This window comes from Lepisosteus platostomus, chromosome 5 (genome assembly GCF_059453375.1).
Source record: "Lepisosteus platostomus isolate fLepPlt1 chromosome 5, fLepPlt1.hap1, whole genome shotgun sequence".
Taxonomy (NCBI): domain Eukaryota; kingdom Metazoa; phylum Chordata; class Actinopteri; order Semionotiformes; family Lepisosteidae; genus Lepisosteus; species Lepisosteus platostomus.
Window position 1 is genome coordinate 22,856,454 of NC_142615.1, and position 68,207 is coordinate 22,924,660.

General features: G+C 47.8%; 2 protein-coding genes, 19 non-coding genes and 1 pseudogene across 22 annotated transcripts; 9 read left to right on the forward strand and 13 right to left on the reverse strand.

Annotated features, from left to right (window-relative positions):
* Nucleotides 1-1,459: 1,459 nt before the first annotated feature.
* On the reverse strand, nucleotides 1,460-1,568 carry LOC148665034 (5S ribosomal RNA; annotated as a pseudogene).
* A 14,928-nt stretch (nucleotides 1,569-16,496) lies between these two features.
* Nucleotides 16,497-16,570, reverse strand: trnat-agu (transfer RNA threonine (anticodon AGU)). The gene has a single exon. It is a non-coding gene; the product is annotated as a tRNA-Thr (tRNA).
* Nucleotides 16,571-19,342: 2,772 nt separating this feature from the next.
* Nucleotides 19,343-19,416, reverse strand: trnat-agu (transfer RNA threonine (anticodon AGU)). The gene has a single exon. It is a non-coding gene; the product is annotated as a tRNA-Thr (tRNA).
* A 2,772-nt stretch (nucleotides 19,417-22,188) lies between these two features.
* Nucleotides 22,189-22,262, reverse strand: trnat-agu (transfer RNA threonine (anticodon AGU)). Its single transcript has one exon. It is a non-coding gene; the product is annotated as a tRNA-Thr (tRNA).
* Nucleotides 22,263-23,939: 1,677 nt separating this feature from the next.
* Nucleotides 23,940-24,021, forward strand: trnal-aag (transfer RNA leucine (anticodon AAG)). The gene has a single exon. It is a non-coding gene; the product is annotated as a tRNA-Leu (tRNA).
* A 1,014-nt stretch (nucleotides 24,022-25,035) lies between these two features.
* trnat-agu (transfer RNA threonine (anticodon AGU)) lies at nucleotides 25,036-25,109 on the reverse strand. The gene has a single exon. It is a non-coding gene; the product is annotated as a tRNA-Thr (tRNA).
* Nucleotides 25,110-26,786: 1,677 nt separating this feature from the next.
* Nucleotides 26,787-26,868, forward strand: trnal-aag (transfer RNA leucine (anticodon AAG)). The gene has a single exon. It is a non-coding gene; the product is annotated as a tRNA-Leu (tRNA).
* Nucleotides 26,869-29,633: 2,765 nt separating this feature from the next.
* trnal-aag (transfer RNA leucine (anticodon AAG)) lies at nucleotides 29,634-29,715 on the forward strand. Its single transcript has one exon. It is a non-coding gene; the product is annotated as a tRNA-Leu (tRNA).
* A 1,013-nt stretch (nucleotides 29,716-30,728) lies between these two features.
* On the reverse strand, nucleotides 30,729-30,802 carry trnat-agu (transfer RNA threonine (anticodon AGU)). Its single transcript has one exon. It is a non-coding gene; the product is annotated as a tRNA-Thr (tRNA).
* A 1,677-nt stretch (nucleotides 30,803-32,479) lies between these two features.
* On the forward strand, nucleotides 32,480-32,561 carry trnal-aag (transfer RNA leucine (anticodon AAG)). The gene has a single exon. It is a non-coding gene; the product is annotated as a tRNA-Leu (tRNA).
* A 2,767-nt stretch (nucleotides 32,562-35,328) lies between these two features.
* trnal-aag (transfer RNA leucine (anticodon AAG)) lies at nucleotides 35,329-35,410 on the forward strand. The gene has a single exon. It is a non-coding gene; the product is annotated as a tRNA-Leu (tRNA).
* Nucleotides 35,411-36,422: 1,012 nt separating this feature from the next.
* trnat-agu (transfer RNA threonine (anticodon AGU)) lies at nucleotides 36,423-36,496 on the reverse strand. The gene has a single exon. It is a non-coding gene; the product is annotated as a tRNA-Thr (tRNA).
* Nucleotides 36,497-38,174: 1,678 nt separating this feature from the next.
* Nucleotides 38,175-38,256, forward strand: trnal-aag (transfer RNA leucine (anticodon AAG)). Its single transcript has one exon. It is a non-coding gene; the product is annotated as a tRNA-Leu (tRNA).
* A 6,947-nt stretch (nucleotides 38,257-45,203) lies between these two features.
* trnah-gug (transfer RNA histidin (anticodon GUG)) lies at nucleotides 45,204-45,275 on the reverse strand. Its single transcript has one exon. It is a non-coding gene; the product is annotated as a tRNA-His (tRNA).
* Nucleotides 45,276-45,969: 694 nt separating this feature from the next.
* Nucleotides 45,970-46,042, forward strand: trnav-cac (transfer RNA valine (anticodon CAC)). Its single transcript has one exon. It is a non-coding gene; the product is annotated as a tRNA-Val (tRNA).
* A 621-nt stretch (nucleotides 46,043-46,663) lies between these two features.
* On the reverse strand, nucleotides 46,664-46,735 carry trnad-guc (transfer RNA aspartic acid (anticodon GUC)). Its single transcript has one exon. It is a non-coding gene; the product is annotated as a tRNA-Asp (tRNA).
* A 1,024-nt stretch (nucleotides 46,736-47,759) lies between these two features.
* Nucleotides 47,760-47,832, forward strand: trnaf-gaa (transfer RNA phenylalanine (anticodon GAA)). Its single transcript has one exon. It is a non-coding gene; the product is annotated as a tRNA-Phe (tRNA).
* A 109-nt stretch (nucleotides 47,833-47,941) lies between these two features.
* trnav-aac (transfer RNA valine (anticodon AAC)) lies at nucleotides 47,942-48,014 on the forward strand. Its single transcript has one exon. It is a non-coding gene; the product is annotated as a tRNA-Val (tRNA).
* Nucleotides 48,015-48,588: 574 nt separating this feature from the next.
* trnah-gug (transfer RNA histidin (anticodon GUG)) lies at nucleotides 48,589-48,660 on the reverse strand. The gene has a single exon. It is a non-coding gene; the product is annotated as a tRNA-His (tRNA).
* A 2,006-nt stretch (nucleotides 48,661-50,666) lies between these two features.
* Nucleotides 50,667-52,002, reverse strand: LOC148665053 (zona pellucida sperm-binding protein 3-like). Of its 2 annotated transcripts, XM_088633073.1 has the most exons (6): nucleotides 51,836-52,002; nucleotides 51,641-51,758; nucleotides 51,342-51,442; nucleotides 51,188-51,261; nucleotides 50,834-51,016; nucleotides 50,667-50,758 (listed from the first exon to the last, which is right to left on the reverse strand). In XM_088633073.1, exons 1-6 carry the CDS (start codon nucleotides 51,979-51,981, stop codon nucleotides 50,751-50,753), a joined length of 630 nt encoding a protein of 209 aa, XP_088489199.1. In that variant the 5' UTR covers nucleotides 51,982-52,002; the 3' UTR covers nucleotides 50,667-50,750. The 2 variants fall into 2 exon arrangements, with proteins under 2 accessions (XP_088489199.1, XP_088489196.1); XM_088633070.1 differs by having other exon boundaries at nucleotides 50,667-51,016.
* Nucleotides 52,003-52,070: 68 nt separating this feature from the next.
* LOC148665054 (zona pellucida sperm-binding protein 3-like) lies at nucleotides 52,071-53,038 on the reverse strand. Its single transcript, XM_088632887.1, has 3 exons — nucleotides 52,481-53,038; nucleotides 52,264-52,379; nucleotides 52,071-52,191 (listed from the first exon to the last, which is right to left on the reverse strand). Exons 1-3 carry the CDS (start codon nucleotides 53,036-53,038, stop codon nucleotides 52,071-52,073), a joined length of 795 nt encoding a protein of 264 aa, XP_088489013.1.
* A 4,359-nt stretch (nucleotides 53,039-57,397) lies between these two features.
* On the reverse strand, nucleotides 57,398-57,470 carry trnav-aac (transfer RNA valine (anticodon AAC)). Its single transcript has one exon. It is a non-coding gene; the product is annotated as a tRNA-Val (tRNA).
* Between the last annotated feature and the right edge of the window lie 10,737 nt (nucleotides 57,471-68,207).

Genomic DNA, 68,207 nt, shown 5'->3' on the forward strand with positions numbered 1-68,207 from the left:
GCACAGAGTGGGATGCAGCAGGATTGTTAGGGCAACGGGGCGCCTCTGCTGGTGGAGATGCTGGCTGGTCCCCGGCTCCTTTCTGCTGCGCTGTACCCAGGATTGGAGGGGCCTCCTCTGCCTCTCTCCCATCACCGGCTGGGGCGTTGCTGGCTCACTGGGGTCCTGGGGCACCGCTGCTAGCAACTCTCCATGCTCAGCTGCAGTGGCCACTCGTAGTCCATCTTCAACCCCCTCAGCGTTGCGGGCAGCTGCTCCTGCGGCGGCTGGATCTTCCGGCTCTGGCTCGCAGTTGCAGCTCATGAGCGCATGGAGGCAGTCCGGGCACTTGGCAGCGGTGCATTTCCTGGCGCGATGGCCGGGCTGTCTGCACTCATAGAAGAGGAACTCAGGGCAGTCCTTGGCGATGTGCCCCAAGTCCAGGCAGACATGACACACCCTTTGTTGCTGGTCGTGGAGGACCCTGAAGTACTGCCCCCCCTCTGCCGTGGCGAAGCGGGTGCTGTATGGCAACGAGGCTACATGATCGGGAAAGCGAATCCGAACAAACCTCGTGCCATCAGCAATGGTGGTCCCGGGGTAGTGGCGCATCCTGATGTCCGAAATGACTCTCACCCCCCAGCTACTCAGCTTCTCCTTGATAGTCTAATCTGAGATATATGCCTGGAGGTGGAGGAAGGACACCACTACCTCCTTCTGCTCCAGCCAGCGGCAGTAGCAGGGTGTGCCCTGCACATCCAGCCCCACAGCCACCGCGTCCGCATGTTCTTTTGAGTCCAGAGTCAGTTCAAACTCTTTTGGCGTCTGGGGGCGGCAGGCAAAAAGAGAGCCCTCCCCACAGACGCCGTACACAGCTGCGATAATAGCACCCGCAGACGGTTTCTCCACGCCGCTCACATCCACCACAACAGTATGCGCCCTTGCAAAAACCCGCCAGGGGGGTCGGTCCAAATTCCTCATCCTTCTCTTACCTACACTACAATAACATTCTCTGCCTCCATGTTTTTTCCTTCCATTAAAACACAAACAGGACTCAGAAAGCAACAAAAAAGCAACAAAAAAACCCCAAAAGTCTCTCCCCTCCCCAAACAGAGCTAGGCTGAAGGGGAGGGCTTAAAAATCAACCAAAAACACCAAAAAAACACAAAAAAACAAAGTCTAACTTAAGACAAACAAATCCTCTGTTCCTCTTCTTCTTCTCCTTCTTATAGAGAGAACAGCTCCGTCACCTCTTTTACGACGCTGCTTTTTTGAGAGCTGCTGCTGTGCTTTGACATCTGAGCTCTGTGGAAAACGATCTCAATACAATTCTGAAAAACGCGACTCCCCGAACGCCAGCCGAACAAGTCTCCACAGCGGAAGCGCTGTGTCTCTTTTCAGCTGGCGATAAACCTTTCCTCGATCCTTTGCGGACTTGTAAAACTGTTCATGATCAGTTTTACAAGCTCCTGCGCTTAAAAGCTTACAGCACCTGGTATTCCCAGGCAGTCTCCCATCCAAGTACTAACCAGGCCCATCTCTGTTTATCTTCCGAGATCAGGCATGCTCAAGGGGGTGTGGCCGTAAGCAAGAGCAAGGATCGCTGGCACCCTTCTTATAGAGAGGACAGCTCCATCACCTCTTTTACAACGCTGCTTTTTTCCCTTGCGTTTTTCTCTTCTTCCCACGTTCTCTCTCTTCACTGCCTTCGTCCCCGCTCTATTTCACTTCAACCTTTCACTCTTGCTTCCTTCCAATGAGGACGGAGCTGCGGGAGAAAGGGCGCTATAGAGGATCGCTGTGGAGAGCTGCTGCTGTGCTTTGACATCTGAGCTCGGTGGAAAACAATCTCAATACAATTCTGAAAAACGCGACTCCCCGAACGCCAGCCGAGCAAGTCTCCACAGCCGAAGCGCTGTGTCTCTTTTCAGCTGGCGATAAACCTTTCCTCGATCCTTTGCGGACTTGTAAAACTGTTCATGATCAGAATAAAAAAAACGCTCACGCTAATACACAAGCACCCGTGTCTCGCCAGAGCTGACAAATAAACAGACGGACAAGCCGCACTGCACTTGTGAACAGGGGAATGAGCGAGCGAGCGGGGATAAGGCGCCTCCTGCGCTTAAAAGCACCTGGTATTCCCAGGCTGTCTCCCATCCAAGTACTAACCAGGCCCATCCCTGTTCAGCTCCCAAGATCAGGCATGCTCAAGGGGGTGTGGCCGTAAGCTAGAGCAAAGCTCGCTGGCACCCCACTTATAGAGAGGACAGCTCTGTCACCTCTTTTACGACGCTGCTTTTTTTCCCCTGCGTTTTTCTCTTCTTCCCACGTTCTCTCTCTTCACTGCCTTCGTCCCCGCTCAATTTCACTTCAGCCTTTCACTCTTGCTTCCTTCCAATGAGGACGGAGCTGCGGGAGAAAGGGCGCTATAGAGGATCGCTGTGGAGAGCTGCTGCTGTGCTTTGACATCTGAGCTCTGTGGGAAACGATTTCAATACAATTCTGATAAACGCGACTCCCAGAACGCCAGCCGAACAAGTCTTGAAGTGGAAATCTAATAAGTAAATTGATTCTTAAAATGTAGAGAGCTTTGCAAGAAATATATTGGTGCTTTAAGATGTAGCGGTGAGGCTTAAATAATAAGGCAGAATTAAGTGTTTCTGAGCTTCCCAAATGAGGCCCCATTTCTCTGTTCATCTCTGTGGTGGAGCCACAGAGAAACTATTCATGCAAGATGTTTTCTTTTGATAAGGACAGCTCCCACAGGGGGATGCACTTAGCTAAGCCTGGCTATCATGATCAATGGTCATCCATTGGCGCCTATCTGTTTAGGGAGTGCCAGTTGGACATCTGGACTGCATTACTAAGTGTCAGGACTAAGTGACTCATATCTCACCTTGATCAACCAATCAGGGACTGGTAGGGCCGAGTAACCCACGTGGGACTCTGATGCCCATGGAACTTTCAGCCAATCAATGAGCTGAAGTTCCTCCAGGTAAAACAGGCAACACAGAGAGCCTGGGAGATTGAGATTCAGATTCAGATTCAGACAAGATTCAGATTCAGATTCAACAATTCTAAAGGGAATTCAAAGGAGAATCCCAAGGGCAGGACATTCTCACAGCGCGCCTCCTGACCATCCTGAGACTCAGCCCGGACAACCACGGAACGGCCAGTGTGTCCGAGTGCCAGAACTTTCCTTTGTTCTAAGAGTCTAGAGTGGAGGTTGCCAGAGAGTAACCAGCAGCAGGCCTCGTGAACAGGTCGGAACTGTGGACAGCTGAATCACTATTCAGAACTAGCTCTTCATCAGGAACGAACCAGTCCTCTTCCTGACTTGCTGGGACCCACAGTCATCTTTTCTCCTGTGCACAAACTTTGCTAGTTAAGCCAACAGTGAGCATCAGCAGCGCACCGTCGCAAGCCGCACAGCACAGCCTGGCACGGAGCCAGAGAGCGCGGATTGGACAGCAACAGCCTGCAACTGTTTCTTTGTGCCCGCAGGAGATCTGAATCCCCAAAGATTGGATGAGTATTCAACTTCAATGCATTACAGCTCGAGAATTCAATTGTTATCCAAATCAGTTGATATCAATTTAATTCCTAAGAGTTATGTACTTGTTTGAGTATCTAATGTAGAAGTTGTAACCAAGTTCACTTTACGAAACGGTCTTAATGAATGATATACTGAATGTATGTCCTCTTGATATGTGTAACACTTTGTAACTGATTGAATATATACCTTTTGTATTCTGATAACCCTCTCGATAAGATCTGTTAGGTTTACATGCATATTCTATGTATTAATAAATGTATCCTCGTGTGTTAGTACCTGTGTGTGTGCGTTGTTTGATTATGTCGCATGGTTGGATTCTAAAGCCATCAAAAGAATCAACTTTGTGATTTACTGCTACAATTAATAATTGTCTCAGTAAATGCCCAAACCCTACAGAACTGGTGCCTTCAGAGAGCCACTATGATTACATATTTGGCGTCCCTGGACCGGTTTTCCCTACATTATTTGGCGTCCCTGGGTCAGCTTAATCTACAAAGATAATATATTTCAAGGATGTAAATGCTGTGCTACAGTACGTGCAGAATTTTAGAAAACAGTGTATCAACAAAGTACACTGTTTAGGTTACTTTAGAAGACAATGTACCAAAACAATATATGCTTTCTGGGTCGTTAGAATTAGCTGAAAGTAACTGATTAGCTTTGAATAACAAATCTAGTGCTTCTTCTCTCGCTTTTTGATGTAATCTGTTTTCTCTTAGGGAAAGGGGAACTTTTAGAAAGGACAAAGCGCTGAGCTTTTTTACAGCGCAACATCTTTTAAAAACCCTGTACTGCTTGTAACAAATTGAGTCTCTGGTTGCACTTTGCGAAGTGGCAGCAGGGCTTGCAATATTGAAATAAAGACCTTACTCAGGTGAGAACTCTCTCTTGTGGCTTCCTTGATAGTTCCATGACAATTTGGGGGCTTGTCCGGGATCAGAAACCTGAACGCGAACGGCTGCTGAAACTCCATCTGGACCCTGACAATTTTAGCAAAATTGGACGAACCTCAGAGGATAAATTGTTTATCCTTCCAGAGACGCGTCTGGAGAATTGGCAGCTGTCTGACGCCAGTAAGTGATCCTTAAAAATTAATAGTTTGAGAAGCGAGCCACAGGGGTGTTCTCACGTGGGTTTGATGAGTCTGGGACTCATATAAAGAACTTATCTTAACACAGACGTGTGGTTTTTGCTCTGCGGAGTAGTTGATGTGATAAGGTTCTAAGTAAGGCACCGATTGGTAAAAATGGGAAATTAAAATTCAAAGATGAAAATGGGACCGAGCAGTCCAGCAAAAGTACACGTACGACAAATTCAGAGAAACAATTATAGCCTGGGTTAGAGTAAAAAAAATGTTTTATGTTCATGAACTGTAAAGCTAGGGTAATAGGTGTAAGGGAACTTGCACATAATTTATATATGATAATTAGGGGCCCATAACTATGAAGGATCTTTGTAAGTGAATCAGAATGGACAGAGGAAAGTTGAATTAGGAAAAATAAGTTTTCTGAAGAAGGGGAAACTAAGAAGAGAAGGAGAAGAACGGAAAGAAAGCGAATTGGAAAGCTTATGTAATGGAAAGAGAAATCACAGAAATAATGGGAAGCTTCAAAAAAGACTAGTCTTGAAACTAAAGAACAGCAAGCTGCAGCTAAAGTCATGACCATGCCTTCTAAAAAGAAAAAGTCTCCACCAAAACTAGAAAGCGGTCCGGAGCCAAAGCCTTTTCACTTGTTCGTGAAATGCCAATGTGCACTTTAACAGGTCCAGAAGGAACTCCAGCATATGTACATTGACATTGGTCTCCTAGTGAATTATTTGCATTAGTTAAGTCTTTTCCTAAATTGCCTGATGACCGTAAAGAATTTCGAAGAAAGGCAAGCCTTGTTCTTGATTGTCTTAAGCCTAATTACAGTGACATAACCTTGTTGCTAGATTATATTGTTCCTAAAGGTTTACAACGTCCTCTAAAAAGGAGGAGGCAGATTGGCGGATATGTAACCCAAATGATGAAGAAGTATCCATCTAAATTAAACCACACGGACATGGAGAGGAAAAGTTAGGCGGCCGCTTCTAAAAAGAGGTAAGGACTCCTCTTTTCTAAAAAGTCCCTTGTCCTCTCCATGTTGCTGTGGTGCTGAAGCAAGTACAACAGAAAAATGAGTTAATGGTGTATGTGTTTTTAGATGCCTGTTTTGTGAAGGTGGGGTAGAGAAAAAGGGATAGCTGAAGGAATAGCGTCTCGCCCTGCCCGTGCGAAACAATCCAGGTGTTGCATCCTGGTACACGACTGCAGTATGGCTGAAGGTAGTAACTAGAACTGTACTCGCAGAAGAGCCGAAAATGGTAACTCGATTCAACTGTGTGTTTAAAGCCAGGATTTGGAACCTGGTCCGTGTTCCTGAATTGTGATAGTTCGTCAGTTTGTCTCGACTGGGGGGTTCCGCGGGGCGCGTGGGAGAAGTGAAAATGGTTTGGTGTGAAGAAAAAAAAAAGTTTGATTAATCCAAAGTGAAACAAAGAAATATGTCGGACGGAATTTAGGCTGAACAGGAATGTAGAAAAGTGTATGAACATTTGGATAAAAATAAACAATATTTAGAGGAATATTTGAGAATTCAACAGAATATCATAGATGAGACACAAAAATCTCTGATGGAAAAGCTAAAAGCAATGGCTGAACGAAACGAAGTTATATATGCAGAAAAAGAAACAGCAAAAGAAGAAATAGAACGCCTTAAGAGAGAATCTAGGAGAAGGGTGGGAATTAGTGTGGAGATTTTTGAAAGAGCATTACCCACCGAAAACTGATTAGACAGCATGTCAGCAGAAGGAAGTGAGGATGTTTCAGATTTTACAGAAAGGTTTATAGCTTTATGGATATTATACTTGGGGTTAGCCGATGAGAAGGAAGTGAATGAAGATACTTCCACAGTAATAAAACAAATTTACTTGAGTGGGTTGATGTTGCTGATGATAAAACCTGATGTTGCCAAGAATGTACAACTATGCTTTCCTGATATTACGGACAGCGGAGACAGATTTGATTTAATAACTCATGAAGCATGCATGCAGAAGTGCGAGCGCTGCAAATGGGGTAAAAAGACTCCCAAGGAGGAGAAAAGGGAGCTGCCAGTTTGTTGAAATTATTGTGCGACTTCAATGTTATACCGAGATATAAAACCCCAAAGACAAAACTACTAATAAGCTGGTGTACAGTTACTAAAAAAAAGGTGTTTTTTGGAGAAATTGTAAGAAAGAGGCTTGATTTCACAATTAAAGAACATGTCAGAAGCTGAAACGAGAGCCGTGCGTGAACTAACAGTTTTAATCTAGTAAACCCCTCTGTAGCCTTCCTAAATTTATCTCAGGATTTAAATAAAAGTGAAATAATCTTACAGTGTGCAGTAACTGGGGGACACAGGAGCACAGCTGTCCTGTTTTTAGACTAAAACAGCATAAAGATGTGATATAAAGTTTTCTAACGGGTAACAGGAGGCTACAGGAGAAGGGGTGCAAGGGTTGTGTTTAAAGCAAATATAAGCTGTCACAGTCTGCTTGGGAAAAGATGTACAGTTTCAACTACTGATGTGGGTGGGGGACACCCCAGACCTATTTTAGGCCCAGACCGCAGCATTTTATAAGGAATTACTGCATGAAATAGCATTTATGTAAACTAACTCAATAGAGTTATGTGATATTGTGATTGTTTTACCTAATTACGGAATCCATAAGGCCGGGCTACTCCAAGTATTGGATCTAAAGAGGAAAAAAAGGAGTATAAAACCAACTACATGATAAAGCCAGGGTGAATGCCTTCTCAGAACGAGCTTGTCCAGTGACGTATTGGTTTAAGGGGGGTAGTGCAGTCTAAAGACAAAATTGCCTTGACCCCTGCAGCACAAACTGTTTTTGATGTTTTGAAACAAGCTTTCTTGCAGACACTGGCCCTGGACTGTATTCCCTCAGACTGATCATCTGCATGTAATCTGTCTGTAAGTGAAAGAAATGGGTTGTGAGCCGTTGTGCTGGTGCAGGAGCATGGAGATAGGCATCGTCTGGTGGGTTATTATTATTCAGGACCCCTTGATGCGGTGGCCAAGGGGCCGTGTTTATGTGTTGTGCAGGCTACCTGCCTGGCTGTATAAACTGTGAATAATCTGGTGTAGAACTAGCAGACCGAATGAAAATATTTAATTGAAACTTGTAAATATGCTAAATGGAAAATTGTAGCAATTTATATAGACTGTATATATACATTTGGTGTATGCCACAATTTTGGATGGCAGTGAAGGAATAGGGATTTCCCCAACATGGAAGGGACTCCAATCAAGAATGCTGGGTTTGTCTCTGAACTGTTAGAAGCTTTGCAGCTACTGACTGAAGTAGCTGTGGTAAAGTATAAATCACATAATAAAGAAATGTTTCCAGTAACTCGAGGGAACAACTTTGCAGATGTAGCTGTCAGGTGCACAGTCCTGGTAGAACAGGAGTCTGAGACCCCTGTGAGACCTCTGTTGGTGAAAAGGGGACAGCTACAGGATATTCAGGCTGAGGCCTCTAAAGCAGAGAAAAGGACATGGTTAGAAAAGAGTGTGGTGCTGCCAGCACACTGGACGCTCTGCATGCCCTCACAGCCTAATGCCCTTTGTAGCTCGACTAATGCACTGTGTCGGACACCTGGGTGTGAGTCAAATGGTGTGCTGGTTACCCAAACCTGGGTGGGGACCGTGTTTGAAGCAGTAGCCACTTATGTGGCATCTCAATGTGATGCTTATCAAAGGAACTCAACTACAGTTCAGGTGCAGGTGCTACAGCTCAAAAGGCCTGCTCCTGAGAAACCTTTCATGCAGTACCAAATGTTTACAACCTTGGCTCTTATAATCTGTTTTCCCAGTGGGTTGCTGTCACTGCCTCTGTGTCTACCAAACACTTGATGATGGAGATAAGCCCTTGGTGGGCACTGCCCTACCGCATGTATTATGATCAAGGGACAGGCTGTGGCTGGATTATTCGGGGTGAGATGGACTGAGATCACCCTCAGTCTGCTAGAACAGTGGAATGAAGGAACAGAAAAGATTGACTAGACATCAGACTGAAGGAACACCATGGGATGCGGGCTGGATCAAACAGAACTGTGTAATAGAGCCTGTTTGATATCATCACAGGCCAATCAACGAAACTTCCTAGAGGGATGAATTTGGCTAATGGATTGTTGAATTTGCTAATTCTCTATTGTAGTATTGTAGGTTGTTAATTGAAGTGGTGCACGGGGCTGGTGAACAGGTGCTGGACACTTGGAGACCTCCAGTAGAGGGAAGACACGACCTGATACCTGGCGAGTGGGTGTGGGTGAGGAAGATATACCCTGCCAGATGTTGCAACCCTGCTGGGAAGGACCATATCAAGTGCAACTGACTACCGACTCTGCCATCTGAGTGACAGGATGAGATCGCTGGATCTACGCATTGCGCTGACACCGAACCACTGCACCAGAGACTGAGTGAGCATTATTATATTGTCACTGTTTCTGTGTTTGTTGAGCTTCCTGAGGGGGGGTGACAGTGTACCTGTTAAGTGTAAGGAGTTTTACTTTAATAAATGGGGATATGGAATCAATACTTTATCAGTCAGCCACAAATAATAATCAGAGCTCATGTTGGGATTGTATTGCTATAAAAGATGCTCATGGGAGTAATCCCCTTTGGTAGAGGTGATTATTTAGGTTAATTGGCATGGGTAAATAGCCCTGCTTTTAGTCTGAGTGTAACTCAGATGTATTAGAATGGAAATAACTGTATGCTCCTCGCTATAATCACAGTTTTAGGCCATTCTCTATTAGGGTGATAGACAGCTGTTTAGGTGAGCAAAGACTAAACAGTACTTGTATTCTAGACAATTATTAGCAAATTAATGACTTAGCAAAGCACATCTATGATGAAGAAAAATATATATCATAATTATAATCCAGATGATTGGGGCATTGGTGCATGGCTACAGTCTGTGCTAGGATCCTGGAGAGGGTCTCTGGTTCAATACATATTTGTGTGTCTGGTATTATTCGTTATAATCATACTGTTAATATCCTGCTGGAAAAACATGTGGACTAAAGCTGCTGCTTCTGTGCTAATTGTACGCCCTGAAGGGATCATGAAGGTCAAAAAATGATTTCATGGGAAAGGTTCTCTTATCTAGTGGCAGAACCTGATGGGTAGAACAATATAGTTTTAAGGGGGGGTTACCCTTGGGAGTGATTCCCCTAGATGCACATTATTATTATGATTTGTTTGTTCATAATAAGATGTTTTGCAGGAACGGGCCAATGAGAAATTTTACAACTTCAGCTAGAATTGTTCTGCAAAATGGCACAGCTGAGGCAGTGGAACAATGTGTAGATTTTTCTAAGAGTTATTACTCTTCTGGTGAAAGACTTCAGGAAAAAGAAGTGGTGTTCACTCAGGTGGAGGGGGCCGTACCAAGGCTGCTGACCACTGCGACTGCTGTGAAAGTCACGGAAAGGGTGCCCTGAATTCATGCCTCCCACTGTAAAAAGGTCACAAACGAACTGAGCAAAGCGCAGGAGTGATGTCTCCACAGGGATAGATGGGGATCACATGCTTGGGACTGATGTGCCCAGCCTTTTTCCTTTTTATGTGGAAGCCTGTCACCACCCAGAAAGAGGAAGAATCTAAATGCGAAGCCTCTTTGTATACAAACTGGCTGAATGAAACTGATAATGAGGGGGATATGAGTAATTTGTGGTATAAACTTATAAATCATACTGTAAAGTTAAAGAAATTTAATGCATCTTGTTATGTATGTGCTTTAATGCCTCATTCTACAGCTTCACCCATTTCTCTCCTGGTTAGAATCACTGTTTGGGCCAGGGGGAATGTTTTTCTTTAAGTTACTAACACCGATTATAGTAGCTGTGATACTTGTCTTCCTGTTTTTGTGTTGCTGTACGACATATTATTCCAATGCTTTGAAATATGGTAATGAATATGTTTGCGTATCAGTATGTTCTGATAAGAACGCAAGAATCCGAAGTATGGGAGCCCCCTGGGAGTCCATATTGTAACGCCCTTGCCTGGTGGTGAGGAGGAAGCGCCCCTAGGCGCTCGTAGTACCGCTGGGCATGCTGGGAGTGGTAGCCGGGGAGAGTCTGAGGGTCAGCACGATGACCAGCGGCTGACCCTACCTGTGTAAATAATGTCCTAGTAATTCTAGTGCCCTGGGTAGTCCTGTAAAAGTATAGTGTGTTGTTAGGTAATTACCACCCTAAATATGTGTACGTGTTCCGTCAGTCTCCTCATGTGTGTGTAGATCCTGTGTTTGGTTTTGTGTGGTTGTAAATGAATAAAGCTAATGTTTGTTTGTTAATCGCGTCTCCACTCGTCCTTGTTCTGAAAAGAACCTGCAAACGCTACATTGGGCAGAATGGACAACTCGTGGCAGACACTACCCGATTCTGTTAAGCGCCGGCTGACGCTGGAAGAAACAGAACCCATCGGCAGCGCACATAGGGAGCCTGAGCAACTCCTGGGTGCGACAGGTGGCCACAGCCCTTACAATGGCTATTCAATAGTGGTTCTGCCGGTAGAATTGGGGCGACTGGCCGCTACTCCTGGTCAGCGAGCACCCCAGATAGAGGATACTCTCCCTGCCGGAGCCGATCAGCGATTCCCATACCCATCAGCGCGGGTGCGACCAGGTCGCTACAATGGGGAAGCGCCGTGGGAAATCTACGAGGCGCAGTTCCAGCTCGCGGCCTGGACGAATGGCTGGAGCCGGGCGGAGATGGAAGGAGTGGCCTGCCAGGTGCTCCTGGACGTCCCGGAGGAGGACAGAGGCGAATACACGGCGCTGGCGGCGGCTCTCCAGCTGCGTTTCGGTGTAGAGGAGGCGCCGGACTTGATACGGGAGAGGCTGGCCCTGCGGCGGCGCCGACCAGGAGAGCGACTGGGCCCGGTTGCCGCTGATGTCGCGTTCCTTGCCCGCTGAGGATACCCAACTTTCCCCCGGGAGGCGCAGCGGGAGATGGCTCTCCAGGCTTTTCTCAAGGCCCTCTCACCCGAGGAGCTGCGGCGCCACGTGCAGCTGGCCGCGCCAACATCGCTGGAGCAGGCCTTGGCCCTTGCTACATGGGCTGAGGCCGTGTTCGGGGTGACTGGAAGTGCCAGCAGACGCAGTGCGCCCTGCCGGCTGACCGAGACGGCGACGGAGGAATCCAGCGAGGGGGAAGAGGAGCCAGCCCGGGCAGCGACCCCCGCGGAACAGCCCCGCACGCTGATTTGCAACCGCTGCGGGAAGAGAGGACACTGAGCCCGGTTCTGCCGGGCACCCGAACCTCGCACTCCTCGATCGGCGTAGGGAAACGGGAATGGGGCGACACCGCGTGGGGAAGGCCGCCCCTCGAACACCTCAACCCCCGCTCCGGAGAGCGCTGTTAAGACCGGCGCCCCTCACACCACCGTGGGGCGAGTCGGCTGTAGCCGGGGCCTGTACCTCCACTGCAAAATCGAGGACCAACCCTGCCTGGCCCTGCTCGACACCGGTTCATCGGTAACCCTACTCCGGCCGGGCGTCCTCCCCGACACCAAGGGCACCAACCCCCCAGGATGGGAGGCCTCCAGCCTGCGGCTAAGGACCGTGACGGGCCAGCTCGCTGCAGTCCGGGGGAAACAGGTGCTTGCCTTCCGTCTAGGTGCAGCGATGGTGTGCCACCCCTGCTACCTCGCACCCATCCAGGAGGACTGCATTCTGGGGCTGGACGTACTGCAGCGAGTGGGGGCCAGTTTGGACTTGAGCCGGCAGGAGTTGGTGTGGCAGGGGGAGTGACTTCACCTGGTGGAGGGCAGGCCCGGCGAAGGCCGAGGGACGCGGGCTTGCCGGAGCCGGGAGAAAAAGAGGCAGTGGCGGCGGCGGTGGCGGCAGTCGCCGGGGCAGACCAGGCCTGTGAGCCGGGGAGCGAGCGTGCTGGATCCTGCTCCCGAGTCAGCCGGGGGGCCAGACAAGGCGGCGGCGGCGGGAGCCGAGCGTTGCGTGGAAGCGAGGCACGCCGTTGAGGATCTCTACCAGCGGAGCTGCGAGGGCCTCGATCAGGACCAGCGGCAGCGGCTCCAGGCGCTACTCGCCCAGAACGAGGATCTCTTTGCGGCGATAGATGAGGACTGCACCCGCACTGCCCTGGTCCAACACGAGATCAACACTGGCGACGCTCGGCCCATCCGCATCCCACCGGGACGCATGGTTCACGCCAAGCGGACCGCCGCCGAGGAAAAGATCCGGGAGATGGCCGCAGCGGGGGTGATTGAGCCCTCCGCGAGCCCGTGGTCGGCGCCAGCTGTACTGGTAAAAAAAAAGACGGCTCGTGGAGGTTCTGCGCCAACTACCGCAAGCTGAACGAGGTCACCCGGAAAGATTCGTACCCCCTGCCAAGGATAGATGACGCCCTAGACTACATCACCGGGTCAACCTGGTTCAGCTCCCTGGACCTCCGCTGCGGCTACTGGCAGGTACCGCTTGCTCCCGATGCTCGCCCGAAGACGGCCTTTTCTATCGGCCAGGGCCTCTGGCAGTTTACTGTCATGCCTTTTGGCCTGTGCAATGCCCCGGCGATGTTCGAGAGGCTGATGGAGAGGGTGCTGGCATCTGTCCCGCAGAACCAGTGTGTGCTGTATCTGGACGATCTGCTGGTTCATGCCCGGGGCTTCGACCAGGCCTTGACGAACCTCCAGGCGGTGCTGGCCTGCATCCGCTGTGCTGGCCTGAGGCTCAACCCCCGCAAGTGCGAGCTCCTGCGGCGGGAGGTGAGCTTCCTGGGACATGTTGTTGGACCGCGAGGGGTGGCTACGGACCCAGGTAAGGTCGCCGCAGTGAGGGACTGGCCGACTCCACACACCGTCGCGGAGCTCCGCAGCTTTCTGGGGTTGGCCTCGTACTACCGGAGGTTCGTCTGGGACTTTGCCAGCATCGCTGCCCCGCTGCACCGCCTCACCGACAAGGGCCGCCGTTTTGACTGGGACTCGGGCTGTGAGACTGCCTTCGGCCGGTTGCGTGAAGCTCTGGTGGGGGCCCCCGTGCTGGCCTACCCCGACCCGCGGTTGCCGTATGTTCTCGACACCGACGCGAGTGACTCGGGGGTGGGTGCGGTGTTGACGCAGGAGGGGCTGGATTGGGAGCGCGTAGTGGCCTACTATAGTCGGGCTTTGACTAGGGCTGAACGGAACTACTGCGTGACCCGTCGCGAGCTGCTGGCGGTGATGGCGGCGGTCCACCACTTCAGGCCGTACCTGTTCGGGACCCGGTTCCGGTTGAGGACCGACCATGCGTCCCTCACCTGGCTGCTCCACTTTAAGGAGCCAGAGGGGCAGATGGCGCGATGGATAGAGATCCTGCAGGAGTACGACTTAACTGTCGTGCACCGTGCGGGGTCTCGCCATCTCAATGCCGACGCTCTCTCGTGGCGCCCCTGCGAGGCCGCGGACTGCCACCACTGCGCCCGGCGGGAGCAGCGTGAGGAGGCTGTCCGCACCGCGGCAGGGGTGAGCACCGCGGCCACGGCCCGGGAGGGCGCAGCGTCAGGCAGCTGATCCTGACGTGGGGCCGGTGCTCCGCTGGAGGGCAGCAGGAGTGCGGCCTACGCGAGAGGAGCTCGCCCCGCACCCGAAGTCCGTCAAGGCCCTCTGCGCCCTGTGGGAGGCCTTGGAGGTAAAGGACGGGGTGCTGCGCCGGGGGTGGCGGGTACCCTCCAGTGGCGAGGTACGGTGGCAGCTGGTGGTGCCTCGGTCGCTCCGGGGGGCGGTGCTCCGAGCGGTGCACGGCCAGCCGGGCGTGGGGCACTTCGGTGGTAAAAAAACCCTGCAGCGTCTCCGAGGCCGTTTTTATTGGGGTCTTTGCCACCGGGACGTGCAGCGGTACTGCCGAACGTGTGCGGTGTGCGTGCCGCAGAAGGGTCCCCCCGAGCGCTCCCGGGCCCCCCTCCAACAACACCAGGTGGGGGCTCCTATGGACTGGGACCGCCACCTCCCCCTTGCGCTCTGGGCGTACAGGACCGCGGTCCAGGAATCCACTGGGTGCACCCCGGCCTCGCTCATGCTGGGCCGGGAAATGCGAACCCCGGTGGACCTGGTCTTCGGCCCGCCGCCCGGAGACGGGTCAGCACCGCCGGCTGGACTGGAGTATGAATGGGACCTGCGGCAGCGGATGCAGCGGGTGCACAGCTTTGCACGGACCCAACTGACACAGGCGGGGGTCCGGCAGAAGCGGTACTACGACCTGCGCTGCAGGGGGCCTGCCTTCCAGCCCGGGGACTGGGTTTGGGTGTACAACCCGCGCCGCCGCAAAGGCCTCAGTCCTAAGCTCGCGCCGTCATGGGAGGGGCCCGCTGAGGTACTCGGGGTGGTGGGCGAGGTCTGCTACCGTGTCCGGTTGCGAACGCGGGGGAGAGTGGTGGTCCTGCACCGAGACCGCCTGGCCCCCTACCGGGCCCGGGAGGAGGAGCCGTGTGGGGAGGCTCTAGAGGAGCAGCCGGGACTGGAGCCGACCGATAGTGGGGCGTCCGTGGGTCGCCAGCCGTCACCGCGGCGCAGCGGGCGCTCACGCAGGGTTCCGCAGCAGTTGGCCGAATATGAGTACAGCCTGAGGGGGGTGTTCGACGTCGGCGAGACGCCAGACGCTTCAGGTGGGGGCAGTGTAACGCCCTCGCCTGGTGGTGAGGAGGAAGCGCCCCTAGGCGCTCGTAGTACCGCTGGGCATGCTGGGAGTGGTAGCCGGGGAGAGTCTGAGGATCAGCACGATGACCAGCGGCTGACCCTACCTGTGTAAATAATGTCCTAGTAATTCTAGTGCCCTGTGTAGTCCTGTAAAAGTATAATAATGTTTCTTTATTAGCCCTATACAATTTCTTGCATTAGGAATGCGTCTTTTCGCATACCCCAGCTTTTGCACAGACACAGACACAGAGACAGGGAGAGAAGCTGGCTTCAGACGAAGGGAACTGCTTTTTGGCAGTCTCTCGAGAAACTAAGCAAAGTGTTTAAAGATACTTTCTCAGCTTGACATCAAGGCACAAAACAAAAACCTTCTTGCGTCCTCTCAACCCAAAAGCGCTTTGTCACTTTTTGCGTTATGCAGGGAACGATGTCTGCCCAGATCACTTTTGTGTCAATGCAAATCGTAGTGTGCCCTCCGTTTTAATGTTGGCTGTGCTGGCGTGCTGCTTCTGTCTGTGAAACTTGAATGTTCTGCTTCTTCACACCAAATCGTCGGCGGGGGTTGAGCTTGTTAAATCTTTGCGCATAGCGCTCCTTTGGAAGTACTTTGTCCAAGTTCAAAAGCAATCGTGGGATTTACTTCATGCGTGCAAAAAGCATGCCTCGCACGACAGATTTAAATGGGGAATGGAGCCTGCTTCTTGCTGTTTTTCCTGTGGTTGCAGTTACAAAGTTGATCGTGCTTTATCATTCTGTTAACAGTATTCACTGGCTGAGCTTTATCAGTTGGTTCGTAAAGGAATCTCTGCTTCGGTTCCAGAAAAGTCATCTGTAGTGTGTTTTTTTCCGTGCCCATGGCAGTCTTTTATAGCTGGTAGTAATGGCGGCGAAGTTAATTTTTTATCCTCTTTAAAAGAATAAGGACGGGCTGGGGCGAGCTCCATTTACCACTCTTTCAGCTAACCGCCGAACTCGCGAACTGATTACACTGCAGAGCCACAGGCGCCTCGCTTTTCTCCATTCTCTGGGTTAGGGTGAAAAAAAACTTTGCTGGTATTAGCTGGCCTGCTGGGAGTACCTCTTCTTCACTGATAAGCAAGATTTGTGTTTCATCTTTCGCAAGCTGTATAGATTTCTTTCAAAACAAGTTGTTCCAGAAAGGAAACGGACACTTGCATTCACCTGAATTAAAAGGCATGGGATTTGCCCATAAGGATAAATTCTGTACAGTAAGACAGGAAGAAAGGCACCGCTGGGAATCGGACCCAGGATCTCCTGTTTACTAGACAGGCGCTTTAGCCAACTAAGCCACGGCGCCGGCAAAGTGCTGTCCTTTGACAGCCACTTGGACACGTCTCTACTGCTCTGAGACATCTGCGTTCGGTGTGCACCGAGCCTGCTCGCCTTGCAAGTTGCCTCATTTACATGCGATAGTTCCACCACTAAGAGAAAGGATGAGAAATGGCTTTTATCTGTCACTTTTCATGTCAGAGGATCTCAATCTGCTTTCCCTGTACAAGAGGATGTCCAACTCATGTAGCTAAAGACGTAGACGACAGTGCTCCACTGAAATCTTGATCTCACAACCCTCGGCATGACTCCGCTGTGTTCCGCTTTAGACAAAGGGGGGAAAAGACTTCTTTCATCACACGTTTTGCACTGTTTACGGTGTTTGCAGTGCTCTTTCTTAAATGAAAACCAGGAATCGGCACCATATGAGGTGAGACTAGATAATATTGGAACAAGTAGCCTCGCCATTCCATGCGTGACGTGAGCAAAGTGTAATTCCTGTCTTTATAGTGTGCTTGTTAGAGACATAGCTGGCACCCAGAGCGCTTTAAATCCGGGAGTCAGCAGCCCAAGACAAGAGAGTTTCCTTCGTCTACGTTTTTTGCGTGAAGGGGGAAACCATGCGTGTGCTGCAAACGATCTTAGTATCGAAGTGCCGTCCCACATAACCGATCCGAACAATCTGCTTTACAGAGGAGCACTGCCGGAGCTTATCGTTGGCAAACTGAAGACCAGGCTGACCTCTTCTGTGACTCTTGAACACTGAGTCTCAAGGTTGTGAATTCAAGCTCCACGCTGGCGGGAAATTCCATAGGTAATGATCACATTTTCTTGCATGCTAATCAAAAGAAATATTAAGAAACTTTTCCCGATACCAGTTTTTTACAAAAGTAAAGGCACACGGCACATGTGTGCCACATCACGTCCGAGTTTAGTAACAACTACCTCAGAGATTGTAAACTGGGTAGTCTCAGATCAGATCACTTTTTTTATCAAAGGTTCAAGCAAACCCAAATACTTTTGCAAGAGACATTTCAGAATCCCAGACAAATCCAGTACGATTGCTGGATCCTTTGAATTCGACTGAACTATAGCACAGATCTGCAGTCCACCATTAGAATACTGTGGGTGTGCTGTATAAGCCATACCGCCCAAAATAGTTCTAAAACAGGAGAAGCATCCTCGTTTAGGAATGTGGTATAAAGTGAAATGGTCTGGGAAGAGTCCTACATTTGAACAGTTCAAAATAGACGTAAAGGGGTATTTACGGACTCTTTCGAAATGTAAGACCAAGCTGTGCGGACCTTATCTTTATTTACTTTGTGTAATCGTTTTTCATAAAGTGTCATTGTATTATAGCATGTGCCCCTGACGATTTTCTTGATACGTTATATGTGCTCTTGTTTGTATTGTATGTAGTTTTGTTGTTCAAATAAAACGTAAAAGACACAACTTTCCGGATGCGGCTGCTGTAAAAATAAAATGACATCAAGGGTGCTGTACGCAGAGGTCTGAAACCTGCTCAACAGAAGATCTTTATCAAGAGGTGTTAAAGAAGTAGAGATCTCGCCATGAGAGGGGAAGCATCTCAGAAAAAGCAGGTGCAGTCGGTTCCACGGTCATCACGCCACTAATTCGGGCGACAAGAGCAAAACCCACCCGGCTTCCTCCGGGCAAGTAATGAGACAAAGAGACAGTGCACAGCGGGTAGCGTAGCCAAGCGGTCTAATTCGCTGGATTAAGGCTCCAGTCTCTTCGGGGGCGTGGGTTCAAATCCCACCGCTGCCAGGTGCTTCTGTCGAGACCCCCTTTCAGCTGGCTTCAGACGAAAGGGAGGGAACTGCTTCTTGGCAGTCTCTCGAGAAACTAAGCAAAGTGTTTAAAGATACTTTCTCAGCTTGACATCAAGGCACAAAACAAAAACCTTCTTGCGTCCTCTCAACCCAAAAGCGCTTTGTCACTTTTTGCGTTATGCAGGGAACGATGTCTGCCCAGATCACTTTTGTGTCAATGCAAATCGTAGTGTGCCCTCCGTTTTAATGTTGGCTGTGCTGGCGTGCTGCTTCTGTCTGTGAAACTTGAATGTTCTGCTTCTTCACACCAAATCGTCGGCGGGGGTTGAGCTTGTTAAATCTTTGCGCATAGCGCTCCTTTGGAAGTACTTTGTCCAAGTTCAAAAGCAATCGTGGGATTTACTTCATGCGTGCAAAAAGCATGCCTCGCACGACAGATTTAAATGGGGAATGGAGCCTGCTTCTTGCTGTTTTTCCTGTGGTTGCAGTTACAAAGTTGATCGTGCTTTCTCATTCTGTTAACAGTATTCACTGGCTGAGCTTTATCAGTTGGTTCGTAAAGGAATCTCTGCTTCGGTTCCAGAAAAGTCATCTGTAGTGTGTTTTTTTCCGTGCCCATGGCAGTCTTTTAAAGCTGGTAGTAATGGCGGCGAAGTTAATTTTTTATCCTCTTTAAAAGAATAAGGACGGGCTGGGGCGAGCTCCATTTACCACTCTTTCAGCTAACCGCCGAACTCGCGAACTGATTACACTGCAGAGCCACAGGCGCCTCGCTTTTCTCCATTCTCTGGGTTAGGGTGAAAAAAAACTTTGCTGGTATTAGCTGGCCTGCTGGGAGTACCTCTTCTTCACTGATAAGCAAGATTTGTGTTTCATCTTTCGCAAGCTGTATAGATTTCTTTCAAAACAAGTTGTTCCAGAAAGGAAACGGACACTTGCATTCACCTGAATTAAAAGGCATGGGATTTGCCCATAAGGATAAATTCTGTACAGTAAGACAGGAATAAAGGCACCGCTGGGAATCGGACCCAGGATCTCCTGTTTACTAGACAGGCGCTTTAGCCAACTAAGCCACGGCGCCGGCAAAGTGCTGTCCTTTGACAGCCACTTGGACACGTCTCTACTGCTCTGAGACATCTGCGTTCGGTGTGCACCGAGCCTGCTCGCCTTGCAAGTTGCCTCATTTACATGCGATAGTTCCACCACTAAGAGAAAGGATGAGAAATGGCTTTTATCTGTTACTTTTCATGTCAGAGGATCTCAATCTGCTTTCCCTGTACAAGAGGATGTCCAACTCATGTAGCTAAAGACGTAGACGACAGTGCTCCACTGAAATCTTGATCTCACAACCCTCGGCATGACTCCGCTGTGTTCTGCTTTAGACAAAGGGGGGAAAAGACTTCTTTCATCACACGTTTTGCACTGTTTACGGTGTTTGCAGTGCTCTTTCTTAAATGAAAACCAGGAATCGGCACCATATGAGGTGAGACTAGATAATATTGGAACAAGTAGCCTCGCCATTCCATGCGTGACGTGAGCAATGTGTAATTCCTGTCTTTATAGTGTGCTTGTTAGAGACATAGCTGGCACCCAGAGCGCTTTAAATCCGGGAGTCAGCAGCCCAAGACAAGAGAGTTTCCTTCGTCTATGTTTTTTGCGTGAAGGGGGAAACCATGCGTGTGCTGCAAACGATCTTAGTATCGAAGTGCCGTCCCACATAACCGATCCGAACAATCTGCTTTACAGAGGAGCACTGCCGGAGCTTATCGTTGGCAAACTGAAGACCAGGCTGACCTCTTCTGTGACTCTTGAACACTGAGTCTCAAGGTTGTGAATTCAAGCTCCACGCTGGCGGGAAATTCTATAGGTAATGATCACATTTTCTTGCATGCTAATCAAAAGAAATATTAAGAAACTTTTCCCGATACCAGTTTTTTACAAAAGTAAAGGCACACGGCACATGTGTGCCACATCACGTCCGAGTTTAGTGACAACTACCTCAGAGATTGTAAGCTGGGTAGTCTCAGATCAGATCACTTTTTTTATCAAAGGTTCAAGCAAACCCAAATACTTTTGCAAGAGACATTTCAGAATCCCAGACAAATCCGGTACGATTGCTGGATCCTTTGAATTCGACTGAACTATTGCACAGATCTGCAGTCCACCATTAGAATACTGTGGGTGTGCTGTATAAGCCATACCGCCCAAAATAGTTCTAAAACAGGAGAAGCATCCTCGTTTAGGAATGTGGTATAAAGTGAAATGGTCTGGGAAGAGTCCTACATTTGAACAGTTCAAAATAGACGTAAAGGGGTATTTACGGACTCTTTCGAAATGTAAGACCAAGCTGTGCGGACCTTATCTTTATTTACTTTGTGTAATCGTTTTTCATAAAGTGTCATTGTATTATAGCATGTGCCCCTGACGATTTTCTTGATACGTTATATGTGCTCTTGTTTGTATTGTATGTAGTTTTGTTGTTCAAATAAAACGTAAAAGACACAACTTTCCGGATGCGGCTGCTGTAAAAATAAAATGACATCAAGGGTGCTGTACGCAGAGGTCTGAAACCTGCTCAACAGAAGATCTTTATCAAGAGGTGTTAAAGAAGTAGAGATCTCGCCATGAGAGGGGAAGCATCTCAGAAAAAGCAGGTGCAGTCGGTTCCACGGTCATCACGCCACTAATTCGGGCGACAAGAGCAAAACCCACCCGGCTTCCTCCGGGCAAGTAATGAGACAAAGAGACAGTGCACAGCGGGTAGCGTAGCCAAGCGGTCTAATTCGCTGGATTAAGGCTCCAGTCTCTTCGGGGGCGTGGGTTCAAATCCCACCGCTGCCAGGTGCTTCTGTCGAGACCCCCTTTCAGCTGGCTTCAGACGAAAGGGAGGGAACTGCTTCTTGGCAGTCTCTCGAGAAACTAAGCAAAGTGTTTAAAGATACTTTCTCAGCTTGACATCAAGGCACAAAACAAAAACCTTCTTGCGTCCTCTCAACCCAAAAGCGCTTTGTCACTTTTTGCGTTATGCAGGGAACGATGTCTGCCCAGATCACTTTTGTGTCAATGCAAATCGTAGTGTGCCCTCCGTTTTAATGTTGGCTGTGCTGGCGTGCTGCTTCTGTCTGTGAAACTTGAATGTTCTGCTTCTTCACACCAAATCGTCGGCGGGGGTTGAGCTTGTTAAATCTTTGCGCATAGCGCTCCTTTGGAAGTACTTTGTCCAAGTTCAAAAGCAATCGTGGGATTTACTTCATGCGTGCAAAAAGCATGCCTCGCACGACAGATTTAAATGGGGAATGGAGCCTGCTTCTTGCTGTTTTTCCTGTGGTTGCAGTTACAAAGTTGATCGTGCTTTCACATTCTGTTAACAGTATTCACTGGCTGAGCTTTATCAGTTGGTTCGTAAAGGAATCTCTGCTTCGGTTCCAGAAAAGTCATCTGTAGTGTGTTTTTTTCCGTGCCCATGGCAGTCTTTTAAAGCTGGTAGTAATGGCGGCGAAGTTAATTTTTTATCCTCTTTAAAAGAATAAGGACGGGCTGGGGCGAGCTCCATTTACCACTCTTTCAGCTAACCGCCGAACTCGCGAACTGATTACACTGCAGAGCCACAGGCGCCTCGCTTTTCTCCATTCTCTGGGTTAGGGTGAAAAATTTTTTTGCTGGTATTAGCTGGCCTGCTGGGAGTACCTCTTCTTCACTGATAAGCAAGATTTGTGTTTCATCTTTCGCAAGCTGTATAGATTTCTTTCAAAACAAGTTGTTCCAGAAAGGAAACGGACACTTGCATTCACCTGAATTAAAAGGCATGGGATTTGCCCATAAGGATAAATTCTGTACAGTAAGACAGGAAGAAAGGCACCGCTGGGAATCGGACCCAGGATCTCCTGTTTACTAGACAGGCGCTTTAGCCAACTAAGCCACGGCGCCGGCAAAGTGCTGTCCTTTGACAGCCACTTGGACACGTCTCTACTGCTCTGAGACATCTGCGTTCGGTGTGCACCGAGCCTGCTCGCCTTGCAAGTTGCCTCATTTACACGCGATAGTTCCACCACTAAGAGAAAGGATGAGAAATGGCTTTTATCTGTCACTTTTCATGTCAGAGGATCTCAATCTGCTTTCCCTGTACAAGAGGATGTCCAACTCATGTAGCTAAAGACGTAGACGACAGTGCTCCACTGAAATCTTGATCTCACAACCCTCGGCATGACTCCGCTGTGTTCCGCTTTAGACAAAGGGGGAAAAGACTTCTTTCACCACACGTTTTGCACTGTTTACGGTGTTTGCAGTGCTCTTTCTTAAATGAAAACCAGGAATCGGCACCATATGAGGTGAGACTAGATAATATTGGAACAAGTAGCCTCGCCATTCCATGCGTGACGTGAGCAAAGTGTAATTCCTGTCTTTATAGTGTGCTTGTTAGAGACATAGCTGGCACCCAGAGCGCTTTAAATCCGGGAGTCAGCAGCCCAAGACAAGAGAGTTTCCTTCGTCTATGTTTTTTGCGTGAAGGGGGAAACCATGCGTGTGCTGCAAACGATCTTAGTATCGAAGTGCCGTCCCACATAACCGATCCGAACAATCTGCTTTACAGAGGAGCACTGCCGGAGCTTATCGTTGGCAAACTGAAGACCAGGCTGACCTCTTCTGTGACTCTTGAACACTGAGTCTCAAGGTTGTGAATTCAAGCTCCACGCTGGCGGGAAATTCCATAGGTAATGATCACATTTTCTTGCATGCTAATCAAAAGAAATATTAAGAAACTTTTCCCGATACCAGTTTTTTACAAAAGTAAAGGCACACGGCACATGTGTGCCACATCACGTCCGAGTTTAGTGACAACTACCTCAGAGATTGTAAGCTGGGTAGTCTCAGATCAGATCACTTTTTTTATCAAAGGTTCAAGCAAACCCAAATACTTTTGCAAGAGACATTTCAGAATCCCAGACAAATCCGGTACGATTGCTGGATCCTTTGAATTCGACTGAACTATAGCACAGATCTGCAGTCCACCATTAGAATACTGTGGGTGTGCTGTATAAGCCATACCGCCCAAAATAGTTCTAAAACAGGAGAAGCATCCTCGTTTAGGAATGTGGTATAAAGTGAAATGGTCTGGGAAGAGTCCTACATTTGAACAGTTCAAAATAGACGTAAAGGGGTATTTACGGACTCTTTCGAAATGTAAGAACAAGCTGTGCGGACCTTATCTTTATTTACTTTGTGTAATCATTTTTCATAAAGTGTCATTGTATTATAGCATGTGCCCCTGACGATTTTCTTGATACGTTATATGTGCTCTTGTTTGTATTGTATGTAGTTTTGTTGTTCAAATAAAACGTAAAAGACACAACTTTACGGATGCGGCTGCTGTAAAAATAAAATGACATCAAGGGTGCTGTACGCAGAGGTCTGAAACCTGCTCAACAGAAGATCTTTATCAAGAGGTGTTAAAGAAGTAGAGATCTCGCCATGAGAGGGGAAGCATCTCAGAAAAAGCAGGTGCAGTTGGTTCCACGGTCATAACGCCACTAATTCGGGCGACAAGAGCAAAACCCACCCGGCTTCCTCCGGGCAAGTAATGAGACAAAGAGACAGTGCCCAGCGGGTAGCGTGGCCGAGCGGTCTAAGGCGCTAGATTAAGGCTCCAGTCTCTTCGGGGGCGTGGGTTCAAATCCCACCGCTGCCAGGTGCTTCTGTCGAGACCCCCTTTCAGCTGGCTTCAGACGAAAGGGAGGGAACTGCTTTTTGGCAGTCTCTCGAGAAACTAAGCAAAGTGTTTAAAGATACTTTCTCAGCTTGACATCAAGGCACAAAACAAAAACCTTCTTGCGTCCTCTCAACCCAAAAGCGCTTTGTCACTTTTTGCGTTATGCAGGGAACGATGTCTGCCCAGATCACTTTTGTGTCAATGCAAATCGTAGTGTGCCCTCCGTTTTAATGTTGGCTGTGCTGGCGTGCTGCTTCTGTCTGTGAAACTTGAATGTTCTGCTTCTTCACACCAAATCGTCGGCGGGGGTTGAGCTTGTTAAATCTTTGCGCATAGCGCTCCTTTGGAAGTACTTTGTCCAAGTTCAAAAGCAATCGTGGGATTTACTTCATGCGTGCAAAAAGCATGCCTCGCACGACAGATTTAAATGGGGAATAGAGCCTGCTTCTTGCTGTTTTTCCTGTGGTTGCAGTTACAAAGTTGATCGTGCTTTCACATTCTGTTAACAGTATTCACTGGCTGAGCTTTATCAGTTGGTTCGTAAAGGAATCTCTGCTTCGGTTCCAGAAAAGTCATCTGTAGTGTGTTTTTTTTCCGTGCCCATGGCAGTCTTTTAAAGCTGGTAGTAATGGCGGCGAAGTTAATTTTTTATCCTCTTTAAAAGAATAAGGACGGGCTGGGGCGAGCTCCATTTACCACTCTTTCAGCTAACCGCCGAACTCACGAACTGATTACACTGCAGAGCCACAGGCGCCTCGCTTTTCTCCATTCTCTGGGTTAGGGTGAAAAAAATTTTTTGCTGGTATTAGCTGGCCTGCTGGGAGTACCTCTTCTTCACTGATAAGCAAGATTTGTGTTTCATCTTTCGCAAGCTGTATAGATTTCTTTCAAAACAAGTTGTTCCAGAAAGGAAACGGACACTTGCATTCACCTGAATTAAAAGGCATGGGATTTGCCCATAAGGATAAATTCTGTACAGTAAGACAAGAAGAAAGGCACCGCTGGGAATCGGACCCAGGATCTCCTGTTTACTAGACAGGCGCTTTAGCCAACTAAGCCACGGCGCCGGCAGAGTGCTGTCCTTTGACAGCCACTTGGACACGTCTCTACTGCTCTGAGACATCTGCGTTCGGTGTGCACCGAGCCTGCTCGCCTTGCAAGTTGCCTCATTTACACGCGATAGTTCCACCACTAAGAGAAAGGATGAGAAATGGCTTTTATCTGTCACTTTTCATGTCAGAGGATCTCAATCTGCTTTCCCTGTACAAGAGGATGTCCAACTCATGTAGCTAAAGACGTAGACGACAGTGCTCCACTGAAATCTTGATCTCACAACCCTCGGCATGACTCCGCTGTGTTCCGCTTTAGACAAAGGGGGGAAAAGACTTCTTTCATCACACGTTTTGCACTGTTTACGGTGTTTGCAGTGCTCTTTCTTAAATGAAAACCAGGAATCGGCACCATATGAGGTGAGACTAGATAATATTGGAACAAGTAGCCTCGCCATTCCATGCGTGACGTGAGCAAAGTGTAATTCCTGTCTTTATAGTGTGCTTGTTAGAGACATAGCTGGCACCCAGAGCGCTTTAAATCCGGGAGTCAGCAGCCCAAGACAAGAGAGTTTCCTTCGTCTATTTTTTTGCGTGAAGGGGGAAACCATGCGTGTGCTGCAAACGATCTTAGTATCGAAGTACCGTCCCACATAACCGATCCGAACAATCTGCTTTACAGAGGAGCACTGCCGGAGCTTATCGTTGGCAAACTGAAGACCAGGCTGACCTCTTCTGTGACTCTTGAACACTGAGTCTCAAGGTTGTGAATTCAAGCTCCACGCTGGCGGGAAATTCCATAGGTAATGATCACATTTTCTTGCATGCTAATCAAAAGAAATATTAAGAAACTTTTCCCGATACCAGTTTTTTACAAAAGTAAAGGCACACGGCACATGTGTGCCACATCACGTCCGAGTTTAGTGACAACTACCTCAGAGATTGTAAGCTGGGTAGTCTCAGATCAGATCACTTTTTTTATCAAAGGTTCAAGCAAACCCAAATACTTTTGCAAGAGACATTTCAGAATCCCAGACAAATCCGGTACGATTGCTGGATCCTTTGAATTCGACTGAACTATAGCACAGATCTGCAGTCCACCATTAGAATACTGTGGGTGTGCTGTATAAGCCATACCGCCCAAAATAGTTCTAAAACAGGAGAAGCATCCTCGTTTAGGAATGTGGTATAAAGTGAAATGGTCTGGGAAGAGTCCTACATTTGAACAGTTCAAAATAGACGTAAAGGGGTATTTACGGACTCTTTCGAAATGTAAGAACGAGCTGTGCGGACCTTATCTTTATTTACTTTGTGTAATCATTTTTCATAAAGTGTCATTGTATTATAGCATGTGCCCCTGACGATTTTCTTGATACGTTATATGTGCTCTTGTTTGTATTGTATGTAGTTTTGTTGTTCAAATAAAACGTAAAAGACACAACTTTCCGGATGCGGCTGCTGTAAAAATAAAATGACATCAAGGGTGCTGTACGCAGAGGTCTGAAACCTGCTCAACAGAAAATCTTTATCAAGAGGTGTTAAAGAAGTAGAGATCTCGCCATGAGAGGGGAAGCATCTCAGAAAAAGCAGGTGCAGTCGGTTCCACGGTCATAACGCCACTAATTCGGGCGACAAGAGCAAAACCCACCCGGCTTCCTCCGGCCAAGTAATGAGACAAAGAGACAGTGCACAGCGGGTAGCGTGGCCGAGCGGTCTAAGGCGCTGGATTAAGGCTCCAGTCTCTTCGGGGGCGTGGGTTCAAATCCCACCGCTGCCAGGTGCTTCTGTCGAGACCCCCTTTCAGCTGGCTTCAGACGAAAGGGAGGGAACTGCTTTCTGGCAGTCTCTCGAGAAACTAAGCAAAGTGTTTAAAGATACTTTCTCAGCTTGACATCAAGGCACAAAACAAAAACCTTCTTGCGTCCTCTCAACCCAAAAGCGCTTTGTCACTTTTTGCGTTATGCAGGGAACGATGTCTGCCCAGATCACTTTTGTGTCAATGCAAATCGTAGTGTGCCCTCCGTTTTAATGTTGGCTGTGCTGGCGTGCTGCTTCTGTCTGTGAAACTTGAATGTTCTGCTTCTTCACACCAAATCGTCGGCGGGGGTTGAGCTTGTTAAATCTTTGCGCATAGCGCTCCTTTGGAAGTACTTTGTCCAAGTTCAAAAGCAATCGTGGGATTTACTTCATGCGTGCAAAAAGCATGCCTCGCACGACAGATTTAAATGGGGAATAGAGCCTGCTTCTTGCTGTTTTTCCTGTGGTTGCAGTTACAAAGTTGATCGTGCTTTCACATTCTGTTAACAGTATTCACTGGCTGAGCTTTATCAGTTGGTTCGTAAAGGAATCTCTGCTTCGGTTCCAGAAAAGTCATCTGTAGTGTGTTTTTTTTCCGTGCCCATGGCAGTCTTTTAAAGCTGGTAGTAATGGCGGCGAAGTTAATTTTTTATCCTCTTTAAAAGAATAAGGACGGGCTGGGGCGAGCTCCATTTACCACTCTTTCAGCTAACCGCCGAACTCACGAACTGATTACACTGCAGAGCCACAGGCGCCTCGCTTTTCTCCAATCTCTGGGTTAGGGTGAAAAATTTTTTTTGCTGGTATTAGCTGGCCTGCTGGGAGTACCTCTTCTTCACTGATAAGCAAGATTTGTGTTTCATCTTTCGCAAGCTGTATAGATTTCTTTCAAAAGAAGTTGTTCCAGAACGGAAACGGACACTTGCATTCACCTGAATTAAGAGGCATGGGATTTGCCCATAAGGATAAATTCTGTACAGTAAGACAGGAAGAAAGGCACCGCTGGGAATCGGACCCAGGATCTCCTGTTTACTAGACAGGTGCTTTAGCCAACTAAGCCACGGCGCCAGCAAAGGGCTGTCCTTTGACAGCCACTTGGACACGTCTCTACTGCTCTGAGACATCTGCGTTCGGTGTGCACCGAGCCTGCTCGCCTTGCAAGTTGCCTCATTTACATGCGATAGTTCCACCACTAAGAGAAAGGATGAGAAATGGCTTTTATCTGTCACTTTTCATGTCAGAGGATCTCAATCTGCTTTCCCTGTACAAGAGGATGTCCAACTCATGTAGCTAAAGACGTAGACGACAGTGCTCCACTGAAATCTTGATCTCACAACCCTCGGCATGACTCCGCTGTGTTCCGCTTTAGACAAAGGGGGGAAAAGACTTCTTTCATCACACGTTTTGCACTGTTTACGGTGTTTGCAGTGCTCTTTCTTAAATGAAAACCAGGAATCGGCACCATATGAGGTGAGACTAGATAATATTGGAACAAGTAGCCTCGCCATTCCATGCGTGACGTGAGCAAAGTGTAATTCCTGTCTTTATAGTGTGCTTGTTAGAGACATAGCTGGCACCCAGAGCGCTTTAAATCCGGGAGTCAGCAGCCCAAGACAAGAGAGTTTCCTTCGTCTATGTTTTTTGCGTGAAGGGGGAAACCATGCGTGTGCTGCAAACGATCTTAGTATCGAAGTGCCGTCCCACATAACCGATCCGAACAATCTGCTTTACAGAGGAGCACTGCCGGAGCTTATCGTTGGCAAACTGAAGACCAGGCTGACCTCTTCTGTGACTCTTGAACACTGAGTCTCAAGGTTGTGAATTCAAGCTCCACGCTGGCGGGAAATTCCATAGGTAATGATCACATTTTCTTGCATGCTAATCAAAAGAAATATTAAGAAACTTTTCCCGATACCAGTTTTTTACAAAAGTAAAGGCACACGGCACATGTGTGCCACATCACGTCCGAGTTTAGTGACAACTACCTCAGAGATTGTAAGCTGGGTAGTCTCAGATCAGATCACTTTTTTTATCAAAGGTTCAAGCAAACCCAAATACTTTTGCAAGAGACATTTCAGAATCCCAGACAAATCCAGTACGATTGCTGGATCCTTTGAATTCGACTGAACTATAGCACAGATCTGCAGTCCACCATTAGAATACTGTGGGTGTGCTGTATAAGCCATACCGCCCAAAATAGTTCTAAAACAGGAGAAGCATCCTCGTTTAGGAATGTGGTATAAAGTGAAATGGTCTGGGAAGAGTCCTACATTTGAACAGTTCAAAATAGACGTAAAGGGGTATTTACGGACTCTTTCGAAATGTAAGAACAAGCTGTGCGGACCTTATCTTTATTTACTTTGTGTAATCATTTTTCATAAAGTGTCATTGTATTATAGCATGTGCCCCTGACGATTTTCTTGATACGTTATATGTGCTCTTGTTTGTATTGTATGTAGTTTTGTTGTTCAAATAAAACGTAAAAGACACAACTTTCCGGATGCGGCTGCTGTAAAAATAAAATGACATCAAGGGTGCTGTACGCAGAGGTCTGAAACCTGCTCAACAGAAGATCTTTATCAAGAGGTGTTAAAGAAGTAGAGATCTCGCCATGAGAGGGGAAGCATCTCAGAAAAAGCAGGTGCAGTCGGTTCCACGGTCATAACGCCACTATTCGGGCGACAAGAGCAAAACCCACCCGGCTTCCTCCGGGCAAGTAATGAGACAAAGAGACAGTGCACAGCGGGTAGCGTGGCCCAGCGGTCTAAGGCGCTGGATTAAGGCTCCAGTCTTTTCGGGGGCGTGGGTTCAAATCCCACCGCTGCCAGGTGCTTCTGTCGAGCCCCCCTTTCAGCTGGCTTCAGACGAAAGGGAGGGAACTGCTTTTTGGCAGTCTCTCGAGAAACTAAGCAAAGTGTTTAAAGATACTTTCTCAGCTTGACATCAAGGCACAAAACAAAAACCTTCTTGCGTCCTCTCAACCCAAAAGCGCTTTGTCACTTTTTGCGTTATGTAGGGAACGATGTCTGCCCAGATCACTTTTGTGTCAATGCAAATCGTAGTGTGCCCTCCGTTTTAATGTTGGCTGTGCTGGCGTGCTGCTTCTGTCTGTGAAACTTGAATGTTCTGCTTCTTCACACCAAATCGTCGGCGGGGGTTGAGCTTGTTAAATCTTTGCGCATAGCGCTCCTTTGGAAGTACTTTGTCCAAGTTCAAAAGCAATCGTGGGATTTACTTCATGCGTGCAAAAAGCATGCCTCGCACGACAGATTTAAATGGGGAATGGAGCCTGCTTCTTGCTGTTTTTCCTGTGGTTGCAGTTACAAAGTTGATCGTGCTTTCACATTCTGTTAACAGTATTCACTGGCTGAGCTTTATCAGTTGGTTCGTAAAGGAATCTCTGCTTCGGTTCCAGAAAAGTCATCTGTAGTGTGTTTTTTTCCGTGCCCATGGCAGTCTTTTAAAGCTGGTAGTAATGGCGGCGAAGTTAATTTTTTATCCTCTTTAAAAGAATAAGGACGGGCTGGGGCGAGCTCCATTTACCACTCTTTCAGCTAACCGCCGAACTCGCGAACTGATTACACTGCAGAGCCACAGGCGCCTCGCTTTTCTCCATTCTCTGGGTTAGGGTGAAAAAATTTTTTTGCTGGTATTAGCTGGCCTGCTGGGAGTACCTCTTCTTCACTGATAAGCAAGATTTGTGTTTCATCTTTCGCAAGCTGTATAGATTTCTTTCAAAACAAGTTGTTCCAGAAAGGAAACGGACACTTGCATTCACCTGAATTAAAAGGCATGGGATTTGCCCATAAGGATAAATTCTGTACAGTAAGACAAGAAGAAAGGCACCGCTGGGAATCGGACCCAGGATCTCCTGTTTACTAGACAGGCGCTTTAGCCAACTAAGCCACGGCGCCGGCAAAGTGCTGTCCTTTGACAGCCACTTGGACACGTCTCTACTGCTCTGAGACATCTGCGTTCGGTGTGCACCGAGCCTGCTCGCCTTGCAAGTTGCCTCATTTACACGCGATAGTTCCACCACTAAGAGAAAGGATGAGAAATGGCTTTTATCTGTCACTTTTCATGTCAGAGGATCTCAATCTGCTTTCCCTGTACAAGAGGATGTCCAACTCATGTAGCTAAAGACGTAGACGACAGTGCTCCACTGAAATCTTGATCTCACAACCCTCGGCATGACTCCGCTGTGTTCCGCTTTAGACAAAGGGGGGAAAAGACTTCTTTCATCACACGTTTTGCACTGTTTACGGTGTTTGCAGTGCTCTTTCTTAAATGAAAACCAGGAATCGGCACCATATGAGGTGAGACTAGATAATATTGGAACAAGTAGCCTCGCCATTCCATGCGTGACGTGAGCAAAGTGTAATTCCTGTCTTTATAGTGTGCTTGTTAGAGACATAGCTGGCACCCAGAGCGCTTTAAATCCGGGAGTCAGCAGCCCAAGACAAGAGAGTTTCCTTCGTCTATTTTTTTGCGTGAAGGGGGAAACCATGCGTGTGCTACAAACGATCTTAGTATCGAAGTACCGTCCGACATAACCGATCCGAACAATCTGCTTTACAGAGGAGCACTGCCGGAGCTTATCGTTGGCAAACTGAAGACCAGGCTGACCTCTTCTGTGACTCTTGAACACTGAGTCTCAAGGTTGTGAATTCAAGCTCCACGCTGGCGGGAAATTCCATAGGTAATGATCACATTTTCTTGCATGCTAATCAAAAGAAATATTAAGAAACTTTTCCCGATACCAGTTTTTTACAAAAGTAAAGGCACACGGCACATGTGTGCCACATCACGTCCGAGTTTAGTGACAACTACCTCAGAGATTGTAAGCTGGGTAGTCTCAGATCAGATCACTTTTTTTATCAAAGGTTCAAGCAAACCCAAATACTTTTGCAAGAGACATTTCAGAATCCCAGACAAATCCGGTACGATTGCTGGATCCTTTGAATTCGACTGAACTATAGCACAGATCTGCAGTCCACCATTAGAATACTGTGGGTGTGCTGTATAAGCCATACCGCCCAAAATAGTTCTAAAACAGGAGAAGCATCCTCGTTTAGGAATGTGGTATAAAGTGAAATGGTCTGGGAAGAGTCCTACATTTGAACAGTTCAAAATAGACGTAAAGGGGTATTTACGGACTCTTTCGAAATGTAAGAACAAGCTGTGCGGACCTTATCTTTATTTACTTTGTGTAATCATTTTTCATAAAGTGTCATTGTATTATAGCATGTGCCCCTGACGATTTTCTTGATACGTTATATGTGCTCTTGTTTGTATTGTATGTAGTTTTGTTGTTCAAATAAAACGTAAAAGACACAACTTTCCGGATGCGGCTGCTGTAAAAATAAAATGACATCAAGGGTGCTGTACGCAGAGGTCTGAAACCTGCTCAACAGAAGATCTTTATCAAGAGGTGTTAAAGAAGTAGAGATCTCGCCATGAGAGGGGAAGCATCTCAGAAAAAGCAGGTGCAGTCGGTTCCACGGTCATAACGCCACTAATTCGGGCGACAAGAGCAAAACCCACCCGGCTTCCTCCGGGCAAGTAATGAGACAAAGAGACAGTGCACAGCGGGTAGCGTGGCCGAGCGGTCTAAGGCGCTAGATTAAGGCTCCAGTCTTTTCGGGGGCGTGGGTTCAAATCCCACCGCTGCCAGGTGCTTCTGTCGAGACCCTCTTTCAGCTGGCTTCAGACGAAAGGGAGGGAACTGCTTTCTGGCAGTCTCTCGAGAAACTAAGCAAAGTGTTTAAAGATACTTTCTCAGCTTGACATCAAGGCACAAAACAAAAACCTTCTTGCGTCCTCTCAACCCAAAAGCGCTTTGTCACTTTTTGCGTTATGCAGGGAACGATGTCTGCCCAGATCACTTTTGTGTCAATGCAAATCGTAGTGTGCCCTCCGTTTTAATGTTGGCTGTGCTGGCGTGCTGCTTCTGTCTGTGAAACTTGAATGTTCTGCTTCTTCACACCAAATCGTCGGCGGGGGTTGAGCTTGTTAAATCTTTGCGCATAGCGCTCCTTTGGAAGTACTTTGTCCAAGTTCAAAAGCAATCGTGGGATTTACTTCATGCGTGCAAAAAGCATGCCTCGCACGACAGATTTAAATGGGGAATGGAGCCTGCTTCTTGTTGTTTTTCCTGTGGTTGCAGTTACAAAGTTGATCGTGCTTTCACATTCTGTTAACAGTATTCACTGGCTGAGCTTTATCAGTTGGTTCGTAAAGGAATCTCTGCTTCGGTTCCAGAAAAGTCATCTGTAGTGTGTTTTTTTTCCGTGCCCATGGCAGTCTTTTAAAGCTGGTAGTAATGGCGGCGAAGTTAATTTTTTATCCTCTTTAAAAGAATAAGGACGGGCTGGGGCGAGCTCCATTTACCACTCTTTCAGCTAACCGCCGAACTCGCGAACTGATTACACTGCTGAGCCACAGGTGCCTCGCTTTTCTCCATTCTCTGGGTTAGGGTGAAAAAAAATTTTTGCTGGTATTAGCTGGCCTGCTGGGAGTACCTCTTCTTCACTGATAAGCAAGATTTGTGTTTCATCTTTCGCAAGCTGTATAGATTTCTTTCAAAACAAGTTGTTCCAGAAAGGAAACGGACACTTGCATTCACCTGAATTAAAAGGCATGGGATTTGCCCATAAGGATAAATTCTGTACAGTAAGACAGGAAGAAAGGCACCGCTGGGAATCGGACCCAGGATCTCCTGTTTACTAGACAGGCGCTTTAGCCAACTAAGCCACGGCACCGGCAAAGTGCTGTCCTTTGACAGCCACTTGGACACGTCTCTACTGCTCTGAGACATCTGCGTTCGGTGTGCACCGAGCCTGCTCGCCTTGCAAGTTGCCTCATTTACACGCGATAGTTCCACCACTAAGAGAAAGGATGAGAAATGGCTTTTATCTGTCACTTTTCATGTCAGAGGATCTCAATCTGCTTTCCCTGTACAAGAGGATGTCCAACTCATGTAGCTAAAGACGTAGACGACAGTGCTCCACTGAAATCTTGATCCCACAACCCTCGGCATGACTCCGCTGTGTTCTGCTTTAGACAAAGGGGGGAAAAGATTTCTTTCATCACACGTTTTGCACTGTTTACGGTGTTTGCAGTGCTCTTTCTTAAATGAAAACCAGGAATCGGCACCATATGAGGTGAGACTAGATAATATTGGAACAAGTAGCCTCGCCATTCCATGCGTGACGTGAGCAAAGTGTAATTCCTGTCTTTATAGTGTGCTTGTTAGAGACATAGCTGGCACCCAGAGCGCTTTAAATCCGGGAGTCAGCAGCCCAAGACAAGAGAGTTTCCTTCGTCTATGTTTTTTGCGTGAAGGGGGAAACCATGCGTGTGCTGCAAACGATCTTAGTATCGAAGTGCCGTCCCACATAACCGATCCGAACAATCTGCTTTACAGAGGAGCACTGCCGGAGCTTATCGTTGGCAAACTGAAGACCAGGCTGACCTCTTCTGTGACTGTTGAACACTGAGTCTCAAGGTTGTGAATTCAAGCTCCACGCTGGCGGGAAATTCCATAGGTAATGATCACACTTTCTTGCATGCTAATCAAAAGAAATATTAAGAAACTTTTCCCGATACCAGTTTTTTACAAAAGTAAAGGCACACGGCACATGTGTGCCACATCACGTCCGAGTTTAGTGACAACTACCTCAGAGATTGTAAGCTGGGTAGTCTCAGATCAGATCACTTTTTTTTATCAAAGGTTCAAGCAAACCCAAATACTTTTGCAAGAGACATTTCAGAATCCCAGACAAATCCAGTACGATTGCTGGATCCTTTGAATTCGACTGAACTATAGCACAGATCTGCAGTCCACCATTAGAATACTGTGGGTGTGCTGTATAAGCCATACCGCCCAAAATAGTTCTAAAACAGGAGAAGCATCCTCGTTTAGGAATGTGGTATAAAGTGAAATGGTCTGGGAAGAGTCCTACATTTGAACAGTTCAAAATAGACGTAAAGGGGTATTTACGGACTCTTTCGAAATGTAAGAACAAGCTGTGCGGACCTTATCTTTATTTACTTTGTGTAATCATTTTTCATAAAGTGTCATTGTATTATAGCATGTGCCCCTGACGATTTTCTTGATACGTTATATGTGCTCTTGTTTGTATTGTATGTAGTTTTGTTGTTCAAATAAAACGTAAAAGACACAACTTTCCGGATGCGGCTGCTGTAAAAATAAAATGACATCAAGGGTGCTGTACGCAGAGGTCTGAAACCTGCTCAACAGAAGATCTTTATCAAGAGGTGTTAAAGAAGTAGAGATCTCGCCATGAGAGGGGAAGCATCTCAGAAAAAGCAGGTGCAGTCGGTTCCACGGTCATAACGCCACTAATTCGGGCGACAAGAGCAAAACCCACCCGGCTTCCTCCGGGCAAGTAATGAGACAAAGAGACAGTGCACAGCGGGTAGCGTGGCCGAGCGGTCTAAGGCGCTGGATTAAGGCTCCAGTCTCTTCGGGGGCGTGGGTTCAAATCCCACCGCTGCCAGGTGCTTCTGTCGAGACCCCCTTTCAGCTGGCTTCAGACGAAAGGGAGGGAACTGCTTTTTGGCAGTCTCTCGAGAAACTAAGCAAAGTGTTTAAAGATACTTTCTCAGCTTGACATCAAGGCACAAAACAAAAACCTTCTTGCGTCCTCTCAACCCAAAAGCGCTTTGTCACTTTTTGCGTTATGCAGGGAACGATGTCTGCCCAGATCACTTTTGTGTCAATGCAAATCGTAGTGTGCCCTGCGTTTTAATTTTGGCTGTGCTGGCGTGCTGCTTCTGTCTGTGAAACTTGAATGTTCTGCTTCTTTACACCAAATCGTCGGCGGGGGTTGAGCTTGTTAAATCTTTGCGCATAGCGCTCCTTTGGAAGTACTTTGTCCAAGTTCAAAAGCAATCGTGGGATTTACTTCATGCGTGCAAAAAGCATGCCTCGCACGACAGATTTAAATGGGGAATGGAGCCTGCTTCTTGCTGTTTTTCCTGTGGTTGCAGTTACAAAGTTGATCGTGCTTTCACATTCTGTTAACAGTATTCACTGGCTGAGCTTTATCAGTTGGTTCGTAAAGGAATCTCTGCTTCGGTTCCAGAAAAGTCATCTGTAGTGTGTTTTTTTCCGTGCCCATGGCAGTCTTTTAAAGCTGGTAGTAATGGCGGCGAAGTTATTTTTTTATCCTCTTTAAAAGAATAAGGACGGGCTGGGGCGAGCTCCATTTACCACTCTTTCAGCTAACCGCCGAACTCGCGAACTGATTACACTGCAGAGCCACAGGCGCCTCGCTTTTCTCCATTCTCTGGGTTAGGGTGAAAAAAAACTTTGCTGGTATTAGCTGGCCTGCTGGGAGTACCTCTTCTTCACTGATAAGCAAGATTTGTGTTTCATCTTTCTCAAGCTGTATAGATTTCTTTCAAAACAAGTTGTTCCAGAAAGGAAACGAACACTTGCATTCACCTGAATTAAAAGGCATGGGATTTGCCCGTAAGGATAAATTCTGTACAGTAAGACAGGAAGAAAGGCACCGCTGGGAATCGGACCCAGGATCTCCTGTTTACTAGACAGGCGCTTTAGCCAACTAAGCCACGGCGCCGGCGAAGTGCTGTCCTTTGACAGCCACATGGACACGTCTCAACTGCTCTGAGACATCTGCATTCGGTGTGCACCGAGCCTGCTCGCCTTGCAAGTTTCCTCATTTACATGCGATAGCTCCACCACTAAGAGAAAGGATGAGAAATGGCTTTTATCTGGCACTTTTCATGTCAGAGGATCTCAATCTGCTTTCCGTGTACAAGAGGATGTCCAACTCATGTAGCTAAAGACGTAGACGACAGTGCTCCACTGAAATCTTGATCTCACAACCCTCGGCATGACTCCTCTGTGTTCTGCTTTAGACAAAGGGGGGAAAAGACTTCTTTCATCACACGTTTTGCACTGTTTACGGTGTTTGCAGTGCTCTTTCTTAAATGAAAACCAGGAATCGGCACCATATGAGGTGAGACTAGATAATATTGGATCAAGTAGCCTCGCCATTCCATGCGTGACGTGAGCAAAGTGTAATTCCTGTCTTTATAGTGTGCTTGTTAGAGACTTAGCTGGCACCCAGAGCGCTTTAAATCCGGGAGTCAGCAGCCCAAGACAATAGAGTTTCCTTCGTCTATGTTTTTTGTGTGAAGGGGGAAACCATGCGTGTGCTGCAAACGATCTTAGTATCGAAGTGCCGTCCCACATAACCGATCCGAACAATCTGCTTTACAGAGGAGCACTGCCGGAGCTTATCGTTGGCAAACTGAAGACCAGGCTGACCTCTTCTGTGACTCTTCAACACTGAGTCTCAAGGTTGTGAATTCAAGCTCCACGCTGGCGGGAAATTCCATAGGTAATGATCACATTTTCTTGCATGCTAATCAAAAGAAATATTAAGAAACTTTTCCCGATACCAGTTTTTTACAAAAGTAAAGGCACACGGCACATGTGTGCCACATCACGTCCGAGTTGAGTGACAACTACCTCAGAGATTGTAAGCTGGGTAGTTTCAGATCAGATCACTTTTTGTATCAAAGGTTCAAGCAAACCCGAATACTTTTGCAAGAGACATTTCAGAATCCCAGTCAAATCCAGTACGATTGCTGGATCCTTTGAATTCGACTGAACTATAGCACAGATCTGCAGTCCACCATTAGAATACTGTGGGTGTGCTGTATAAGCCATACCGCCCAAAATAGTTCTAAAACAGGAGAAGCATCCTCGTTTAGGAATGTGGTATAAAGTGAAATGGTCTGGGAAGAGTCCTACGTTTGAACAGTTCAAAATAGACGTCAAGGGGTATTTACGGACTCTTTCGAAATGTAAGAACAAGCTGTGCGGACCTTATCTTTATTTACTTTGTGTAATCATTTTTCATAAAGTGTCATTGTATTATAGCATGTGCCCCTGACGATTTTCTTGATACGTTATATGTGCTCTTGTTTGTATTGTATGTAGTTTTGTTGTTCAAATAAAACGTAAAAGACACAACTTTCCGGATGCGGCTGCTGTAAAAATAAAATGACATCAAGGGTGCTGTACGCAGAGGTCTGAAACCTGCTCCACAGAAGATCTTTATCCAGAGGTGTTAAAGAAGTCGAGATCTCGCCATGAGAGGGGAAGCATCTCAGAAAAAGCAGGTGCAGTCGGTTCCACGGTCATAACGCCACTAAGTCGGGCGACAAGAGCAAAACCCACCCGGCTTCCTCCGGGCAAGTAATGAGACAAAGAGACAGTGCACAGCGGGTAGCGTGGCCGAGCGGTCAAAGGCGCTGGATTAAGGCTCCAGTCTCTTCGGGGGCGTGGGTTCAAATCCCGCTGCTGCCAGGTGCTTCTGTCGAGACCCCCTTTCAGCTGGCTTCAGACGAAAGGGAGGGAACTGCTTTTTGGCAGTCTCTCGAGAAACTAAGCAAAGTGTTTAAAGATACTTTCTCAGCTTGACATCAAGGCACAAAACAAAAACCTTCTTGCGTCCTCTCAACCCAAAAGCGCTTTGTCACTTTTTGCGTTATGCAGGGAACGATGTCTGCCCAGATCACTTTTGTGTCAATGCAAATCGTAGTGTGCCCTCCGTTTTAATGTTGGCTGTGCTGGCGTGCTGCTTCTGTCTGTGAAACTTGAATGTTCTGCTTCTTCACACCAAATCGTCGGCGGGGGTTGAGCTTGTTAAATCTTTGCGCATAGCGCTCCTTTGGAAGTACTTTGTCCAAGTTCAAAAGCAATCGTGGGATTTACTTCATGCGTGCAAAAAGCATGCCTCGCACGACACCTCTACATACTCGACCACCACTGCATCACACAGCTGCCAGCGCACCTCACCGTGCCACATAGCTGCAAGCGCACCTCACCGTGCCAGGCCACCACTGCATCATACAGCTGCCAGGGCACCTCTCCGTGTCAGGCCACCACTGCGTCACACATATTTCAGCGCCATATATTTCATGGATATTATGGAATATAATGGATGGATATCTTAGTTATCTTTCTAGTTCACAGGTTTGCATGCATAATTTAATTTTGAAAGCCACTGAGACATCAGGTACTACTGTTGTATTTATGAAAAAGAAACAAAACAAAAAACATACTAACAACTATGCCATCCTACTCCTTAGTTAATACATTTTATTATTCATCAACAGTTAACATTGTTAGCAAAATATTTTGAATTATATTTAACCCTATTTTTTCTTTAGTTTTGTATTTAACTTATTATATGATAGTCAGACTTAATGTATATTTGAACAATGAAAATATATTTTTACAAGATTTTACATTAAGCACTTAAAATTAATATGGTTCATAATAGTAAACTGTAAAATGCTGTAACAAGATCGGTTAAACTGTGAAGAAAATGCTTTCAGAGAAAATGTTTCAGGTGTGAAGAACATAGATCTCCAATGCAATTTCAACCAAACCTGTTCCCACACACCCTGCCCCCACTACCATTAGAATATACACAAACATTTTAGCGTTTCATTCTGAGCAGAAGACCCTCACACCTGAAGAGTGCTGGCTGTGGCGATTTAAACCGGTTTTACAGGTTTCAATCACAGACCATGTGACATGGGAGTCAGGAAACTAACACACAGCGCCACTGGATTTGATAACGCTATAAAAACGCTATAAAATAATGTGACTAGGCACAGAACAAGTTTACAGCACAGTACAAAAATAAATGCTGACCATGACTTTAGAAGCATAAATTGCCTTACACTCAATTTAAACACAAGCTGTCTTTAGCCCTCTAAGCTGGTTCATAAAGAAATGTAGAGTTCCAGGCTCAGAACACACAGCTTCATTAGCGAATACATATGCAGGACAACTAGAGAAGATGTTTTACAGAGGATGGATTTTTAGAAACATCCCATCAGTGACATCACTGAAGTCAACTCCTAGATACTGTAACTGTCGTGTGGATAGTTTCACAAGAATCAGACAAAGGTTTAAGCATCGCTTGTTCTAGATAAAACTGCAAAAAAAAAACAACAACCAATAATGTACTTCTTTGCGGCTCTGTTTGCCCAAATCATATATTCACAACGTGAAATCTAGAAAATAATATTACGTAACCAAAATCCGCAATATGGAAACAGAACCTGTGTAATTGTTGATAGATGATGTACTCGTAACATTTTTTCAAGACGAACTACAACATTTAAAAAATGACTTGTATGTACTTGATATCTCTAATCAATCCACGGGTCCCAGCACAAAACGAAACTAAAACAGATACCGTTTCGCGCTTCTTATTAGTTGCTCAAAAAGTAATTTGACCATATGAAATGCATAATATAAACCTAGAAACATATACGTGAGCAGTACTTAAGCACTGTAGTATCGGTGTTAAGACATACCTTTCAAATACTGTAAATCAAGTTAAAAATATCTCAAGACCGATTCTGGTCATAATGAAACCATGTTTCGTGTATGTTTTCTTTTTCATCTTGAAATAACTCATTTCTAAATACCTTTTTCACTGTTAACATCTTGTAGCAACTCTGCGACAAAATATACACTCTGACAGTTCATCCTGCTACCAACATTAAATAAAACAAATCTTAAGATTTCTATATTTATGTCTTTATTTAGTGGTTTCATTAGTGACAAAGGCTAAACTTTCTTGGAAAAATGTATTTTATGTGTTGCGGAAAAAACTGACTTGCTTTAACAAAATATGTTTACAAATCCTTTCACCTGGCATTTTCGTAGTTAGAAATTATGGAACGCTCTGTTAAAAGCAAGGGAGTTTTTATGTCCGTTGCAGTTCTTTTGCAACATGAATATAATTATATCGTTATTAATTTCTTGAGATACGCGATTCCATATTATATTCCCTTTTAATCAAATTCTAAAAGTATGCTTGTTGACTCCGGTATCGCGTTAGTTAAAGACTTCGAAGCTTACAATGTTTATGAAGAAATGAAATACTGGTGTGTATTTTTTTCTTTAAAGTACCGAGACCAGCCATATACTGTATGTTTATGTTCCAAAATTAATATCGTTTATGGCCTTCACACGCGTTACAGTATGCTCCTATTCTTTTTATGCTCAGAAGAGCCCACACACTCAGCTCTTAACCCCAGTGTGCAGAAAGGGTCAAAACGTGTTTCTCAGCAGAAATAAACATGTTTCTGCAAGTTTGGTCAACCCCATGTAAGTTATGGGGCAGTAACAGCACACTTTTCAAAACGTGTTTTTCAGCCCGAAATAAACGCGTTTTTTCAGACAACTGAATCCCCATGTAATAATATTTCCCTTCAGTGGTAAAATGAGATATGAATATTCAATACTTAAATGGGCACAGTTAAGACATTAAATATACATATTCATACTGTATACAGTTTGCATACGGTAATATGTTTATGTTACGTGATTAAAAAATAAATAAATAAAAATGAAAAGTCCAGCACCAGCTGGATTCGAACACACAACCTGCCAGTTGGTAGTCACGCACCTAGACCAGTGGGCTAAAAGAGAGCTCACATGAATACATAGGCGAAACAGCCCTACAGAGCCCTGTCGCAGTACATGGATATAATCATACCGTTATTAAATTCTTGAGATACGCGATTCCATATTATATTCCCTTTTAATCAAATTCTTAAAGTATGCTTGTTGACTCCGGTATCACGTTAGTTAAAGACTTCGAAGTTTACAATGTTTAGGGAGAAATGGAATACTGGTGTGTATTTTTTTCTTTAAAGTACCAAGACCAGCTATATACTGTATGTTTATGTTCCAAAATTAATATCGTTTATGGCCTTCACACGCATTACAGTATGCTCCTATTCTTTTTATGCTCAGCTACTCAGATTTCCCTTCAGTGGTAAAATTCAATATCTACAACGGGCACAGTAAAGACGTTTACAGTAAGTCTTTCTATGACAGACCAACGGACCACGAGTGCCCCTGTCGGTCAACCAATCACATACCGCGGTATTTTGCGTCATCGCGCGTCACGATGCACGACGCCGTAGCCAATTACCTCCGGTATGTGTCTGTACCGAGCACTTTGAATGGCTGCATCTGTAAGGAGATTGGAAAATATAAGAGCGTCTGAAACGTATAAGTACAGTACAGGTGGACGTAAAAGTAGTTAGATAAACAGTTTTTGTATTTTTATACAATTAGTTGCAATAGTGGAAACAATTTGGATTTTTTTGAATGTCTCGAAACCAGACATGCTGAAACGCTGTAGGTTTAGAATCGAGATTGGGGAGAATAACGTCTTGTGAGAAGATCTGTTACCTAACGATTAGATCTTGTAAATCCCTTGTAGCCTCCCTAAGTCTGTCCCAGTCCAGTGGATAAAAATGTATTGTTAATGGAGTGTTGGTTTCTCTGTTAGGGGATACTGGAGCACTACTGTCATGCTTGTTTCACTCCTCTGTTCAACAGTGTGCTATAGAGTAATGTATATGGGGAGACGGCAGGAAGCCACAGGAGTATTGGGGCAGCAAGTTTTACTTGCCGAGTACCAGATTTTAATGGGTGGTTTTATCCCAGATCTATTGGGTTGGAATATTATGCATTACAAAGAATGACTATCCAGAACAGGGTATCACATGGCTTCAACTGACTGTGATCACTCAGTATGTTGATGGTATTCTGAGTTCTTCCCCTGACGAGGAAACCCACAAGTCTGAGTTGCTTCAGCTTTATAGTGTCTAATATTAAGCAGTTATAATAAGGCCCTTTTGTGTCGAGCATTGTGGAATTTTAACAGGGCCAGGGTGCAATGTTTTTACGGGGTGAGCACAACTTTTAACAGATCTGCTTAAGGGGGGAGTGCAGTACAAGGACAAGATTGCCTTGGTTCCAGCAGCAAAAGCCGCCTGTAATAATTTGAAACAAGCTCTCTTACAGGTGCTGAGACTGGGGTTTCCTCAGATGGATCAACCATTCCTTTATATGTAAGTGTGGACAAAGGGTTACTGTATATGTATATAATGTATGTATTTGTTGCATGTAGGCCACAATTCTGGATGGCTATGGAGAAATAGGATTCTCTCACAACGGCAGGGACTCCAGTTAAGAATACTGGGCTTGTCTCTGAACTGATTTGTAGTTTTACAGCTGCCGACAGAAGCAGCTTGAGTAAGGTGTAAATAACACAATAAATAAAGAATTCCAGTAACTCAAGGTAACAACCATGCAGAAGCAGATGCCAGACGAGCGGCACTGGGAGAGCGGGAGTCTGAGACCCCTGTGAAACCTCTATTGGGGAAAGGGGAGAATTCAGTTTGAGGGCTTTAATAGATGTTTAATAGTGGTTAGAACAAATGTGTAACAATGTGGGGTTGTATAATGATGGGATGTGGGCTGGCACATACCCAAGTGTATGACAAAGATGATCCCATGGTACGGACTGCCCTTCCCCTTGGATACTGATCTAGGGGCATACTACACTGGGAAGGTGTGCCAGGCTGTAATTGCCTCACTAGGGGTAAGTTAGAAGTCACATTGCCCCTATCACCCACAGTCTGAAAGACCAACTAAGGAAATATCAACTGAAGGAACACCGTGGGTAGATGCTCTACCTGCAGTCCTGTGCGGTTTGCGGGCTGGAGCAAACAGAACTGTGAGACTGAGCCCATTTGAGATCATCACGGGCAGCCAAAGAAGCTCCCTGGAGGCCAAGTTTGGCTAACGCACTGATGAATTAACTAACTCTCTATTAAAGTATTGTAGGTTTGTTAACTGAAGCAGTGCACAGGGCTCGTGAACAGGTGCCGGACGCTTGGGGACCTCCAGTAGAGGGGAGACACGACCGGATACCTGGCGAGTGGGTGTAGGTGAAGAAGAGATACCCTGCCAGACGTTGCAATCCTGCTGGGAGGGACCATATCAAGTGCCTCCAACTACTGACTGTGCCATCTGAGTGACAGGATGAGATCGCTGGATCCGCGTATCGCACTTTCACCGACCCACGGCACCAGAGACTGAGTGAACAGAAAGAAGGATGTTGTTACCGTTTCTGTGTCTGATGTTTCCTAAGACCAACAGTGTGCTTGTTAGGCCTGAGGAGCATTACTGGGGATATGGTATCAATACATTCCGGGTGTTGGCATATCTATAAGCCAAAAAATTATAATCGGAGTTGGGTCAGTATTGCTGTTCCAAGATCCTGACGATAGATCTCCACATGGCTGAGGTCTGCGTTTGGGTCCTGGAGTAGGACTTTATGTATTTGTAGGATTAGGGTTGTTTTATATGTATAATTGTAACTATCACTTGTACAAAAACATCAATAACATATTGTTGTAACTGTGGAACACACAATGTCATGGTAATGCATGCCTGTACATCTAAAAAGGAAAGATCTGCCCTGACATTGTATGTGTAAAAATAGGCAGTCCTGACGTATGCCATATTTTATAAGGGGGGAATGAAGTAAGAGATAAGATGTAAAAAGGGTTAACTTAAGTCAGTTCTGCCTGAAAATTAGACTTCTAAGCAACAGGGGTTTATGGCAGGAAAGGGGGTTAACTGATAAGGATGCGAACAAGGAACCCCCTGGGGGCATAATCTTAAACTGACCATTTGGCCAGGGCCTCTTAACTGGCCAAATACCATGACCCCCCCCCCCTTACCATAACATTGAATGACGTCTGAAGCAGCAAGCAAGGACTATATTACCTAAAAGTTTGTACCGGCACATCGAACAATACTTCGGTTTTGTTGTTTCTTGCGGGAAACAAGACTTCGGCTTTATTGTTCCTTGCATGCAATAAACTCATCTGTTTTACTTCATCTCGGGATCCAGAACCTTATTCCTTCTGTTACAACAGTACCAAACGCACGTTCCTTCTGTAACCGGAGCCGATCATTTGCAATTGGGCTGTGCCGACAGACCAGGACGAGCTCTGTCGGCTCAAAAGCAGCGCAGGACCTGCAAGAACAACAGAAAGATTAGCATCCAGCGGGGGCCTCTTAGTGAGCCCAAGAGCTCATCAAGAATCGGCTCCAGCAACAGGGCTTGGCGCATTGTTCCATTCTTCGCCCACTCTCGGTGTAAACAAGTCCCTCCTGGTCTCTGCTTGAAATGCACTTTCCTGCGTTTGCTTTGGTGTAACTGGCTTCCCCTGCATGGGCGAATGTGAAGAAGATCCTTAGTAAGTCATTGAAGAAAACCGAGAAGAGGTCGGAGTGGCCTCTGTCGTTCATCAACGATCCAGTCAGGCAGTACTCCTCTGTAAAGCGCCGTTCGTTCACGTCGATTGGCTTTTTTTTGCCTTCATTCGTGCGAGTAGTAAAAGCAGACGCCCCTATTCTGCCGTGACCCGGATTCGAACCGGGGTTGTTGCGGCCACAACGCAAAGTACTGACCACTATACGATCACAGCGAGTTACCGAGACACACGCGGCAGGGCGGAAAGGGCTGTGCTCTCTTCGTGTGACATAATTCGGAAAAGTCCTGACGTTGCATTTCAACTGAGCCCCAGTATACATCGACCCTTCGACACTCTGAGTGACAACTCTCTTGCGTGTTTTCTCATATTTATGTAGTTTGCTTGCATGATGCCGGGAACAGCATGGTTGTTCGCTGCCATATAGTCTAGCGGTTAGGGTTCCTGGTTTTCACCCAGGCGGTTCGACTCGGTTTTGCCTCCTGCTTTCCAAAAGATCAGCACCGTGTACGAAAGAGCCGCATTAAAACTACTCGAACGTGCAAAACGTGCGAGAAGAGGGGGCGCTTGTTTCCAACCGAAACTTCTCGCGTGTGAGACGAGCTGATCATCGCTGTGGGAGGGTTACTCTGGTAGACAGGGCTGACCTTCGGCGATAGGATTTATAGTCTCCAAGATGATATTTGCACTTTCTGGAGAGGCGATTTTCTCCACTTCAGTAGCCCGATTTCGTCGATTGCGTGGAGAGGGCTGTAGAATGTGGCGCCGCCTTTCCTGCTCCGTCCATGACAGGCGTGCTGGTCTCTGGAGAGAGAGCACGGTCCATCAGCGCACTCCAATAAAGGCACTGGAAGCAGCTGAATCGCATTGGCGAAGCTCAGGGCTGGGCTGCTGGGCACGTCTTACCACCGTTTCCGTAGTGTAGTGGTTATCACGTTCGCCTCACACGCGAAAGGTCCCCGGTTCGAAACCGGGCGGAAACAGACATCTTTTGTCGCCAGGCACAAAAGGGGATTGGGGATTCGCCTAGCGCTGTGATCGAACAGACCCACTGGACCCACCTCTTAGTGTGGCGGGATCTGCACAGTGCATGTCACAGCGCATCCTGCTTTCACTTCAAGGCGCGTCCTGATGCACCCCAGTCTCCCGCGTGACAGGTGGGGACAGGTGACAGGTCCTATACTAACGAGGAAGACATCGCTCTCTCCGACCCCCGGCATCGTGTCCCGACCCACCGTGCTGGAAGCCGACGCGTGCTGTGATTCCTTTACGGAGCAGAAATGACAACCGAGGAGCCGAGAGATCATTTCAGCATTTCGCGTCTGAACGGAAAACACAAACGACCAACTCGGAATGACTTGCCTTTGACGCTTCTCAAAGCGTTCTTTGTGCATCGAACAGACCCACTCACCTCTTAGTGTGGCGGGATCTGCACAGTGCATGTCGCAGCGCTTCCTGCTTTCACTTCAATGTGCTTCCTGATGTGGAGTCGACTGCCGTGCGGAGCCTCTGAAAGCGAGAGCAATGAAAAGGTGCACGACGCTGTGAAAGAAAACAGAGAAGTGAAAGGCAGTCATTTCTCTAAGGAGGTGAAAGAAAAGCTACTCCCCGTCGGGGAATCGAACCCCGGTCTCCCGCGTGACAGGCGGGGATACTTGCCACTATACTAACGAGGAAAACATCGCTCTCTCCAACCCCCGGCATCGTGTCCCGACCCAGCATGCTGGAAGCCGACGCGTGCTGTGATCCCTTTACGGAGCAGAAATGACAACCGAGGAGCCGAGAGATCATGTCAGCATTTCGCGTCTGAACGGAAAACACAAACGACCAACTCGGAATGACTTGCCTTTGACGCTTTTCAAAGTGTTCTTTGTGCACGACGACTGCGCCGCCTAGCAGATACAAAGGGGTTGTACAACTTTGAACTAGCAAATGGAAGAGGGCTAAGCCCCCTCTCTTTTAGCCCAGGTTCGATCTGTCTCCCAGAATCACCAGGGCGCACACACACACACACCCGTGCCGTTGAAGTGCTCTGCTTCATTTCTAAGGGCAACTCAACATTCACTCCTACCCCGAGTGCAGAAAAGACAGCATCCACAGCAACAACAGCTCAGGTCTCTGCACAGGAGCTAAGCTGCCCTCATCTCCTCTGCTCTGCGGCTCCTGCGGAGTGGAGTCCTGCCTGGAGCCGTGTTTGCAGGCGGCGGCTCCCCGCGCCCTGTCTGGGCGTCGTGTCCAAGAGCTCCTGGGAGGAAGAGCGAGCCCTCCCACTCGGGGGCTTTTCCACGGTCTGTGTGAGGAGGGGCGGGTGTGTCCAGTAGCTTATCGAGCGGAAGCCTGGGGCGGCGGAGAGCTGTGATCGTGCAGACCTTGAGGTGTCACCTCTTTGTCTGCTTTCCCGCGCCCCCTCCGCCCAAGCTCTGCTCCAAAGTAGCCCGGCAACCCCTCACACCTGCACGTGTCACAACCTAAGGTGCGGTCATGAGACACCCATGGGGTGTCGTTCTGTTCTTGCTAATTGTTTCCTGCCCGTCGCAGGCAGGAGTCCATGCGAGGAAGATGCGCTGGACAGAGCTCAGAGGGCGCAGCTGGGTGGCTTTCCTTCTGAGTGACGTTCCTGCAACACTCTCCCGCTACTCTTGGTGCGCTCATGCCACAACACAGGAAGGCTGGAGCAGGTGGCTGTGGGCTTTGCGCACTGCCGAAATAGCTCAGTTGGGAGAGCGTTAGACTGAAGATCTAAAGGTCCCTGGTTCGATCCCGGGTTTCGGCATTTTGTTTCATCGCGCCCTTTGTTCCTCTCTCCAGCGCCACCTGCCTAAAGTGACGCGTCCCTTTCTCAGCCCGAAACGCAAGCGAGACACCAGCAGCAGTCCCTACAGGTTTCCGTAGTGTAGCGGCTATCACGTTCGCCTAACACGCGAAAGGTCCCCGGTTCGAGACCGGGCGGAAACAGCCTCGTTTTGCACGCTCCTGTACTTCACAGAGGTCTTGAGCGACCGGTCATTTGTTCCCAATGTATTTCCGGTGCCTTCGTGCACTCTTGTACCAAATGCACGTTCCTTCTGTACGCGGAGCCGATCATTTGCAATTGGGCTGTGCCGACAGACCAGGTCGAGCTCTGTCGGCTCAAAAGCAGCGCAGGACCTGCAAGAACAACAGAAAGATTAGCATCCAGCGGGGGCCTCTTAGTGAGCCCAAGAGCTCATCAAGAATCGGCTGCAGCAACAGGGCTGGGCGCATTGTTCCATTCTCCGCCCACTCTCGGTGTAAACAAGTCCCTCCTGGTCTCTGCTTGAAATGCACTTTCCTGCGTTTGCTTTGGTGTAACTGGCTTCCCCTGCATGGGCGAATGTGAAGAAGATCCTTAGTAAGTCATTGAAGAAAACCGAGAAGAGGTCGGAGTGGCCTCTGTCGTTCATCAACGATCCAGTCAGGCAGTACTCCTCTGTAAAGCGCCGTTCGTTCACGTCGATTGGCTTTTTTTTGCCTTCATTCGTGCGAGTAGTAAAAGCAGACGCCCCTATTCTGCCGTGACCCGGATTCGAACCGGGGTTGTTGCGGCCACAACGCAAAGTACTGACCACTATACGATCACAGCGAGTTACCGAGACACACGCGGCAGGGCGGAAAGGGCTGTGCTCTCTGCGTGTGACATAATTCGGAAAAGTCCTGACGTTGCATTTCAACTGAGCCCCAGTATACATCGACCCTTCGACACTCTGAGTGACAACTCTCTTGCGTGTTTTCTCATATTTATGTAGTTTGCTTGGTGGCGCAGTCGTCGTGCACAAAGAACGCTTTGAAAAGCGTCAAAAGCAAGTCATTCCAAGTTAGTCGTTTGTGTTTTCCGTTCTGACGCGAAATGCTGAAATAATCTCTCGGCTCCTCGGTTGTCATTTCTGCTACATAGAGGAATCACAGCACGCGTGTTAAAAGAAGACTGTGATATTCGGTGCGTCTTGGATTAGACGAGATTAAAGAGTGAGTAGTTTTGTTTTTCTGTGATGTAATGGGACCAATGAAGAATGTGGCATTCAGACTAATGTGGAGTATTTGTTTCCTTAGGGAAATTGGCACTACCATATACTGGGCCATTAGGACCCATATGGACCGCAGGGTGAGCGCCCAGCGACAGAAACCAGACGGTACCGTGTGTCGGGCTCGGCCGCGAGCAGGACAATGACTTCACTTAAATGTTTAACTGATAAAACCCAAATGAACCAAACCTATATAATTTAGTGGTGGAAAGGAGTCTTTATATAGCAAAAGGTCTCTGATCCTTTGGTAAGAACGATGGGTATATAACCCATTGTCCTCAATATTAGAAATGAATCCTTGAGCACTGCTGTTGTACCAACGGTCCATAAAAGCCTAACATTACCCTTTCTTGCATAAATTGTAGAACATGCCGTCACATTTCAGTTGCACCTCAGTAGCAGTTTGATCTATTATCACCCTACTCCCCACCTCAGAACCTTCGCTCTTCTTATTCTGGTCTCCTAACTGTCCCCCACGCCCATCTACACTGTATGAGTGACAAGGCCTTCTCCTGTTATGCCCCCATGCTCTGGAACTCTCACCCCAAGGATAGCAGAGTCACCTTCCCTAAACTCCTTCAAATTCAGACTCAACACCTTGTTCTGTAGAAGAGCCTTTACTGAACTGGTTCCATTCTTTACCCCTCTGCTTCTACTTTCCTTAGTACCACCATCCATGGTCTCCTCTGTCTATTGGAATTGTTTTATCCTGTGTATTCTTATTGTAATTAAGACAAGTGCTTTGAGAAGCCACCTTTGGAACCATTATATAAAATAGTTTATCCTAAATCCTTGAAGCTTTAATAGGGCAGTGCAGTAGGGCTAAAGATTAACTGTTAGTGGGCCAGCAGGATTTGTGCAAATTATAGGTAGTCACAACGGGAGACTAGAATTCACTTGAAATTCATGACATGGGACACTGAAACAGTGGAGAGGCTTTGTGTAGTAAGCATTCAGTCTCAATCTACACAGTCTGTGCTGCTGGTAGAGGTGGTTGTGAACACTTGTCTTCCGGATCAAGTACTGGGATCTCCAGTTTCAACCCTAATACTTCCCGTGACTGTCCAATACTGTGAAACCAACACCCATAAGACAAGACCTCCAAGATTCTAACTGTACCTTTATTCACTGATGTTTGGGCACCAGAATTGTTCCTCTGCTAAGGAAGGGAAGGCCTACTTTACACCAAGCCCCTGTTGACAATCCCTTCCTTGTGTTTCTTTTAGTCAGTTTGTGCAGCCTAGAATAGGACCTCAGATCTCACTCTTACTGGGCACTACAGTAGCAACTCACACTCCATAAGCACTACCCCTCTAGGAAACAGGAGGACTGCCAGTATATTGAACACCTCTGTCTCTCCCCCATTAAAAAAGTCACAATGACCTGCCCAAGGAATAGTGCGGCTATCTTCCCCCAGTACAACGCTTTATTACTCCAGCCATTTTCAGTCCTCATTGGCAGCAATACGGGAAGCATTCTTGAAAGGGGAACCCCCACAAATACTTCCCTTGAATTCCTCCACCCCATTCAAACCTATAAACCATAAAGAAACAAGGGCAGGCAGAAGGGTCTTTCACAGCTTTATTGAGATGTTGCCATTACAAGGCAAGTGGAGGCAGGAGAGTCACAAGGGCCAGGCTGGAGCCTTCATTCAGGCACCTGGGGAGGAAGGAGAACAATCCAGCTACACTGCAGGACACCACCCCTACAGGAGCTCCTCCTGCCAGACCCTACCTGTCCACTGGCCAACATCTCCAAAGTCATCTGCTCCCTCCACATCCTCACTGGTGCTCTCAGCATCTTCACTGGAGCTCCGAGGGTCTCTTTCCTCATCCTCAGTCCAGTCAGCTCCCACATCCAGAGGAGCTTCTACTGGTGCCACAGCCACCCGACTACTGGTCACCAGGCTCCTGGTACCTGTGGACAAGCAGCACCCAGGAGTGAGGGATCCGCTATACCCAGAGACCCACAGTGATGCTACTCATCTAAACAGCCCCTTTGTCCAGCACGGGATCATTCCTCAGTTGTCCAAGCATGGTTGTCTCTTGGGCAGAGATGCATCCACAAGGGATAGAGAACCAGACCCACCTTCATTCCGACTGCCAGCACACCTGGACTCACAGCAGGCACAGACCTCATGGTCACCATACAGCTCCTCCCACCTGGAGGAGAGGAGGAGGACAGGTGAGGCCTAAACCTGGCATGTCCCAGAGCACCCTCAGCAGGCTCCTTGCAGAAGTACCTCTTAGCCTCCCTGTTGTAGGTGCAGGACTTGGTCCCTGGTGTTGCTTTAGCAGGAGCCACAGCCATGACACAGTGCATGTACAGCTCAGTCACTTCATGCTGCAAGAGGGAAGGTCACAGCATTAAGGGATCAAGGCCAATAGAGGGACAGAGAAAGACCTTCTGCCATCAGTGAAGGCAAGCTGGCAGCTCTAGGCACTACAGCTGCCACAGTCTGGTTCACATCTAGATCATGGATGTGAAAGCAGACCATGGATCAGTAGAGCAAGAAGGCTGAGCAGCCTTTGAGAGCAGTACCTTCCTGGACAGCTTCTTCTGGAAGAGGAAGGCATCAATTGTGAAGCGGAGCACATCCTTCTGCTTGGAGGGGACAAACCTGGACAGGCAGCCATCTGCCTTGCTGTCCACCATGCACCTGGGGACAAGGACAAGGATGAACCCCTGCAGGCTCTCAGGGCTCCTGCCCACCTCCCCTCCCAGAAGGGGCCGTACCCCAAGTTGTCGATCACAGGGAAACGGGGCTGGGAGTGCTGGTCTGGTTTCTCCGTTACGTAACGAGTGGATGTACAGCCTCTGCTCTGCTGTGGCAAAGTAGGCAGTGGCCTGGAAGTACATGGGCTGACCCAGGAAGTACTCATCCTTAGGAGAGAGCCGGACCCAGCGGGCTGGAGAGAGAGAGGCAGCATTACACCTGCACACAGCACCCCCTGCAGGCAGGAGGAGCCACTCACTCAAGGAGCTTACAGTTGGTGGTGAGCAGCACAAAGCTGTGTTTGTTCAGGTCCTTGAAGAAGGTCCTTCTCCTGGCCCACGTGGGGACATAGCCAACCTTGTAGGAGTAGTGGAACCTGCAGGACAGAGGGGATGAGGGGCATCTGGACACTTTCCTAGTGGCTTCTCAGCAGCAGAGCCCTGCCTACCTGTTGTAGGAGCACTTGACCGGCACAGAGAAGGGAATGAAGCGATGCACAGGTGCACTGGAGGAGGGCGGGGCATAGCGGAGAGTGTTGGAGTACACCAGGCGGCCCTGGACAACCTGCAGGGTCACAGAGGAAGGGATATTCCCAGGAAAGGCAACCCCGACACTGGCCCTACAGCTCACGTCGATACACTGCCTGTAGATGAAGACCCGCTTACCGATCGCTCCGTGCCGCACTCGTGAAGCCCGTAGATGAAGTAGAAGTAACTGCGTGTGGTTCGGCTGACGCTGCAGTTGCCCAAGGTCACCTCCGATGGCCGACAGCTGAAGCCGAACAGGAGCCGACTGACCCTCACGTACATCCTGCTGGAGTCGCACCACACAGCCACTCCTCGGGTGCCCCCGATGGCCGGGCGAGCCGGCTGCCGCCCTCGCTGGGGAGGAAACAGGACGCTCTTGATGTAGGCGGGTAAGGGGCGGCTGCCGGCTTCGGGCTTCATCTTCTCCTTGTCGAAGTAGGGCGAGTACGCGTCTCTGGACACGGGAAGGCGGCGAAAGTCGGGAGCCAAGGACTGCGAGTCGTTCTCGCTTGCAGACAGGTCTTCGGAGGGCGCATCTGCCAGGTTCAAGTCCTCCAACTGGGCTGCGTCTTCAGGAGCCGGGAGGTCGGCCTGGAGCGCCAATTCCCGAGAGTCCCAGCCAGCCGGCCCGGCGGAGATCAGTGTGGGGAGCCCGGCCCCTGCGCACAGGCACAGCACAAAGAGAAACGAGCGCATCGCCAAATTAACGTCCCGCTCAATTGCTACAGGAGTAAAATAAGTAAACCACCAAACTGTGTTGAAGCAAGAAAGCATAAAGTGTGAACGCTGTGACTAGGTTTTTATACTGGCAGGACCTGCTACCGCACACCTGGTCATACTGCCGCTCAATCAACGTAATCAATTACACACAGAGACCCGGATATATAATCCGTTACAATAACAAAAGGACAGACAATGAAATATGGGCTATTTCGAAGTTGCAAATGTGAGATATAAAGTCGGAGTTGTGAGTTACTAAGTCGCAATTCTGAGTTACTTAGTCGGAATTCTGCGATACCATAGCGCGTTTTTTTGTAACTCCCTGGCGGAAACGGGCTTTCATACATTTCAATTAGTCTGATCAGTGCAGGACAAGTTAATGTAGAATCATTACTATGTCTGTCTCTTGTTTGTATATAAATGAATGTCTTTGACAACTTAATGTTAGTTTTTAATTTAGTTTTACGATGTAGGTCATGTGTTAACATATGCACGAGCATACGAAATGTCTCACTCCTGATTCAGCTCATGCTCCATAGGAGAGAAGAGATTCCTCCTGCTTCTCGTACAATCATATCAGAACAGAAGCCCGTGTCGCCCAGCTCTGATTCAAGAGCGACTCGCATCTTCAGCCCTTTTTTTATTCGTGATCCTAATTTTCTTTAGTTATGATCAATATTGAACTTTTTCTAAATAAAACGACAATAATCAAACATGCAGGCAGACTTTTAAAAAGTATTAGGAGCTGACAGGGTGCCCCTTTGGAATAGTTGTCAGAAAATGTGAGAAAAGGAAAGGTACGTAAGCTCTCACACACAGTATTAGAGATTGGCATCTGATGAAAAAAAAACTACCTGTCTCCCCGGCATTTAACGGTGCTGTTGTTTTGATTTTACATATTGTTAGCATTTTAATGAATTGTTAAAAGATTGATACACAAATCGCTAAATAAGTAAACGTAAAAACCCTAGCTGTAAGCAATTGGCCATTCATATTCCTGAATTTTAAATCCCTGTGTTTTTCTGTATCCGAATGCCTGGTGCAGCTCATTTGAAAGCAGAGTCTACCATTTACTGTATTACAGAAGCGTATTGTTGCCACCAAGGAAAAAAAAATCCTGAGTTTACAGGAGTAAAGAGGAAACAAATGCAAACACCGTTTAGAAAAAACACACACGTCTCAGGCCTTAACCATGACAAGGATAGGATTTGAACCTAGACGAACAGAGCACAATGAATTAGCAATCCAAAAAGTGACTCCTGTTTAATTTTCTTTTCGCTTGCTCGATTTGTAGTACGCTCCTATATCCTTACAACCGATAAACAAAACGGCTTCATGTGCCACAGCATTCTGCTGCAGGTACGGTTTGCACCGTGTATTAGGCGAACCCGAATTAAATATTTCAAATATGTGAAGAATTACATGAAACCTGAAAAAAGATTACAGCCAATGTCAGCAATTCAGAGCCTGTAGGCAGCTTCAACAGAACAAAACGATATGAAGCCGCAATAATTTCACAGAGTGTATTGTGACACTCAAACCACGTTGTTGCTATTACTGCTACTTCTGCTGCCGTTGCTTTAAACTCTACTCAGCGGGCAAGTAAAGTTGTACAAAGAATAGACTACTTTGAGCAGTCCAAATTCCATTATGTGAATTTAAGCTTTTTTTTTATTAATAACAGCATTAGTAATACAATGCGTGCTCAGAAACCTTACTTATTAGCTTATGAAGCAATAGTGTTTCGACAATTTGCGGTCTTCAAAAAGTAAACGCTGAAGTTTTTATACTTCCTTGTGAGCAGATCACCTTTGATTTAGAAAAGGAAAACTTACTCCCCTGTTGCTTTCATTGCAATATCTGAATCGAGACCCAAGCGCTAAGAAAGCTGAAAAACGCAGAAGTCATAAACCCGATTTTAATTTAGACACACATTTTCTAATGCAGCCTTCATTACAAGACAGTCTATTTCTCGAAAGCGTGTTATGTAAAAAAGAGAAAAACGAAAATATATGGATGACAATATTTAAAAGCTGAAGATTTTACTTTTGAGAAATTGTCATTTTATGTATCTAGACGCTTTTCAACCACTGCTATTAGAACTTTGCTGTGCTTCCTGAATCATTTTCAGCGTTATAAACTGGGTGTGGAAGTAGCGATCACTTTGTAGAGCAGTTGATAGACTGGAGCTGTTCAGACTACTCTTGTTATTCCTCAAGTGCTTCCATCATTTTTCTTTCAGGCTAGGACGCGAGTGTGTACGTGTTTGGTTTTCGTTTCACTGATTCCCATTGAAGATTTGTGAATTAACAAGGAAAGAATCAGTTGCCTCGGAAAGCAAAAGGTTTGGTTCTCAACGATCTTGAAGACACGCCCATGTAGTGCAGCGTGTGATATTTGTACTATAAAAGACCAAGTGCTCAAAGTGACGTCTGTGTTTGCCGTTGAAACTTTTCATCTCGGGCGCACTTTTAGAAAGCAAAGATAGAGCAGTTGTGTTGAATCACACCATGACAGCTGTCAGCAGAGTGGTGCAGCGGAAGCATGCTGGGCCCATAACCCAGAGGTCGATGTATCGGAACCATTCATTGCTATACACACCGTCAGTCTAATGAAGTGAATTTACACTGATCTTTTTCTCTCGTTCACACAAGATACATTGTTTAGTCTCCCCTAAACAATGTATCTTGTCAGATTATGATGTCAGTCGGTTTAATAATGTTGTTGAACTCCCTTCAGCCAAAATACAGAGGAGCCCAGGCCCAGAATGTTACACATACTGACAGAGAGTGATCTCATTATGTGTGTCATGATGGTGCTGTCTGGCTGTCCTGCTGGTCTGGATGAGGGGTGCGTAGTGTGGTGCAGGTACTTGTCCCATCCTGCTCTTGGTCCAGGTTGGAGGGTTGCACCGATTCTGAGTCTTGTTAGCCGGTATGGATTGGTTTGGGGGTGTTGATACCAGAGTGGTCCAAGAGGGGGGTGCAGATGTCTCGGGGGCATTCTTGATTTTCTATGACTTCACGTTGATTCTGTTGGTTCTGAGTGTCTTGGTTACATACGCTTGTGTGTATAGATGAAAAAGCTATTGAAGAGCACCTCATTCATCTCGGTGGAAGTTCCCATGTTCAAAAAATCCTAAAAAGAGAATTAAAGTTTCTAACAACAAAGCATGACTGTGAAAGGTCAGGAGGCCTGCCTTGTGTGCACAACACTTGATTACAGTCAAAAAATCATGAAGCCATGAAGACGACCCACCTGTCCCAGTGTATTACCTGTAGTGTAATCTTCAGAAAATCATAAAAAATTAAAGAAAGGGGCCACAGCCACAGCAAGGTTGTACGAGGTCCAGGGGCATGTCTGGTGTGTAAAACACTTGGTTTCAGCAGAGTGGGTGCTGTATTTAAAATGCTATTGAGCCATGAAGACGACCCACCCGTCCCAGTGTATTACCTGTAGTGTTATCTTCAGAAACTCATTACCAAATAAAGAAAGGGGCCACAGCCACAGTAAGGTTGTATGAGGTTTGGGGGCCTGTCTGGTGTGTAAAACACTTGGTTTCAGCAGAGTGGGTGCTGTATTTGAAATGCTATTGAGCCATGAAGACGACCCACCTGTCCCAGTGTATTACCTGTAGTGTAATCTTCAGAAAATAATAAAAAATTAAAGAAAGGGGCCACAGTAAGGTTGTATGAGGTTTGGGGGCCTGTCTGGTGTGTAAAACACTTGGTTTCAGCAGAGTGGGTGCTGTATTTGAAATGCTATTGAGCCATGAAGACGTACTACTCGCACGAATGAAGGCAAAAAAAAGCCAATCGACGTGAACGAACGGCGCTTTACAGAGGAGTACTGCCTGACTGGATCGTTGATGAACGACAGAGGCCACTCCGACCTCTTCTCGGTTTTCTTCAATGACTTACTAAGGATCTTCTTCACATTCGCCCATGCAGGGGAAGCCAGTTACACCAAAGCAAATGCAGGAAAGTGCATTTCAAGCAGAGACCAGGAGGGACTTGTTTACACCGAGAGTGGGCGGAGAATGGAACAATGCGCCCAGCCCTGTTGCTGGAGCCGATTCTTGATGAGCTCTTGGGCTCACTAAGAGGCCCCCGCTGGATGCTAATCTTTCTGTTGTTCTTGCAGGTCCTGCGCTGCTTTTGAGCCGACAGAGCTCGGCCTGGTCTGTCGGCACAGCCCAATTGCAAATGATCGGCTCCGCGTACAGAAGGAACGTGCGTTTGGTACAAGAGTGCACGAAGGCACCGGAAATACATTGGGAACAAATGACCGGTCGCTCAAGACCTCTGTGAAGTACAGGAGCGTGCAAAACAAGGCTGTTTCCGCCCGGTCTCGAACCGGGGACCTTTCGCATGTTAGGCGAACGTGATAGCCGCTACACTACGGAAACCTGTAGGGATCGCTGCTGGTGTCTCGCTTGCGTTTCGGGCTGAGAAAGGGACGCGTCACTGTAGGCAGGGGGCGCTGGAGAGAGGAACAAAGGGCGCGATGAAACAAAATGCCGAAACCTGGGATCAAACCAGGGACCTTCAGAGCTTCAGTCTAACGCTCTCCCAGCTGAGCTATTTCGGCAGTGCGCAAAGCCCACAGCCATCTGCTCCAGCCTTCCTGTGTTGCGGCATGAGCGCACCAAGGAACATGTGACCGGTCGCTCAAGACCTCTGTGAAGTACAGGAGCGTAGAGAAAGAGGCTGTTCCCGTCCGGTTTCGAACCGGGGATTTTTCGCGTGTGAGACAAACGTGATAACCGCTGCACTACGGAAACGGTGAGAAAAGGGACCCACTGGCAGTGAGTATTGAACCTTATTGCATTACTGCTCCCAACCAGTTGATATAAATTTAATTTCTAAGGGTTATGTTCTTGTTTTGAGTATCTCATGTAGACGTTGTAAACAAGTTCAATTACGAAACGGTCTAAATGAATGATATACTTATGTCCTCTTGATATGTGTAACTCTTTGTAACTGAATGAATTTATATCTTTTGTATTCTGTTAAGCCTTACGATAAGATCTGTTAGGTTTGCATGCATATTCTATATATTAACAAATGTATCCTCGTGTATTAGTACCTGTGTGTGCATTGTTTGAGTTATGTCGCATGGTTGGATTCTAAGACCATTAAAATAATCAATTTTGTGATTTACTGCCACAAAAATAATTGTCCCAGTAAATGCCCAAACCCCTACAGAACTGGTGCCTTGTGAGAAAACACTACAACAGTGTGTGATATCCTGTCCCAGCCTGAGGAGCAGACAGCGAGCCTGTCTCTTAATAATGCTAATAATACAGTGTGTGATTCCCTGCCCCAGCCAGAGGAACAGACAGTGAGCCTGTCTCTCAATAATAATACAGTGTGTGATCTCCTGTCCCAGCCTGAGGAACAGACAGTGAGACTGTCTCTCAATAATAATACAGTGTGTGATCCCCTGTCCCAGCTTGGGAAACAGTGAGTCAGCCTCTCAATAATTATAATACAGTGTGATCTACTGTCCCAGCCAGAGGAACACACAGTGAGCCTGTATCTAAATAATAATAATACAGTGCGTGATCTCCTGTACTAGCCTGAGGAACAGACAGCGAGCCTGTCTCTCAATAATGATAACCTAGTATGGAATGTCCTGTCCCAGTCTGAAGGACAAACAGTGAGCATGTCCCTCAGTTAAAATAGAACAGTGTGTGTTCTCCAGTCCCAGCAGGAGGAACAGACAGTGAGTCTGTATCTCAATACTAATAATACAGTGTGTGATATCCTGCCCCAGCCTGAGGAACAGACAGTGAGCCTGTCTCTCAATAATAATAATACAGTGTGTGATTTCCTGTCCCAGCCTGGGGAACAGTGAACCAGATACTCAATAATAATAATACAGTGTGTGATCTCCTGTCTCAGCCTGGGGAACACTGAGCCTGTCTCTCAATACTAATTATACAGTGTGTCATTTCCTGCCCCAGTCAGAGGAACAGACAGTGAGCCCGTCTCTCAATAATAATAATACAGTGTGTGATCTCCTGTCCCAGCCTGAGGAACAGACAGGAGTTAGCCAGTCTCTCAATAATAATAAAGCAGATTATGATCTGCTGTCCCAGCCTAAGGAACAGTCAGGAAAGAGCAGGTCTCTCTATAATAATAATACAGTTTGTGATCTCCTGTCCCAGCCTGAGGAACAGACAGTGAGCCTGTCTCTCAATAATAATAATACAGTGTGGGATCTCCTGTCCCAGCCTGAGGAACAGTGAGCCTGTCTCTCAATAATAAAAATACAATGTGTTATCTCCTTTCCCGGCCTGGGGAACACTGAGGCTTTCTCTCAATACTAATAATACAGTGTGTGATATCCTACCCTAGCCTGAGGAACAGACAGTGAGCCTGTCTCTCAATAATAATAATAGAGTGTGTGATTTACTGTCCCAGCCTGAGGAACAGACTGTGAGCCTGTCTCTCAATAATAATAATAGAGTGTGTGATCTCCTGTCCCAGCCTGAGGAACAGACTGTGAGCCTGTCTCTCAGTAATAATAATAGTGTGTGATTTCCTGTCTCAGCCTGAGGAACAGACTGTGAGCCTCTCTCAATAATAATAATCCAGTGTGTGATCTCCTGTTCAAGCCCAAGTGAAGACACAGTGAGCCTATCTGTCAATAATAGTAATACAGTGTGTGATCTCCTGTCCCAGCCTGAGAAACAGACAGTGAGCCTGTCTCTCAATAATAATAATACAGCGTGTGATCTCCTGTCCCAGCCTGAGGAACAGACAGTGAGCCTGCCTCTCAATAACAAGCCAATGTGTGATCTCCTGTCCCAGCCTGAGGAACAGAGAGTGAGCCTGTCTCTCAATAATAATACAGTGTGTGATCCTCTGTCCCAGCCTGAGAAACAGACAGTGAGCCTGTCTCTCAATAATAATACAGTGTGTGATCCTCTGTCCCAGCCTGAGGAACAGACAGTGAGCCTGTCTCTCAATAATAATAATACAGTGTGAATTCCTGTCTCAGCTTGTGGAACATACAGTGAGCCTGTCTCTCTATAATAATAATATAATGTATGACCTCCTGTCCCAGCCTGGGGAATATACAGTGAGCCTGTCTCACTATAATAATAATACAGTGTCTGATCTCCTGTCCCAGCCTGAGGAACAATGAGCCTGTCAATCAATAATAATACAGTATGTGATGTCCTGTCTTCGCCTGAGGAACAGAGAGTAAGCCTGTCTCTCAATAATAATAATTCAGTGTGGGATCTCCTGTCCCAGTCTGATGAACAGACAGTGAGCCTCTCTCTCAATAAAAATAATACAGTGTGTGATCTCCTGTCCCAGCCTGAGGAACAAACAGTGAGCCTGTCTCAAAATAATAATAATACAGTGTGGGATCTCCTGTCCCAGCCTGGGGAACAGTGTGCCAGACTCTCAATAATATTAATAATAATAATACAATGTGATCTACTGTCCCAGATTGAGGAACAGACAGTGAGCCTGTCTCAATAATTATACAGTGTGTGACCATCTGTCCCAGACCGAGGAAAAGACAGTGAGTCTGTCTCTAAATAATAATAATACAGTGTGGGATCTCTTGTCCCAGCCTGGGGAACAGTGAGCCAGACTCTCAATAATAATAATACAGTGTGATCTACTGTCCCAGCCTGAGGAACAGACAGTGAGTTTGTCTCTCAATAATAATACAGTGTTATCTCCTGTCCCAGCCTGGGGAACAGACAGAGAGCCTGTCTCTCAATAATAATAATACAGTGTGTGATCTCCTGTCCCAGACTGAGGAACAGACAGTGAGACTGTCTCTCAATAATTATAATAATACTGTGTGAGCTCCTGACCCAGCCTGGGGAACATACAGTGAGCCTGTCTCTCTAAAATAATAATTCAGTGTGGGATCTCCTGTCCAACTCTGAGGAACAGACAGTGAGCCTGTCTCTAAATAATAATAATACAGTGTGTGATCTCCTGTCCCAGCCTGAGGAACAGTGAGCCTGTCAATCAATAATAATACAGTATGTGATGTCCTGTCTGAGCTTGAGGAACAGAGAGTAAGCCTGTCTCTCAATAATAATAATACAGTGTGGGATCTCCTGTCCCAGCCTGGGGAACAGTGAGCCAGACTCTCAATAATCTTAATAATAATAATACAGTGTGATCTACTGTCCCAGCCTGAGGTACAGTGAGCCTGTCTCTCAATAATAATATAGTGTGTGACCATCTTCTGTGGTCTGTTTCAAATCCGCCCGCGATGAGACACTGAGGAGAAATGAAGAGCCCCAGTCGCGCTAGAAAATCACCCGGGAAAGAGACTTTCAATGTAGGAAAAAAAAGTCGTTAGTAACAGACATAATATGTTTGTTTTGTTTTTTTAATCGCTGCGATGTGTGACTAAGCTCATACGACTAAGAGTTGCCCCCTTTGTCTAGATCTGGTAACCTGCTCGTCGCTGGTGGGCCAGATCGTGTCCCCCGTCACTACACTGGGGCATTAAGACCCACACAGAGCACAGGGTGAGTGCCCCCTGCTGGCCCCACTGAGAGGTTGTATCCCACCTCCTCCGCTCTCTGCGAAAAGCAGTATCTTCAGGCCCTGACATCCCACCCCTGCCACTCTCTGCGTAAATAAGTATCGTCAGGCCCTGACATCGCACCCCCGCCACTGTCTACGTAAAGTAGTATCGTCAGGGCCTGACATCCCACTCCCGCCACTCTCTGTGTAAAGTAGTGTCATATGGCCCTGACACCAATCCCTCCACTCTCTGCATAAAGCAGTGTCTTATGGCCCTGAAACCCTCCCCTCCACTCTCTACATAAAGCAGTGTTGTCAAGCCCTGACATCCCTCCCCCACCACTCTCTGCGTAAAGCACTGCCGTATAACCCTGACACCCACCCCTCCACACTCTGCGTTAAGCTGTGTTGTCAGGCCCTGATATCCCACCCCCACCACTCTCTGTGTAAAGCAGTGTCATATGCCCCTGACATCCCACCCCCACCACTCTCTGTGTAAAGCACTGCTGTATGGCCCTGACATCACACCGCCACCACTCTCTGCGGAAAGCACTGTCATATAGCCCTGACACCCACCCCTCCATTTTTTGCATAAAGCAGTGTCGTCAAGCCCTGCCACTCTCTGCGTAAAGAAGTGTCGTATGGCCCTGAAATCCCACCCCCACCACTAACTGTGTAAAGTAGTATCGTCAGGCCCTGACATCCCACCCCTGCCACTCCCTGCGTAAAGAAGTGTCATATGGCCCTGACATCACACCCCAACCACTCTCTGTCGAAAGCACTGTCGTATAGCCCTGACATCCCACCCCTCCACTCTCTGCATAAAGCAGTGTCGTCAAGCTCTGACATCCCACCCCCACCACTCTCTGTGTAAAGCAGTGTCATATGGCCCTGACATCCTAGCCCCGCCACTCTCTGTGTAAAGCAGTGTCATATGGCCCTGACATCCCACCCCCACCACTCTCTGTGTAAAGCACTGTTGTATGGCCCTGACATCACACCCCCACCACTCTCTGCGGAAAGCACTGTCGTATAGCCTTGACACCCACCTCTCCACTCTCTGTGTAAAGCAGTGTCATCTAGCCCTGACATCCCACCCCCTCCACTCTCTGAATAAAGAAGTGTCGTATGGCCCTGACATCCCACCCCTCCACTCTCTGCGTAATACGGTATCGTCAGGCCTTGACATCCAACCCCCGCCACTCTCTGCGTAAAGCAGACACGTTACAGACATTTACAACAAAGACATATTATAAAATATTGACATATACTGTAGGCGGCTGGAGCATTATTGGGAGACAGACTCACTGTTCCTCAGGCTGTGACAGGAGATCACATACTGGGCTGCCAGATCAACTGAGTTCACTCCTCCCTCTCCCAGTAGGATTGGGACCCGTTGTGATTCTGGCAGGTGTGGGAACTCTGGGATTAGATTTCTGAATTTCGGGAAGAATGTTTCTCTAATCCCAGAGTATCTGTCACAGTGCAGTAGGAAGTGCACCTCTGTCTCTATTTCTCCCCGCTGGCAGTGGGAGCACAGCCTGTCCTCTCTGGGCAGCCAGGTCTGCCTGTGTCGCCCAGTTTCTATGGCCAGGTTGTGGTCACTGAGCCTGTACTTCGTCAGGGTCTGTTTCTGTTTGTTATTTTTTATTTTGGTCAAATATTCAGCTAGTGTGTATTGTCTGTTTAAGGTTCTGTAGCATTCCAGTTTATGTTGTGTTTGTGTGTGTGTGTCCCAGTGTGTGAGATATTGCTGTTTGATCTGTGCTGTGATGTGGTTGAGTCTGGGTTGTGGTGCTCTAGCAGTGCTGTCCTGAGGCTGGTTAGTGTCGGTGTCACTCACTGCGAGTGTGATCTCAGCAGAGTCTCTGTACTCTTGGGACACTTGACTCACCTGTCTCTCTCTTTCTCTCCCTGTGTTGTCCCTCTCCTGCCCCCTCTCTCCCTCCTCGGACTCCAGCTGGAGGAGGTCCAATCACCACCTCCTGTGAGACAGAAGAAAAATAAGGTGGGTAATGCTCTGATCCTGTCTTTACATCTGTCCAGTGTCCAGTCAGTATCCAGTCAGTGTGTCTGTATGAACCCCTCTCTCTCTCTCAGTGCAGTGTTCATGTACTGGAGTGTCCAGTCAGTGTGTGTGTATGAACCCCTCTCTCTCTCAGTGCAGTGTTCATGTACTGGAGTGTCCAGTCATGTGTCTGTATGAACCCCTCTCTCTCTCTCAGTGCAGTGTTCATGTCCTGGAGTGTCCAGTCCGACTCTTAACGTGACTCTCCTGTCTCTGCTTCAGAAGCACTGGTGCGTCTTTTTAAAGTCCCTGAGCTGCGTGTCGGTGGAGACAGATGATCAGGACGAGCTGATGGAGGCGGCGGAGACCGTCGGTCAGGAGAGGAAGAGCGAGGGAGAGGAGGAGCAGGATGCCGGGAAGGACAAGTAGAGGAAGAGGAGGTGCAGGTGAGCAGACAGGGGGGCGCCGCCCGGTCATGTCTGTGATTCAAGGAGGAGTCTCCTCTTGCTGTTTGATGTCATGGTGACGTCTGTGTCTGTGTCCCTCACACCTGCAATAACAATATTCTTTCCAGGTTCCTTTCCTGGTTCTGTGCCAGCTAAGATCTGGACTGGACTGGACTGGACGACTGGAGTGGAGCTGAGGGACGCCAGACTGGACTGCACTGAAGCTGAGGGGCCCCAGACTGAACTGGACAGGAGCTGAGGGACACCAGACTGGACTGGACTGGAGCCTAGGGACACCAGACTGGACTGGACCGGAGCTGAGAGACACCAGACTGGACTGCACCGGAGCTGAGAGACACCAGACTGGACTGGACTGGAGCTGAGGGACCCCAGACTGTGCTGGACCTAAGCTGAGGGACCCCAGTCTGGACTGAAGCTGAGGGACCCCAGACTGTGCTGGACCGAAGCTGAGGGACACCAGACTGTGCTGGACCAAAGCTGATGGACCCCAGTCTGTGCTGGACCGAAGCTGAGGGACCCCAGTCTGGACTGCACTGGAGCTGAGGGGCCCCAGACTGGACTGGACTGAAGCTGAGGGACCCCAGTCTGTGCTGGACCGAAGCTGATGGACCCCAGTCTGTGCTGGACCGAAGCTGAGGGACCCCAGTCTGGACTGCACTGGAGCTGAGGGGCCCCAAACTGGACTGGACTGAAGCTGAGGGACCCCAGACCCCAGTCTGGACTGAAGCTTGTAATTTTTGTTCTTTTGTTAAGCATCAATAAAAATTTAAAAAAAAAAATCTATTTAGCTTTTGGTTTTTTCCCTCCCCCCCCCCCCCCAAAGTTGCTGCTGGGAGAGGTGTGAGTGGGGCCAGCAGGGGGCGCTCTCACCCTGCGGTCTGTGTGGGTCCTGATGCCCCAGTATAGTGACGGGGGACACTGGACTGTAAACAGGCGCCGTCCTTCGGATGAGACGTCAAACCGAGGTCCTGACTCTCTGTGCTCATTAACAATCCCGGGGTGTCTCTGGAGAAGAGTAGGGGTGTTACCCCAGTGTCCTGGCCTGATTCCCCCCCTGGTCTTGACCCATCATGGCCTCCTTATCACCCCCCTCTCTGAACTGGCTCCATCCCTCTGCTCTCCTCCCCACTGAGAGCTGCTGTGTGCTGAGCGGACTGGAGCATCATCCAGGTGGGGGCTGCACACTGGGGGGGCTGGAGGGGATCCCCCTGACCTGGGAAGAGCTCTGAGTGGAGAGTCCAGACGAATTAATTATTATTATTATTCGTGCTGCACTGGGCTTCAGTCCTGGCAGTGAGAGGGGGACTCTGTGATCAGGACAGATACTTATGACTGTATAATAATACACGACAGAAATGGAAAACAGGGTAGCGCTGTAGTCTCTTCGAAACGTTTTGAACTGTCAGAAGAAGTTTTCACAACCCGGACTCGTGAAGGTACAGGTCTTTTCCCATCGTCCGGAGCAAGGTGTATCGTGTCCTGGTGATTTCTCCCGTTTCGAACGGAGTTTAATGTCGCATTTCTACTTTATTAGAGAGAGGCACTGAACATCCTGTGATGGACTGGTGTCCTGTCCAGGGTGTGTGAGGGTGTGTGTGTCCTGTGATGGACTGCTGTCCTGTCCAGGGTGTGTGAGTCTGTGTGTGTCCTGTGATGGGCTGGTGTCCTGTCCAGGGTGTGTGAGTGTGTGTGTGTCCTGTGATGGACTGCTGTCCTGTCCAGGGTGTGTGAGTGTGTGTGTGTGTCCTCTGATGGTCTGCTGTCCTTTCCAGGGTGTGTGTGTGTACTGTAATGGACTTATATCCTGTGAAGGACTGCTGTCCTGTCCAGGGTGTGTGTGTACTGTGATGGACTGGTATCCTGTGAAGGACTGGTGTCCTGTCCAGGGTGTGTGTGTACTGTGATGGACTGGTATCCTGTGAAGGACTGGTGTCCTGTCCAGGGTGTGTGTGTGTGTCCTGTGATGGACTGGTGTCCTGTCCAGGGTGTGTGTGTGTCCTGTGATGGACTGGTGTCCTGTCCAGGGTGTGTGTGTGTCCTGTGATGGACTGGTATCCTGTGAAAGACTGGTGTCCTGTCCAGGGTGTGTGTGTGTCCTGTGATGGACTGGTGGATCACAATATTAATTCTCCTCCTTGATTCCCTCCTTCATCGCCAGAGTGAAAGCGGGACACGGCAGTAAAAGCTCAGCCCTGCGGGTGGTGGTCCTCTCGGCCACACGGGGGCGCTGTGGCCCCACGGGGGGGGTTATGTTCAAGTCCCGCTGGGAATCGCACCGACGCGGCGGAGTTCGTGAACGTCCCAGACACCAAGAAAACGAGAGAGAGAGAGAAAAGGTCGTTTTCGGGGTTCAAGAAGCAACCCCGAGATTCAGGGAGTTTCCCCGCTGAGCTTACTCTGCCGAAAACACGCAGGTTTTATTTTTTTCCCGTGCCCCCCCTCACACAGGCCGTTTCTGTAGCGTGAAGTTGTGTTTTTTTGCGCGGCGGTCGGTGAGGGGCGACATTTTATTTATTTATTTTTTTCCCACGGTCTGAAACAGAAACGGCCGGGTGGTGTTGTAGAGAGGTCGACGTGCCTCGTCTGCGAAGCCCGTTTTTTTTTTGGGGGGGGGTCGTGAGGTCCCACGCAGCGCTCGGAAAAGAAAATGGCGTCTCTTTTCCCCGCAGGACGGGGGGGACCCGTGTTTTTTGGACGTGGCGTGGCCCGAAATGTCCGCCCTTGGGCGCTAGAGGGGGGTGGAGGTTGGTCTTTCTTCGACTTGGGGGTCGGGGGGGGTGCTACTTTCACTGAACCCCACCCCACGGAAACCCGTGTTGGACGTGGGGGTGCTGAATGCGCCCTCGACGTGATTTTGTCTTTAAATTCAAGTGCAGCTTTTGTCACCCTTGGGCCGGAAACAGCTGGACCCGTTTCCCCTGCCTGTCCGAGGTGGCGACTACCGGGGTCGTACAGGGACACCCGGCTGGCCGCTGAGAGTTGGAAAAATAAAATGTCCGCCCCCCCAAAAAAAACAACCGCGAAAAATGGCGGCCATTTTTGTTTCGCGGCCGAGCCGTGAGCGCGTCGGGGGCTGACGTCACGGTGGCGTCACAATGAGCCGCCTGACGTCACAGAGCGGCGGATTCTAGCGGGGGGCGGCGCCGGAGCCCCGTGAGCTCAGAGGAGTGAATAGAGAGGAGGAGGAAAGAAATATATAGCGCTTAATAAACAGAATCGCTCTTCAGTATCCCCGTGAAATCGGTAAGTCAGTCAAAAGCGCCGCTGGCGAGAAATAACAAAATAAGTGGAGAAATAAGTTGTTTTTTTTTTACCGTTACTCCACTCTTATGGGTGTGATCGTGCTGTAAAAAGATATTGAGAGGAGCTGCACCTCTACACAGAGGGTGGTGGGGGTGGGGAACAGGCCGCCCAGTCCGTGTGGTTGAAGCCGATACCCTGGCTTCTCTCCAGACACAGCTGGGTGAGCTCCTCCAGTCAGGACAGGGGGCTCTTCTGTACACAGAGGGGGGCGGGGGTGGGGAACAAGCCGCCCAGCGGTGTGGCTCTGCCCCCTCCCCTCCCCTCTGTGACTCTGCTTGTCTCGGCAGGACGATGGACCGACAGAGATGCCGCACGGCCGTGCGCGGTCGCAGCAGGACCCGGGCCCAGCGAGGCGTCGTAAGTCCTCCCCTCCCGCCCCCAGCAGAGCTCGCTGTATTATAATAATAATAATAATAAACTTCACTGATAGAGCACCTTTCACACACATAGCAGCGCAAAGCGCTTGACAGACCAGGTGATCTGTCAGTGGTGATCTTGACTGAGGACGCGCCTCGGCTCAAGAGACAGGGTCGCAGGTCCATTATAGCCTTCTGAGAGCACAGATTGCCTCTGGACGTCCCAGACTCTTCCTGGACACACTGGACACACTCACCTGTCCAGACTCTTCCTGGACACACTGTAGAGACTCACCTGTCCAGACTTTCACTGGACACACTGTACACACTCACCTGTCATGACTCTCACTGGACACACTGTACACACTCACCTGTCCAGACTCTCACTGGACACACTGGACACACTCGCCTGTCCAGACTCTTACTGGACACACTGTACACACTCACCTGTCCAGACTCTCACTGGACACACTCACCTGTCCAGACTCTCACTGGACA

Excerpts from the sequence above, each read along its gene's own strand:
- LOC148665054 (XM_088632887.1), bottom strand. The coding sequence starts at position 53,038 with ATGCGCTCGTTTCTCTTTGTGCTGTGCCTGTGCGCAGGGGCCGGGCTC. Across the intron at positions 52,380-52,480 it reads AGTGCGGCACGGAGCGATCG|GTTGTCCAGGGCCGCCTGGT; the intron begins GTAAGCGGGTCT and ends GTGACCCTGCAG. Across the intron at positions 52,192-52,263 it reads GTCAAGTGCTCCTACAACAG|GTTCCACTACTCCTACAAGG; the intron begins GTAGGCAGGGCT and ends TCTGTCCTGCAG.
- LOC148665053 (XM_088633070.1), bottom strand. The coding sequence starts at position 51,981 with ATGAGTACTTCCTGGGTCAGCCCATGTACTTCCAGGCCACTGCCTACT. Across the intron at positions 51,443-51,640 it reads AGAAGAAGCTGTCCAGGAAG|CATGAAGTGACTGAGCTGTA; the intron begins GTACTGCTCTCA and ends TCCCTCTTGCAG. Across the intron at positions 51,262-51,341 it reads TACAACAGGGAGGCTAAGAG|GTGGGAGGAGCTGTATGGTG; the intron begins GTACTTCTGCAA and ends CCTCTCCTCCAG.